The sequence below is a fragment of the Hippopotamus amphibius genome, chromosome 12 (genome assembly GCF_030028045.1).
Source record: "Hippopotamus amphibius kiboko isolate mHipAmp2 chromosome 12, mHipAmp2.hap2, whole genome shotgun sequence".
In the NCBI taxonomy this organism is placed as follows: domain Eukaryota; kingdom Metazoa; phylum Chordata; class Mammalia; order Artiodactyla; family Hippopotamidae; genus Hippopotamus; species Hippopotamus amphibius.
In genome coordinates, this window is record NC_080197.1 from 35,870,950 (window position 1) to 35,943,038 (window position 72,089).

The following is a 72,089-nucleotide window of genomic DNA, read 5'->3' on the forward strand; positions in this document are numbered from 1 at the left end:
CACACAAGCCTCGTCTCGGGCCCGCTGCCTACAGAGTCAAGGTTAGGACATCCTGCTGTCTGTTCTCAGGGTGCGAGTCCTTATGCCTTCGACAGAGGCGATTTCAACCAAAGACCGTGCCATTACCCCCAAAGGGTCACCTCAACCACAGCACAAACCTCTGGAGACATTTACGGACAGATGTGGTCTTTTATCACTTAGATCACTACAGAAGGCTGTTGACTCTGCTCACGACACTAACTTTGCCATGTTGTTGTCTGGATGCGCAATCGAGTTGAAAATCGCAGAAGGGAATTTGGATGTGAAAAAATGAAATGGTCCGGATTTGTTTAACACACACACCCACACACCCACACACAGATTTACTATCCTTAGGAAAGAAATTATGTAGTTTGTATTAGTGTCCTCGTTCTACCCTAACAAAGTACCACAAACTGGGTGGTTTAAAGCTGCAGAAATTTGGGAGTCTCCCAGTGGGCTAGTGGTTAGGATTCTGAGCTTTCACGGCCTCGGCCTGGGTTCACTCCCTGGTCAGGGAACTGAGATCCCACAAGCCGCACAGCAAGGCCAAACAACAAACAAACAAAAAACCCCAGAAATTTGTTGTCTCATAGTTCTGGAGCCTTGAAGTCCAAAATCAAGTCCAAAATCAAGGTGTTGCCAGGACCACGCTTCCTCTGAAACCTGTAGGGAAGACCACTTCCTTGTCTCCTCCTAGTGTCCAGTGGTTTGCTGGCCACTTTGGTTTCCTCTGTCTTTAGTTGCATCACTCCTCTGCCTCCCCGAAGCATTCTCCCTGTGTCTCTCCAGACTGTCTTCCCTCTGTGTGTGTCTGTCCATGTGTCCAAATTTCTCCTCTTTGTAGGGTCCACCCTAATGACCTCATCTTAACTTGATTATCTCTGTAAAGACCCTATTTGCAAATAAGGGCACGTTTTGAGGTACAAGGTGTCAGGGCGTCAACATATCTTTGGGGGCAGATACAATTCAACTGATAACATAGTTTGGGAAACATTTGGAAACAGGAACTGATCTGACAAGACTTTAATAAAAACTGGATTGGAATAATTGCTTTTCATTTCCTTTTTAAAAAATGTTCCATTAAGCTATAAAACACAATCTTTCAACAAATTTCAGTTTAACTTAAAAATATTTTTCATGAATGAGACATATGATTTATTGAAAGAATCCTGTCTGTGAATGAAGATTGTGTTTGTTAATTGATGTTGTGTAACCATGGCGTGATAGAGGATACTGGAAATGATGCCAAAGAGGCTGTGTTAATTTGTATTTTCTGAAGTGAGAGTTGACATCAACGATTGGCCAACATCATACTTTCGATATCTAAGAAGTATGATTAACCACAGATGGAGAGCAATATGTCATAGGATTTTACTTAGCAGAAAAGAAGAAAATTCAGTTGACGCAAATTCAAACTGAGTCACAGTGGCTCAGTTTAATTCTTAAGCTACAAAAAGAATCTTCCAACAGAATAATACCTGTGTGCCAAAGCTAAAGTGCTGTAATTAAGTAGAGCTGGAAGGTGAAAGAATGGGAATTTCTCAGAATTTATATACAGAAGGAAAGTGTCATTGGGATGGTCAAGCAACACTACATGACTCTGCATGCACACATGATGCAATGTGGAAGTAGAGATATATTTTTTCAATTGACATAATTCACATACCATAAAATGCACCCTTTTTAAAATGTATGATTCAGTGTTTTTAGTATATTCACAAAGTTGTGCAACTGTCATCAGCACCTTATTCCAGAGCATTCCCTTCACGCCATAAAGAAACCCCGTATGCCTCAGTAGTCACTCCTCTGTTGTATGCCTACTCCCAAAGCCTAGAAAATACCAATCTATGTATGTTCCAGTGGATTTGTCTAGTCTGGTCATTTCATATGAACGGAATCATACAATATGTGGCCTTTTGTGTCTGGCTTCTTTTACTTAGCATGTTTTTAAGGTTCATTCAACTTGTAGCACATCTCAGTACTTGGCTGCATAATAGTCCATTGTATATATGTGCTGCATTTTCTTTATCCATTCATCCATGGAGGGACATCTGGGTTGTTTCCACTTTTTGGCTATTATGAATAATGCTGCTATCAACATGCATGTACAAGTTTTTGTGTAGACCTATGTTTTCAGTTCTCTTGGGGTTATTCCTAGGAGTAGAATTGCTGGGGCTTGTGGTAATTCTATGTTTAACTTTTTAAAGGAACTGCCAAACTACTTTCCAAAGTGGCTGTATCATTTTATATTCCCATCAACAATATATGAGGGTTCCAATTTTTTCATACCCTTGTGAACACTTATTGTTGGTCTTTTGTTTATAGTCGTCCTAGAGGGGAAGGAAGTAGTTTTGATTCACCTATCTCTATTATTAAAGATGTTGAGCATCCTTTCATGTATTTATTGGCCATTTGTATATTTTCTTTGGAGAAATAGCTATTCGAACTCCTTGTTCATTTCTAAAGTCGGTTATTTGGTTTTTATTGTTGATTTGTAGAAGCTTTTTGTATATTCTGATGGAAGTCCCTTATGAGATATATGTTTTGCAAATATTTTCTTCCATTTTGTGAGTTGTAGTTTCACTTTCTTGAGAGTTCCTTTGAAAAACAAAAGCTTTTGATTTTGATGAAGTCCTATTATTTATTAATGTATTAATTAATTTCTTTATCTTGGTTGTATTTTTGGTGTCAGCTCTAAGAAGTCATTCTTTAATCCAAGCTTAGGAAGATTTACACTTATAAATCCCACTGTGAAATTCTGGGATTCTGGAATTTCTGAGTTCCCACTGGAATGGTGATAATGAAAAAGATGATAAAGAAAAGCAGTGCTGACAAAGACCGACAGGAACTGTTCCACACACACTGATGGTGGAAGTGAACCCTACTACAGCCATCTCAAAAAATTATTTGGTAGAATCTACTAAAACTGATCATCTGAGCCAACAATTCAGCTTCTAGATATATACTCAGCAGAATTCTAAACATGTATTCATCTCAAGATACATACTAAAATATTCATAGCAGCACTGCTCATATTAGCCCCAAATTTGGAACAATCCAAGTGTCCAGCAAAAGTAGATGGATAAATACATTGTTGTGTAGTCGTAGCATTACACAGCAAAGGGAGTAAACATCTACAACGGTAAATACAAATACAGATGAAATATGCAAACATAATTTTGAGCAAGATAGCCAAACACAAAGGAATTCATCTTGTAAGATTCCATTTATATCAGGGGTCCCCAACCCCCAGAACCGGTTAGGAACCAGGCTGCATGGCCGGAGGTGAGGAGCAGGCGAGCAAGTGAAGCTTCATCTGTATTTACAGCCGCTCCCCATCACTTGCATTACCACCTGAGCTCTGCCTCCTGTCAGCCTTATGGTGAGTTATATAATTATTTCATTATATATTACAAGGTAATAATAATAGAAATAAGGTGCACAATAAATGTAATGTGCTTGAATCATCCCAAACCATCCCTGACCCCTGGTCCACGGAAAAATTGTCTTCCGTGAAACTGGTTCCTGGTGCCAAAAAGGTTGAGGACCGCTGATTTATATGAATGACAAGAAGAGGTAAAATTGTTTAATGCTGTTAGAAGACTGGGTAGTGATCATCTTTGGGTGGGGGGAAGAGGTGAGACGGGGAGGTGGCATGAGGGGGCTTCTGGGTTGCTGATGATGTTCTCTCTCTTAATTCGATGCTCACCCAGGCAATTGCCATTTGTGACAATTCCTGGAGCTGTTCCCGTATCATTGGTGCACTTTCTCTGTCTGTGCTGTGTCTCAATACAAGAGATACGAAGTTTGAAAGAAGGAACATCTGGTGAAAATCTCTGTCTCTATTTTTAAACACTTTTCTTCAGCTTTGACTGTATCTTTCAACTCTATTGTTTTTGATTTAGCAGCGATATATTGGTTCCATCTACCCTTGCCAGCCTCCGCATTTACAATGAAACCACCGTAAGTGAAGTCAGGCTTTGGACGTGGTCTAGGCACGTCTCTTCCCAATGCGAACAGGACTTACTCCAGGTTATGCTGAAATCAACACTGCCTCATAAATGCTTGTGCTGTTGGGGTGGGTAGCAAAGCCTGCACACAAAAGTGGAAACTGAACTAGGTTTGTTTTAGAATTTTGAGAAAACCTGGTTCCTGAACAAGGTGGGATTGAACAAAAGTAGGACTCAGACCAGAGAATCTTGTGATTCTCCCTGATTCAGAGGTTTCAGGAACACTGTGCAAATTGTACCCCCTGTCATCAGCTGAGACTTCCTCATTCAGTCACTCATTTCCCAATGCAGCCAGCCCTTGCTGACTAACCTCACAGGTTGCCAGGCCAGGAAGTTGGAGGAGTCACACTTTCGGGTCCAGAAGGCGGTTTCCATTTCCGCAGAGCTGTCTCTAAAGCTCAGCCCTAGCCTTCAGGCTTCATTGTCACACCCCAAGTTGCCAAATATCTGGAAATTAACCTCATACAATGGCTTTTAAAGACAACAACCTTTTTCTGAAGTTACTTTTTGGGTTTGATTTAATACAACAAATAACATCCATGTTGTAAAGGGTAGGATTTCATGGGTTTTTGAAAGATAAGTGTGTTCATGACATCACGGCCACAGTCAAAACACAAAGCTCTTTCTTCATCCTCAAACCTCATCGCTGTCCACCCCTCCCCCTCCCCACCCCCACCTCATTGTCACTGCAGACTAGTTTGCATTTTCTAGAATAAACTGGCTTTTGCATAAATGAGCATGGCCATGGGCCTAATATAAGCATGCTTCATACACACACCGTACGGGCATGTGTACACATGTGCACATGCGCATGCGTGCACACACATGCCCAGACACGTGCACACACGCACACATGTTCCTTTCTAAGGGGAGTTTCTTCCCACAGTCTCATGCCAAGGAAGATGGCCTTAGGTCTTTTCCAAGCATACCCTATGACCACCTGGCCACAGAGATGGAAGAGGGCAGCAAACCTGACCCGGCAGCTGGAGAGCAGGGCTGGTCTGAGTGCTCTGTCCAACAGGAGGAGCCATGAGGACACAGCATCCCTCCATGAGCAGAAGCTTTGGGTCAGCACAAGCCATGGTCTAGGATGCTCGGGGTAAGGTCGTGGGTGTTGGCAGCAGCACAGGGGCCAAAGAAGCTGAGCCTCCATATATGAGTCTGCAAGGGCTGGCTGCCAAGACAACGTACCACACACTGGAGGCTTCAACATCAGAAATACATTTTCTCACCATTCCGGAGGCTGGAAGACCAAGATCAAGGCATCGGTGGGGCTGGTTTCTTCTCAGACTCTCTCCTTGGCTTGTAGGTGGTTGTCCTCTCCCTGTGTCCTTACATGGTCATCCCTCTGTGTGTATTGGTGTCCTAATCCCCTCTTCTAATAAGAACATCAGTCATACTGGGTCAGGGCCCACCCTATTGGCCTCATTTTAACTTAGTCCCATTTTAAAAGCCCTGTTGCTAAATAAGGTCATGTTCTGAGGTACTAGGGGTTATGAATTCAGCATATGAATTTGGGGAGGGACTCAATTCAGTCCATAACACCCCATGAGGGTGAGGGAACGGTGAACCCCTCCTTTGGGCTGGTGCTCAAGCTCTTATCGGTGGAGCTGTACCCCTGTGATCAGGAACCCCTCTTGGCTCATGATATGAGCCCTGAATTTCAGTCCCTGTGAGTCCCTCACTTGGCACAACTGTCCATGAATTCCTGAAAGACCCCTGTTGGCCTGGCTTCTCACCTCTCCTTGGACTCAACCCTGTTCCTTGGGGATACCCCACCCGAGGAGCTTCTCCTTGAACCCAGAGGTGTAAAGCATGTTGAACGGTAACATCCGCTGTCTGCTTCCAAGGAGGTGGATGCAGGCAGAAGGGGTTCAGAAATGAACTCCTGGCCTAGATGTGGGAGGAGGGAAGGAGTTCGACACTTCCTTCACAAGAACATTTCTTTTTAAAATTCTGTAAGGTAACAATAACATCAGGCAATTCCGATGATTGCAAGGAGGTATTTATTACACCCTTTTAAATCTGTGCTTATAACCTTCTCTTAGGCAGACAGGCCAGAAGTACCCAATTTTGTGTTTAATAACAAGTCCTCTAGAGGACAGGCAGAAATAGCAGGCTGCAGGATCCACTCCTGTGGGGTCATGGGTTTCAGTGCAGCTGATAGGGGAATTTGCTTGGCTCTACACTTTTGTAAATAGAATCTTCTGCCAAGTTTTCTCAGCAAAGTAGCTGTGCTCCCCAAAGGAATGAGATAAAGGCAAGTTCTTAAAGGAAAAGGATTCATCAGCCTTAGAATCAGCAATGCAATAGGAAAATGTCCCTATCTACCTTCCTGGGAGGTAAAAGGTCACATGTCAGGAAGTATTTTTATTTCTGCATCATAAATCAATGCAAACACAAACTAAAGATTTGGGAAAGTGCTATTGCCAAAGAGTGACATTTTTAAGAGGCAAGAAGGAAGGTCAAGGGTTAACTCCCCCCCCCACCCCACACCAAACTTATGCAGAAACTGCACTCTGGTTGCCAGAGCCCACCCACGGGGCAGGTTTTGTTAGCTTGTACTGCAGCATATTAAAAATATATGTACTGGAATAAGTTACCCAAATTTAAAAATTCAGAGATTTCCTGCAAGTCTCTGCATTTCTGGCTTTCCTTCAGCAATTGGAAGTCTTAGCAATGTTGGGTCCCAAATGGTTATAACCCATTTGAACTGAGCGGTGGACACGCCATAGAGACTGATGGAGATTCTGTCCTTGACTGAATCCTGGCTGGGCTCCTCTGAGTCTCTTCTCCACTAGGCCTGAACCTTGGCCTAAAAAGATGTAAACAAACACTAACAAGTTCCTGACCGCTCAAGGCCACATCCCTAGGATAACCCGAGGCCCCCTTAAAGTGCCTGCCTGAGAAAGCTCAAGGCTGCTAGAAGTTCCTGTTTGTTCCAGCTGACACCTGAGGATAGGGCCCATCTCCCAGCCTCTGTGGGAGGACAGAAGCCTAACTTCCACAAGCACCAGTGAGCAAACCCATGTGGCTGTCACATGGACCAACGCTCCTGTCCTGCTTTTGTAATTTTTCACTTCCCTGGCTCTACTGGGACCCTGCTCACCCCCTCTCCCAGTTCCCTCATTCTCCCATTATCACCTCTGTACAAATCAAAGCCGAATTCAGTTCACACTGGCCTCTTCCCTATCACAATAGTTATTACTAATTAGAATCTGTCCTTACCACTTTAACCAGTGTCTGGCTTTGTTTATCTTTGACAAGATGTAATACACTGTCCCCAGTTTATCCCAGGCCCCACCCCGCTTCACCCCCTTCCTTGTGCCTAAGCTGAATATGTCATCAATTATCAACTTACTTGCTCTGTTATTTCACATACAGGGAAGAGGAAAATAAAATAATTTTTAGGCTCACATCTCTCCCAAAGAGGGAAAGTGATAGATACAGAAAGCCGTGTTTCAAGAAAAACGCATGATTCTTTTAGAAGCAAAGGCCGTGCCTGCTTACTATGAAACACATGGGTCTGGTCACTTTACTCCAAGATTTTACCTGCCTGCTTCCTGGAGACACCTGCATTTGTATCCTAGAAAATGAAGTCCAGATACTACACTAACCACGTTAAGCCTCTGTTGAAGGCCTTCATGGCTAAGCCATCTGGACAAGAGCAATGAGATTACAGGTTTAGAATCTACCTGTGGTACCTCCCCCTACACATCAGCCTCCACCTGAGATGATCCTCAGCTTCTAGACTGGGCTCCACATGAGACTATTTGCAGCTTTCATAGACTGATTGCTCATCACCAACCCCCTCCCAAAGCTGAACTCTCATGCTTGTCAGGAAAAAGCATTTAGAGAAACCAGGTGGTAGGCAAGGAGGTCCTCTTGCAAGAAAAGATGGTTCATCATTCTCTGTGCGGCTGCATCTGCAGGGTTGGCAGTTCAGGACTGCTGTCCTGGGGCATCATATCAAAGAGGATGAAGCCTCACAAGGACCAACATTAGTTCCGAGGCAGCCTCAGGTTCTGGCTTCATGCATCCCTCAGCTGTGTGCTTGTTTATTCTTATTAGAACTTCAGTCCCAACAAGTATTTATTTATTCAATCTAAGACCCTGATAACTGTCTGAGCTGCTGAAAAGACTTGGTTGTATCAGTGTCTAGGACCTTCTTGATAAAAGACAGAAAACCATGAAATGGTCCTGCCATTAATGCTTAAGATAATTTGCAGAGGAACGTTTTTTATCCTCAGAGAGGTATTCAGGGAGTTATGGATGGGTTGATTTTTTTTTTCATGTTTTCTCGAATGCATCTGAGAGTCTGTGGCTCTCCATTAGTAAGAGAGAATTCAGCACATTCATAAGGATTCTTGACAAGATCTTGATTGGCAGAGACCACCCAAAGGGCCCCCAGAGAGGAGGGAGATGAACCAGGTTCACAGTTCCTTTAAAGCCCAGAAGGGATACCAGGCCATGGATTGCCTTTATACAGATGGAATCATTGGGTACCAGACCAGTGATGGAGACATACATTAATGGCAAACAAGCTGACACTCAGGGCTGGTTGTGTGTGTACCAAGCTGTGAATGAGGGGGGGTCCTGGAAACCCTCAGAATCAGGAGGGCTCATCTACCAGTCTTTCTAGGGATGATGAGTTTGTTTAGCTTTCTGTTGTGGAGAATTTGAAGCATACACAAAAGTCCACACAACTGTACAAAGGACCCATGTGTTGACTCCCAGTCCCAATGCCCATCAGCCCATAACCAGTTCTGCCCCATCCACACCCCTCCCATCTTATTTTGTTGCAAATTTTAAACATTATGTGATTTCATTCATAAATACTTAAGTATATGGCTCTAAAAATAAGCACTATTTTGAGCACAACCACAGTAACACCATTTTCAGACCAAAAAATAAACCAACAATAATTTCTTAATGTGACCATTTACACTTCCAACTATCTCATAGATGACATTGTTTTTTCAGTTTGTTAGAATCAGGATCCGAATAAGATTACACTGTGGTTAGGTTGCTCTTCTGAGTCTCTTAAGTCTCTCTTCATCTGAAGGTTTTCCCTCCATCTCGTTTTTTTCCTTGCACTGTATCTATGGAGGAAACTGGAGTTTATTTTTTAATTGAGTTTTGAAGTAGAAGCAGAACACATAGATGAACGAATAACAGTCTTACCCCCAAATCTCCGTGACACTGTGGCACTTTGCCTTGTCCTCTATTGGGTGCCCTGCTATGTGTCACGGGAATTATTTGTCACCCTATTCCTCCCACCAGACACGTGCCCCAGGGCCGGTGACAGTCTCTCGCCCCAGCCTGTTTTCCTTATTAACATCCCTGCACTAAGGGAAATCCATGACCCGCGTGGAAACTGAGTTTGCATGGGGCCTGTGAGGAAGAGGTCCTCAGCCAGCAAAGTGGGTGTGGGGGGACCAAAGTGTGGCAGGGTCCCTGCCTCAGAAAGAGGACGTGTGTGGGCAATCAGTAAGCATTCCCAGGGGAGCTCTGATATCTACCCCATGACTGGTTGCGTGACGGCCTCAGTTTCCACCCCACCTGGCATCCAGGCCCTCTTCCATGTGGCTTTTCAGTTCTTTCCCCAAGGAGGCAAGTCTGTGTGCCCATCCATCCTTCGCTTGGCTCTGGCCAAGCTGTCAGCAGACAGGATGCACACGGAGGTGGGAGAGAGACTTTTCCACGTGCTCTTCCTGTCTTTCTTCTCTGCCTCCACGTGAAAAGATGCAGAGTTAGCCTGCTGGAGGCGTGAAGCCAATTCCAACTGCCCCAGCCATTCCAGTTAAGTCCACGTCCATCCTGATGAGCCAGTGCCAACTGTCCCCCAGATACGTGAGTGAGTCTTGCTGAAAGCAGAACTGCCTAGCCTCGCCACGCCTGAATCACTGACCCACAGACACGGAGCTAAATAAAGCTTCTTGTTCCAAGGCACGAAGTTTCATGATAGTTGTTTTTGCAGCATTATTGTGGCAGAAGACAACCGATACAGCCCCCACCCCATCACCCCCCACACATACACGGACATGCATTCTCCAAATTGAGAGTCATTGATTTCAATCTGTAGAAAAAAGACTAAACATGATACAGATAAGCTCCAATGATATCAGGGCAATTAATGGTGGTACGGGTTACAGATTTCGTGGAAAACAAATGCTCTTATAGGCCACTTCTTGGTACAAATGGGAAGTTCTAAAGCTACAATGACTGAACTCCAAAGTTGGAAAGGGGTAAGGCTGAATGTGTCTGAAATGTTCCTAAATGATTATTTTGGGGTGACTCTCCATTCTGCAGCCATAAAGAATTTATTAGATAATCATGTAGTAGGAATTTTTTGTTTTCCTCAAAATTCTGGAAGTAACTAGAAGTAACTAGAAGAGGGTTGAAAGATAAGATTTTTGCCTTCTAGTGAAAATCTTTTGCCTTATAAGGATCATGGCAAATATCTTAACTCACTTCTGAACCACAGAAACAACAATAGCGGGGAACAGTTCCTGAGTGTTTTCCTGATGCCAGGCCCTGTGCCAGGTACCTCATGTGCACGGTTTCATGTAACACTCAACACAGACTTCTGAGGGAGGAACTAATGTATCCCATTTTACAAACGAAGACATAGTCTCAGAAAGGCCAAGTGATGTGTCTTAAGTTTGCATAGGTAGATAATAGCAGACTTCAACCTGATGCACGTGACTCCAAAGCCAGTGCTCTTTATTACGTTATGTTACATCATATTACATTATATTATATTACACATTACATTACATTATATTCCATGTTACATTATATCGTAGTATATTACATATTATATACTACTCTATATTATATTGCATTACATATTACATTACATTATATTATATTATATTATGTATTACATTATATTACATTACATATTACTTTACATTATATTATATTATGTATTACATTATATTACATTACATTACATATATTATATTATAATACTTATTATATTACATTATATATTACATATATTATATTATATTACATGTTACATTGTATATTACATTATATTACATATTATATTATATATTACATTATATATTACACATTATATTTTATATATTACATTTCACATTATATTACCAGATGTAATTCCCTGAGAGAAGGGACCATGTCTTTACTCTCTTTGGTGTCTATTCCATGTCTACATCCCGTGTACCTGGGTGGAATACACTATGGTATATTACATGCTCAGTAAATAATTATTAAATTGAAAATGAAAAGGCTGTAATTCACCCTAACCTTGGAAACCTGGTGTTTCTCGTTATAGCCACTTTTCTGGTGCTTACGCCCACCTCTGCCGGTCCTGCATCCTGCAGACCACTTGAGCACATCACCCCTCCACTCCGCCCACTGCCACCACAGCCTCCTCACTTTCCCAGCGCTGCCTGCAAAGCTGCGAGAACCCATAGTCCTCTGCAGGTGCAGGAAGGACAGGGGGTAAGGGGAGTTCATGCCTGGGGTTGGTGAGGGGCCCCTCTCCACTAAAGGGAGCAGGGGCTGGTGGGAAAACATCCCAACCTCTCATCCTTCAGAGGAACAACCTGGAAGCATGTCCCACACACAGAATTCAGAGTGGGGCTGAGTCCAGTGGTCCACGGTGATGTCCAGCCCGGAGGCACATCCTTTACTGACTCTTATTCCACATTACCACCCTTCACTCAGCCTCTTGGGACCAACTTCCAAATATACTTTGGGCACCCAAGTCCCTGTGGCAGGCTCTGCTTTCAGGATCACCCAGACCAAGGCCCCCAGCCTTCTCTCATCAGGAAATGGCACTACGATCTGTGTTTCCTTGCACTATTAGCAAGCCCAGAGCCTCATAATAGTGCCCTGATTCTGTTTTCCAGTTTAATTGAGGTATAATTGACAAAATTGTAGGATATTTAAAATACACATTGCGGTGATTTGATATATGCACACACACTGGGAAAGAATTCCTGCCGTCTAGTTAATTAACACAGCCATCACTTCACATATGCATCTTTTTAAATTAGAACGTTTATGTTCTACTCTCTTAGTACATTTCAACCATGCAATAAATATAGTGTTGTCAACTATAGTTACCATAGTTTATATTAGATCCTCAGGCCTTAGTCATCTAACAGCTGGAAGTTTGTACCTTTTCACCAACCTCTCCTTACCTCCCCTCCCCCTGCACTCACACCCTGATATTTTTAAACCCTATTCTTTCTTTTCAATTTTTAAAAAATTTTAGTTTTTAAAAATTTTTATGATTATGATTAATATTTCTTTGCCCCAGCTGGGCAGCATGAAGGATCTTAGTTCCCCGACCAGAGATCCAACCCCTGCCCCCAGCAGTGGAAGCACAGAGTCCTAACCAGTGGGCTGCCAGGGAATTCCCACATGTTGATTTTTTAAAGAAAAGATGTTGGGGTTGACTTTTACGTGAATAGTTTTACAAACTTTTAAAATCATTGGCTCCATTTTCAGTTTCCCTTCTCTGCTGCAATCATTATAAATTTGGGTTTCAGACTGGACTGGGTGCTGCCAGAGCTCCACCCATGTGTCCTTGGGCTCTTGGCATTTTCAAGCACACCTGCCCAGGTGTTTCCACGCCCACAGCAGGCACCTGAGTTTCTCTGCAGGGGGCTGTCTCTAAATTGCGGGAACTCACTTTGCCTGCTAAGCTGAGACCAGAAGTGCCTGGGAATTTAGGGCCCTGCCCTGTGACTCACGGGGTGGGGGGAGGGTGCAGGGGTGGACACTGTGGCGGCCACCCTGATTGGTCAGCTCCAGCCTGCCCTTCACCTGGGCTGAGACAAAATCCTTCAGTGGGATCTTGCCCGAGATCTCACCAGATTTAGCCTTCCTCCCTCTCTGGGCCATTATCCCACCTCAGATTCTTCCCAGGGCAGGAATACTTCCTCAGAAATCCCTTTCCCACAAATCCCTGCTTCTGGGGACCCAGCCTGAGGCTCAGTCAGTACCCCCTTTAGGAAAAGAGGTGCTGGCTGCCCAGGGTGTGAGTGGTTGATGGCCACAGACGGAGCAAGGTGGAGGGGCAGGGCCTGGCCCCTTCCTTCCAACCTGGGGCTCCTCGAAGTGGCAGCTCTGGCCCTGGAGCTCCCGGATGGGCTGGCACCGGGATGCTCTTTTGTTATGACAGCTCAACAGGCTGAGAGAAGTAAAACATCTCCAGAAAGATGAGCCAAAATAACCATGGAGAATTCTTCGCTTTCCTCCATCACTGTCTTCTTCCTGGTACTTTTGTTTTATAAACTCCTGCCCAAAGGCAAGGAAGCTTTGCCTCTGCTGTCTTCTTTATTCTAAGGGAACAAACGTCTCTATTCTCTTCTGAGAGCCCCTGACCAACCCCGGAGATGCTGGAGGAGAAGCAGGACCTACCTTCTTGGGAAGGCAATTCCTGCTCCCCAAGCCAGACTGGTGGCAAAGCGATGAGGGGATGCTGCGAGAGGAAAGGAGCTACAACTTTGGTGCCGTTGGACCCTGGGTGCTCAAATTGTGAGTGAGCATCTTAAGGACAGCTTAACTGAGAGGGGTCACAAGACAGCCTGGTAATTAGAACGAGGCTTGATTTGCAGCTCTGCCCCTGGCCAGCTGTGTGACTTTGGATAAGTTAATGCACCTTTCTGAACCTCAATTTCCTCATCCATGAGTGGCTAGGTTGTTGTGAGTTTTAAAGGAGATTTGCATGTAAAATAGTGAGGGTAGTGCCGGGCACTCAGGAATCTGTTCATTCCTGCTTGATATTATCTTTGTGTTGGTTTACATTCTTACCAGGAATGCCTCATCTAAAAAATTTCTGCCTGTGCCAATAAAATAAGCTGTACAATTCAATACAACTTAAATATTTGAACTTCAATTTTTCTCCATAAAAGCTGGTGGATGGCTGTACTTGCTACATAGTGGTTTTTGACTGTCTTTTGTGAAACACCCAGCACTGACCTGGCTGCCGTGTGGGCTGGGGAGGTTGTGGATGCCAGGTGGACCAGTAAGGAAGAACCCATTTGGCCACATGGCTGGTGAAACACTCAAAGGGGCTGGTAGTTTTATAAATCATGATTCCAGAATAAAACCTTTGTTTCTCTTGAACCTTTTCCTAGAGGGTGAATAAGCTCTTCTCCCAGAAAGACTGGAACTCCTCAGGTCAAATCAGCCAGCATTGCATTTTGTTCCTCAAACCCTGAGAACGGAACCACCATGGCTCACGCATCCTCCTCTCCTTTTATGAGCCCGGTGGCCAGGTTTCAGGCGACTTTTCCATCCGCAACCACAAGTCCTGAGGACCCAACTCTATTGCTTTCAGCCACCTGAGGCCACTACTGCATAATACGTGTCAAAGAAATGGGATACCTTCTCCCAGAGACATTGTAAACGTCCTCACCTCTCGGGCTTTCCACAATGAACGCTGATGCTTTTCCTTCCAGCTTCCCATGATCAGCCTGGCTCCGGAGAGGAAAGCTACACATGCTTTCCTGAGAAGGGCAGCGTCTCCTGGAGTCCTGGCTGGCGTGTAGCAAGCTCTGTGTCCCTCACCCTCAGTTCCTTGGCAAGTATTTCTTTCCTGAAATTGTGTTCTGGTTAAAAGTGTGAGTTCTAGAGACAGCCCGCTCGCGTGAAGAGGCTGGCTCTGCCCCTGAGCAGCTGGGAGGCCTCAGGCGAAGTGTTCTTCTCTGTGCCTCCGTTTCCTGCTCTGTTGATGGGGAGATGATCATAGTAATGCTATAATGATAGTACTAGCCTCCAGATCTGTTGGAAAGAGTAAACGAGTTGCTGGAAAGAACAAGGAAAGCATCCAGAGCAATGCCTGGAATAGATGAAGCATTTAATAAATGTGATGTGAGATTCTTATTAAACGCCTTGTGTCTTCCCTAAGGAGGGAGAGAGATGGCCCTGTCTGGGCAGATCAGGGAGAAGCAACTCTTGGTGGGATAAACATTAAGCAGCCATGGAATGTGGTTGGACTAGGAATGGCCAAGAGCAGGGTTTCTCCAAGAAGCACTCGACACCATGGGCCAGACCCTTCTCCATCATGGGGCTATTCCTTGCACTGTGGGGTGTTTGGCAGCATCTCTGGCCTCTGCCCATCAGATGCCAGTGGCATCTCGTCTCCCTAGCTGTGACAACCTAAAATGTCCCCAAACAGGGCCAAATGTCTGCTGGGGAACAAAATCCATCAGTTGAGAAACCCTGGTCCAGAAGGAACAAGATAATGCAGAGCAAAGAAAACCTCAGGGCAATGGTGCTACCTTGACCTTTCCTGGAGCATCATTTCGCTCAGCAGAAACTACTTTCCCCTTTCTCTTTTTCCAGTAGTCCATGTTGAACCCATCTATTTTGATACGTGTGTGGTGTGTGCGTTATGGAAAAATGGATCTAAAAAGAGAAGAAACAAACACTACCTCCACAAAAGGGCAACATCGTAAATAGAAATGTTTTCATGGCATATGATTGAGGTTTCTCAAGATTGGTAAAAATAGCTGTCGTCTGCAGGAGTTGTGTGACCTGGCGACCCCGGGGTGGCTTTTGAGTAAGGCCCTGGTGGGATTACATCCCCTGAGGCTTTCTCTTTGCCCCCTCCCCGCCCCAGATATGTGCTTTGTGTCCCATCCTGGGCTGTGTTCTTTATTTTCTTCCAGAAGCATTCCCACCAGGGCCACTGGGGAATCAACCCTTCGGGGAATTCTCGATTGCTAGAAATTGCCCAAAAGGCCTGGGAAACAACCACCTCTTCCCCATTTTTTTGTATCAAGGTGGCCGATTAACTTTCTCTTCTTAGAATATTCAACAGTAGTTTTGGGGAGAAGATCTTCTCAGCTCTGACCTCATGAAAATACAGATTCTGATTCGGTAAAACTGGGAAGGGACCTGAGAGTCAGCGTTTCCGCCAGGCTCCCCAGCGATGCTGATGCTGTAGGTCTGTGGACCACCTGGGGAGTCAAGATGCCAGAGGACAAGTCTGCGAAAGGACGTTTTTTTCAGCACCTAAAACTGAAGGTTTCCAGCCACAGTTTGAAAGCACCAATTCACTTTTACCACTGGAATAATAGGCAGACAGGAGGGGTTTTGTGCACACAGACAGGCATCTCCTCCAGGGTATACGGATGCAGGTGAAACGAGTTTTGTTTAGCCAGTGGCTTTTCTTTCTGGTGCCCTCTTGCATTTCTGTTCTGTGTGCAGAGCCCAAGCTCCTTTCAAGAGGGATGGCAGAGGCAGAAACTGGGAGGCGGAAGCCTGGGGTTGGGGACTGGGAGGCCCCCCCAGCATCCAGCAGCGGGTGGAGCCCGAGCCGTCCTGGCACGTGGGCGCGGGCGGGCGGGCGGCCACTCTGTGTGTGGTGCTCTGGGCCCTTGGAAATCCCCCCTGAATGGCTGGGAGGAGCTGGGGAGACGAGTGGCATGAGACACTGCTGTCAACGGCACCGGTTTCCCAAAGGATTTTGCAAGAGCTCACAAAAGTAGAAAGGATAACCTGAGCCCTGGGGGTCCTTTCTGAACGGGGAGATTACGGTGGGGTCTGACGGCAGCCTGAGGGTGCAGAACAACAGGGCCATTGTGGGGCAGGGCATTCACATTGAAGATAAAATATGAGCTGGGTGGTCCGGATAATGAAGGCATTTATGACTCCGGCTCAGCATACGTATGTGGCACTGATCCACAGATTACCCTGACGGAGTCTGCGCCCATGCGGGGTCCAGAGGGGTGAGGCTGGCCGGGTGCAGATCTGGGATAAAGGCACCAGTGATCAAAGCGACTCAGGGGGACTAAAGAGCTGTTTATCTGTGACCTGGGGATACAATGGAGTGAGGAATACCATTTCACTGAAGACAGGACTGGTTTCCAAGAGCGCCCTTTAAAACTCTGAACTTCAGAGGAAAGTGCTCTCAGTCCACCACTTGGAGGGAAAACACAACGCCAGAGAAACGACAGGCGGCTGCGAAGGGCTTGGGAAGCCGGGTGACCCGGTGACCTGAGCGCAGGTCCGCAGCTGGGATCTGGGAGGACAAATCACTGGCTTGGCTGTGACTTGATAAATGACCTTGGACCAGTCACACAGGTTTCATGTCCCTCACCTGCTGGGGCCAGAGGTTGGCTGTGGGCTCTGAAGTCCCCAGGCGCCCTGCAGAATGTGGCTCAGAGAACTTGCCCCATTCCATTTTGCCTATGAATTTTCCAGAACAGGAGCATCACATGTGCCAGGTGCCACATGCCTTTATCTGTCTTAAGATTTCTCCTATGTATATATTTTTTAACATGTAAAATTTTGATGAGTTCTGACACATGCATATACCTGCGGAAACATCACAATTATGGCAATAAGTAAAGACACCATTCTCAAAAGTTCCTTTATGTCCTTATAATCCTTCCTTCCCCCAACCCTCCCAGCACCAAGTAACACTGATCTGCCTTCTGCCACTTTAGAGTAACTTTGTAACCCCTAGAATTTTATATACATGGAAACAGAATACATACTGTACATAATGTGGCCTCTTGCACTCACCGCAGTGGTCGGGTTCATCCCTGTTTCCTGTGTCAGTAGTTTGCTCCTTTTTGCTGCTGAGTAGTATTCTACTGTATGGATGCAGTGCAATCTGTCCAACCGTTCACTTCGTGATGAACATTTGGGCTTTCTTCAGCTGGTGGTTTTTTTAGCTTAAAGCTGCTATGATCATTCACGTTCACGTCTTTACCTGGACAAGCGTTTTCTTTTCTCCAGGAATGGAATACCTAGTTCATATGGGAAGTGTGTATAACTTTTTAAAGAAACTGCCAAATTATTTTCCATTTTATGTTTCTACCAGCAGAGTGGGAGGGTTCTAATTGCTTCACATCTTTGACAACACTTGGTATGGTCAGACTTTAAATTTTAGCCATTCTAGTGGATTTGCAGTGGTGTCTCAGTAAGATTTTTTTTAATTAATTAATTAATTTTTTATTTATTTATGTTTGGCTGTGTTGGGTCTTTGTTGCTGTGCACGGGTTTCTCTACTTGCAGTGAGTGGGGGCTACTCTTTGCTGGAATGAGTGGGCTTCTCATTGCAGTGGTTTCTCTGGTTGTGGAGGACAGGCTCTAGGTGCCTGGGCTTCAGTAGTTGTGGTGCACGCGCTTAGTTGCTCCATGGGATCTTCCTAGACCAGGCATCGAACCCCTGTCCCCTGCGTTGGCAGGTGGATTCTTAGCCACTGCACCACCAGAGAAGTCCCTCAGTAAGATTTTTAACTCGCATTTCCCTAATGATTAGTGATGTGAGACAGCTTTGCATGAATATATTTGCCATTTTTAATTCTTCTTTGGTGAAAGTACCTGTTCAAATCCTTTTCCCATTTAAAAAAATTGTCTTAATATGGAGTTGCAAGAATTGTTTACATATTCTAGATACAAGTCCTTTTTGGATATAGATATTGCAAATATTTTCTCCCATTTTCATGCCCCACAGAGGCATTTTAAGAACTGAGAAGTTGCAGCTGAGGAGGGCAGGTGGTGCTCCTAGGCTGGTGTATTTCGTTCTGGAGCCTCTGGTGTTTTAGGAGTTGCTTCTCTTATCAGACCTGCCTTTTGTTCTTTCCCACCACGGTGTGATGGAAACATCTCAGTTGAATATCACCTCTAGGGTTTTAGGACTTTTATATGTCACACCATGCAGTGCCTGACTACCATACACACCTTCTCACCCTCTGCATGAAAGTGGATAACAGTTATCTGAACAGCCCCAGCCTCCAGAAAAAATATTTGGGGTGGATGACAGAGACGGTAACTACAGTTGAGCCTCTGCCAGTACAACCAACCACACATGAAAAGAAGGAAGGGTCTGGAGCCCTTTTATGTCACTAGTTAAAAATTTCAGTGAGGTTGTAGTCTCCAACCTCACTCTCCACCTCATTTGAGGCAGTGGTGCTCTCCTACAACCTTCTTCCTTACTTGGTTACAGTAGGAGCAATTTTTCCTTGTATAATAAATCATCACATTGTATTCTTTGAATATATACAACTGTATTTGTCAATTATACCTCAATATCATGTAGCAGTTACTATTGCTGCATAACAAATGACCCCAAACCTTACGGGTCTAAAAATCCCCATTTGTTCTTACTCAGGAGTGGACAGTTCTGCTTATACATGTCAGGCTTGGCTGGGCTCAGCTGGGCTCAGCTCGCTCAGTCTCATACCTGCATCATACGGAAGTACTCTCAGCCTCTGCCCACATGGTCTCTACAGAATTCAGCCCCTGTGTTACCACTGACCCTGCTGCTCTGTTTCCATGGTTCTTGGTCAACTCCCTGCAGCACTAACACTGCCTCTGGCATGACTCTGGTAAGGGTCTGGATTCCCTTCCACACGCTGCTGGGCTCAGAGGGGTTTGCAGGCCCCTGGGACTGTCCTGACTTGGTTCCCCAGGAGGCAGACCCTGAGGAAAACATTTCTGTGTAAGCAGTTCATTCTGGGGGGTTAAGACGTGGGGAAAGATGGGAAGGCAGCCAATGCAGGGTGTGTTCATGATGAGGCTACAACTGTAGGAAACTGGGCACTGTCCCCCCCGGGGTTTAGTCTGGTCACCTAGGTTCCCATTCACCTATTTCAAGTCCACAACAAGTAAGCGATATTCACTGTGTCCAGGGACCTGGTGGGTAAGCACAGACTACAAATGGACTCAGACAGTACCAGAAGCAAGATTGATCTGTTTTCCCCTGGGGCACCATCATTCAAAGCCACCTCTGAGGGGCTGAGGAGGCTGGAATCTAATATTCCAGTGCTCCGCCGTGCCAGTCAGGGCGGTGGCTTCACCTGTTACAGCTTTGCTGTGGGTCAGCAGGGTGGGATGCCCAGCACAAACCACCTCTCCTTCATCCTGTGCGTGCATCGCCAAACACAGATCTGCTTTTCATGGCGCAGTGGATATTTTTAGTGATTTATCATGAAATGTTTTGTTACATGGAATGACGGATTACCACAGAACATTGGAGTAATCCCTTGCAGGCTCATGATTTGAAAGTCCACAAAGGAGTTTAAGCACTTGTCTGCAAGCTAGCTTAACAGTAGGAAGAGTTTCAAATGGCCCAGTTTCTCAGAAGATATTGTATCAAAGCTTCCACAACGTGGCTCCTGGGCTTGCTCCGCTCCGAAGATGGAGTGTGGGTTGTGACAAGTCCTGGATTCTTTCCCGGACCCCAGCTAAATGATTCTGGACTCACACGTTTTTTCTGCCTTTCATATTTTCACCACCTTGCAGGGTTGAGTTGGACCACTGTTTTGCTCGCTTTTTTCCTCCTCTTGCCTATAACCAGCCATGCTTGTGATCCATGGTATAGATTTATATTTTTAAAATTTTTATTTTATATTGGACTATAGTTCATTTAAAATGTGTTTTTTTTAACTTTTAATTTTATATTGGAGTATCGTTGATTAACAATGTCGTGTTAGTTTCAGGTGTACAACAAAGTGATTCAGTTATACATATGCATGTATCTATTCTTTTCCAAATTCTTCTCCCAATTAGATTATTACAGAATATTTGGTCCTTGTTGGTTATCTATTTTAAATATAGTAGTGTGTATATGTCAATCCCAAACTCCCAATTTATTGGCCATCCACTTACCATTACATCAAAAAGAATAAAATACCTAGGGATGAACCTACCTAAGGCGGCAAAAGACCTGTACTCCAAAAACTACAAGACGCTAATGTAAGAAATTGAAGAAGATACAAAGAGATGGAAAGATATACCATGTTCTTAGTTTGGAAGAACCAATACTGTCAAAATGACTATCCTACCCAAGGCAATCTACAGAGTCAATGCATTCTCTATCAAATTACCAATGGCATTTTTTACAGAACTAAAACAAAAAATTTTTAAATTTGTATGGAGACACAAGAGACCCCGAATAGCCATTGTATACATTTATACCAGTCTGAGTATTTTCTTGTTTTCCAGGCTGAATAACCTCTGCAGTATCAACTTCATGTGTGGGTTAATTGACTGACACATCCATTTATTCAGGAAGCGTTGTTGAGTGTATCTTTGGGACCAGTTTTAGGAGGCTCAGGAAACACAAAATCTGATGTTTACATGCACTGTCTGATGTCAAACACTCCAGTCCAAAGGCAGGAGAAGACTGATGTCCCAGCTTAAAGGCCATGAGACAGGAGAGATTCTCTCTTACTCAGACTAGTGTCAGCCTTTTTGTTCTCTTCAGGCCTTCAACTGATTGGGTGTGGCCCACCCACACCGGGGAGGGTCATCAGCTTCTCTCAGCACTCAGTCTACCAATTTAAACATTAATCTCATCCAGAAACACCCACCTGGAATCAAGTTTGACCAACTATCTGGGCACCCTATGACTCAGTCAGGTTGACAAATAAAATGAACTGTCACAATATTCCTCACCCCTTTAAGCAGCTCCATTGTATGGATGTGCCTTAGTTTATTAAATCAGTCTCCTGTTGATGGACATTTGATTATTTCCAATCTTTTGCCATTATGAGTAGCTCTGTGATGAATAAATTTGTGTGCACCTATTATATTTGTTTGCCACTGTATTGGTGGGATGGCTTCCTAGAGGTGGGATTTCTGGGTCAAGGGTAAATGTATATGTAATTGTTCCTCCTGAGGAGCTGTACCATTCTGTCTTCTACCAACAAGGTCTGGAAGCACTTGTTTCATGGGGAAACAGGTGCCCAGGTTGGTCAAGGAAAGCACCACTGCCCTTGGCTATGGAGATTGGTTCAGGACCAAGCTCACCAATGAGAGTGATTGGTGGGAATTTTTGTGAAAACATCAGGACAGAGAAGCTGTCTCTCCCTGGAAATTGCTCAGCTAGTTGTAAACCTCAAGCCTCTAGGGGCTGCCATGTACACAAAGCCTGGTCAAGAAGTAGCAGCACCCAGAGACATGGAGAGTTCTAAGATAGAATCCTGATGGACTGATGGGACCCCTGGATCCAGCTGAACCTGAATCATGCATTTTTCCCACACTGTTCAGTTATGAGAGCAAAAATTCAATATTTAAAAGTTGAACATGAATTCGTTTTTCCTGCAACCAAAAAAGTCCTGCTAAATGTGCAGCATGGTGCATAAAACATGATTTCTGCCTTCAAGGATTTTTACAATTGAAGTGGAAGATAAGATTAATGCACGAACCCTGATGGAAAAATTTTTGATCCTCTTCCTTAGTCCCCTGTTGACACTACCAAATGTAAAATGAATGGCTAATGGAAAGCTGCTGCATAGCACAGGGAGATCAACTCGATGCTTTGTGATGACCTAGAGGGGTGGGATAGAGAGGGCCAGAGGGAGGCTCAAGAGGGAGAGGGTATGGGGATACATGTATGGGGATAGAGCTGATTCACTTTGTTGGACAGCAGAAACTAACACAACATTGTAAAGCAATTATACTCCAATAAAGATCTGAAAAAAATATTAATGCATGAAAGCAACAAGAGAACAATATAAGCTAAGAACAATATAAGCTATGGTCGTATCAAGTGCTGTATTTTATGTTATAGGCTATGGATCCTGTGAGTCCTTCAGCAGTCAGAGAAGGGGTCACAGAAGAGGAGGGGCATGCAGATGGCCTTGAGGTGATAGGACTTTGATGGATTGGATGTGGACCAGCTCCACTGTGTCTTACCTGAAATTTGAAATCTGAAATGTGCTGAGCATCAAAAGTTTCTGAGGGTTGGGATAAACTCATGTTCAACATGAAGATGCAAAAAAGTTAAACTGGGGGATGTGGTCCCAGACCCTACCAGGGGTAAGATGTCACATACGGTATATGTAGGGCTTAATCCTTCCAACACCGGAGCTGTTCAAAAGCTGAAACACATCTGGTCCTAAGGAATTGGCCTGACAGACCGTGCACCTGTGCTTCCTGTTGCAGGAAAGGGAGGGGTTGTGTTTCCTGAGGCCTGGGAATCGGGAGTGGGAGGGGTGTCTGGTGACCCATGGGCACCACTTGAAAGGTACCCATCACGTGGGGAGCTGGGCAGAGATGTGCCGTCTTCAGTGCTTCAGATGCGCAAACTTTCCAAGTCCTCTGTAAACCCTCTCATAGTCACTGCAGCAGGAGGGCTGCGTAAAACTGGTCAGACTGTGACCTACACAAAGTTGTTTGGTCACAAGCAGGTGAGGTGTCATCCGAGGTGGGTCACTCTGCCCGGCCTAGCGTGCACCTGGGGCCAATGCCTCCTCCTCGGGAGGGTCACAAAAGCACCACGTGCTGTTTCAAATCCTTAGCCTGGGTCTCCCCTAAAGGCAGAGCGGGAGGCAAGGGTTTGAGCCAAGGGGCTAATTGGGAGGTGGCCCAGGAGGCCCTGTGAGGGAGGGGGGTACCAGGCAGAGGAGTCGACAAAGTCCATGTCATTGAGTGGGGTGGTGTGTGGGTGACTGGGGTTCCCTCCTGCTGGGCCCCTGGCTGAGGGGTGGGGCCGGCCTCGGCCTTGCCCCTGCCCCATGGAGCGGGGAGGAAGCCAGGGCATGTGTCCACCAACTGGTGGAAAGTTGCCTCAGGGCATCAGGTGCCTGAGAGTTCCTGGCTGCCCCGCACCCCCAGGTAGAGAAGAGGAGGGATGGGCAGGTGCTGGAGGTGCGAGGATGTCAGTGGAAACTGCCCACCGGCTGCAGGTGAGCGAGAGGATGTGGCACATGGTACTGTCTTCAGGGCCCCTGTTAAGACCCCCACCAAACACTGGCTCATCTCTTTCATCGCCTGTTCTGTGGCCTCTCTTCTTTTTCTGCCCAGGAGCTCCCTGAGGGGAAGAGCTGTTTTCACTCCCAGCTGGATCCCCGGTGCCTTGCTTGATGCCCGGGTCAGATCAGTGTGCAGCTGGTATAATATTTATCAAATAAGCAGATGCCACGTCCTCATCTGGGGTTCTCCCTGCGGGCTTTACGCCCAATGTTCTCCAAAGACAAAATGACAGTTTTCCGCCACAGCTGACCTCGGGGGTGGGGGAGGTTGGCCAGGGCTCCCTGCGTTAAGCACTCCTGCCTCCCTCTCTGGATGCTGAGGCAGGAGGCCCGGGAGGCTGGGCTGAGCCATCACTCTGCTTTGCACCCTCCTGGCAGGAAGCAACCCTTTAGTTTCGGTGTCAGAGTCAGCAAGGTCCTCGCTCACGCTCAGACAACAGGTCTGTCTGGCTCTCACCATCAAGAAGGTCTCAAAGGCTGGTCAGATCTCCCTAGGTTTCCAAAGATGGGCGGACTCAATGCTGTCCAGATGTCTGGCTGGTGCCTTGTCCTCAGGCAGGTTCATTCACCAGCTTTGTAGTGATGTAGAGAGAAGCCTCTTCTTTCGGCTTGGGATAAACTAAATCCTCTAAGCAACGATTGATCCAAAATTTCCATGCAGGCAGGGTTTAGGGGCAGCCATCTGGTTGGAAGGGGATTAGGGTACTGGTATTAGAGCTACGGTAGTATGGCAAGCACCTCGACACCTCCTGTATGTTAGTCTGGGGTGCCTTTATGTTGGGATTGGCAGATGCTAGAAACTAAGCCTGGTCCCTTGTTCCTCATGAACAAGATTACCTTACAGGTAGCATATGGCAAGAACGTGATGCGGGAGGAGCAAGCAAAGCCGGAGGAGACCTTGGCCTTCAGCCACCAAAAATTCACCTGACTTCTGCTAGTTTTATTCTTATTAATGCATGTGGTTTTGTAGGCAAATCAAGTGATGTCTGTTAGAAAGAATAACTCTCACTCTTGGGCTCCGATGATCTGCTGTTTTTACTGCTATAATTTTTGGTAAACCCCCTGGACCAGGCCCTGCAACGAGGACCCTGCCTCCAGCTGTGTAGCTGTGAAACTGTGTTTATCACATTGTTAACTGGTCTGCCCATATTTTGAAATTTATAATTCTCAGTAGTTCACTGAATGAAAACAGACATTTTGCCAGAAGTCCATTGTCAAAAAGAAACATTTAATGTTGGTGATTAGCCAAAAAAAGAGGCCAAAGTGCCCAACTGAAACTAAAATTCTTCTTCAAAAGATAAACATAATTTGATGATGTAATGAATGGAATTTTTTCTACTTTTTTTTTTTAAAGATTTTTTCTGATGTGCACCATTTTAAAAGTCTTTATTGACTTTGTTACAATATTGTTTCTGTTTTTTATGTTTTGTTTTTTTTTTTGGCTGTGAGGCATGTGGGATCTTAGTTCTCCAACCAGAGATTGAAGCTGCACCCCCTGCATAGGAAGTCTTAACCACTAGACCGCCAGGGAAATCCCTTTTCTAATTCTGCATCTGCTTTTTGGAAGCAGAATCGTGTTCTTTCACAAGAGACCTAGGTTTCCAAAACACAAAAGTGAATATACCCTTATGGGCTTTAAAGCACATAGGTCTCCCCTTACCTGAGGGGATGAGTCAGGGGCAAACGTGTGGTGCCCCGTGGACTGATTTGTTTTTTGCCGGCGTGGAGATGCCTGTTTTTATGTAGCTCAGTCTCTGAAAGTCCTCAGAGAGTTTCGTGGCCTGAAAACTGGCCATTTCAAACCATTCCTGCACTAGTGCCAGTCTTTTGACTTTCAGTGCTGGTGACAATGAATTACATCCTGCCATTTGTGTGTCCCTTTATCAAAGAAAATGCAGTTCCGACACAAGCCCTACAGTTTTGAATATGCACAGCATGGAAAGCCAAGGCAGGGAGCCAAGGCCCTGTGTAGAACAATTCCAACTTCAAATACTCCATCCCACTGTCCCCATAAACCTCTGAAACATCTCAGAAATCCCAATATCCCAAATCCAGGTAGCAAACTATTGAAAGAAGTCTGTAAGCATTGTAATAACTGAATTCAAAGTCCCAATAGATTGACAACGGATTCCACTACAATTTATTATAAAACGTGTACACAAGCCCATGTTCTTTATTTACGACTGCCATGTTTGTTTTGTGTATCTGGGCTTTGTTTTTTGAGTCAAAGAGCTCCTGGCCAGCTCCCTGATGTAAACGCCTATCCAATGGTGACTCCAAAGTCGATCAGCAGGTGCTAAGGTGATGACAAAACCCCCAAGGACAAAAATCCCAAGAGCAGCTGAACATGGTTCAAATTGAACAAAGTTTGAAATACTATTCAATCATAAAACGTGGCACTAGTGTCAGAATGAGTGTTTTCAGTGGCTTTCCAAGAGTAAAGGAGAAAAGTGACATCCTACATGATATAAGTTGCTAATCACATGACAGCTGACATTGTCTCTCATGACTGGCAGGCTAGTTCCTTCAACAGCTGCAGGGGTGGCATCTCTTAAAGCACTGACGTCCCGCTGCCTGGGTTTCCCAGGAGATGGAGAGAGGGCCGCGTGTGTTTGTCCTCTTCCCTTTAGGGCAAGGCCACATAGCACAAGCCTCTGCTCGCCTCTGTTTCTCCCACAGTTCTGCCGAGTTCATCGTCTCGACCCAATCACCTCACTCCTCAGAATCCTCCAGCGACTCGCAAGGACTAAGAAAAAGTCTGCTGAGATCCGTGACAGCCTCCCACCCACTACGCCCACCCCATAGCGATCTTCCACTTAGGTCTTAGAACACTGATCTTTCTCCGGGAAGCAACGGCTGTTAAATGATGGCATTGCCCTTGGCAGCAACGTGGAGGGACCTAGAGATGATCAGACAGAGAAAAACAAACATCATATGATATCACTTATATGTGGAATCTAAAAAAAATAATACAAATGAACTTATATACAAAACAAAAATAGATCCACAGACATAGAAAACAAACATGGTTACCAAAGGGGAAGCGGGGGAGGGATAAATTAGGAGTCTGGGATTAACATAGACACACTACTGTATATGAAACAGATAAACAAGGACCCACTGTACTGCACAGAGAACTATTTTCAATATTAGATAATTAACATCAATAATATATCTATTAGATAATAATAGATATACATGTGTGTGTATCTGAATTACTTTGCTGTATACCTGAAACTAACACAACATTGTAAATCAACTATACTCCAATAAAATTTTTTTTAAAAAGATAGCATCGCCAGCCTTCCCTGCAGCAGTAGTGGAGGTGACTGTGGCTTCCAAAAGCTTGTTGGGGGGAGCTGACTCATTTGGAGGGTTGTGACCTGCTCCCCTTGGTTCTTCCCCTCCCCAGGTTTGGATCTAGAACACGGACAAGGTGGCTGAAGTTCCTGTTGCCAATGCGTGGCCTTGAGGATGGAGAAGCAGGAAGATAGTGTCTGGGTCCTGGAAGCTGCCTCACCAGCCCTGGAGAGCTGAGCCCCTACCTTCTTATCCATGAGATTTTCGCCACCTAAGGTAATGAAGCCACAGACTCTGAGTCTCTGTCACAGCTGCTGGCTCAACTGCTAAGGACTGAGCTTGGCCTTGAAGCATCTCCAAACGTGGTTCCCACCTCCTTTCAGCTTTCCAGTCACTTCTTTCTCAGTCTAAGTTGAGACACTGTTACCCACCAGGGTTCTTGGCCTCCTTAATCAATAGAAATTGACTAGCGGCCAGACAAAAACTTCAGGCAAGGCTTTATTGGGGCTTCTGCTGTAGCCGGGAGCGAGCAAAAACAAACAGGTTCCCTTGCTTTCTTGCTCCCTGGGGTGGGGGGCAAGCTTGTTCCCTATATGAGGTGAGGGTAGAAATGTGTGCAGGGGTTGGGCCGGAGGGGTGGCTTAGGTATTTTGCCCACCCCTCAGGTGGTGGTGTGTGCAGGGGACGTGCACAGTACCCTGCTTTTGCTCCTGACACCCTGTTTTTGCTCCAAGCTCTTCAAAAGTGGCAGTTGGGGTTTTTTGGTCTCTTTGTATCTTTCGGGTCCAGAATTTGCCCCCACTGCACATGCATGTGGTTATTTTTAGTCCCAAACAGTTTCTTTGTATTTTGTTGCTTGAGGAGAGGTGTGTCCAGGTGCAAGCATTGCAGCACTGCAGCAAAGGGTCCCAGGCCCCAGCAAAGGGTCCCAGGTCCCAGCCTGTCTCAGTGCTACTAACTAGGCCCTTATTCCAGACTCCCACCCAGGTTTCCCACTACACCAATCCCAGCAATCCCCAGCTGCTTTTTTTTTTTTTTAATTTTATTGGAATATATTTGCTTTACAATGTTGTGTTAGTTTCAGGTGTACAGCAAAGTAAATCAGTTATACATATGCATATATCCATTCTTTTTTCAGATTCTTTTCCCATACAGGTTATTACAGAATATTGCGTGGAGTTCCCTGTGCTATATAGTAGGTCCTTGTTAGTTATCTATTTTATATATAGTAGTGTGTGTATGTTAATCCCAAGCTCCTACCTAATCCCTGCCCGTGTCTGCATCTTCTGTTTCCTCCCAGAGATGGTTTGCCATTGAGGAGTGATTGCACCTCCCACCCAGCCTGTTAGCATAGTTGAGGATGTGGGTTCAGGTGTCCAGCTCTCTAGTTCTACCTCTTACTACCTGGGAGATCTTAGGCAATGAAAGGATCAAACTCACTGCAAGGAAACAAATCCTATGACACAGATTGGGAGGGTAGACAGTGGTCTGAGGTGAGCAACCCACACCAGGCTCTTAATAACCTCATTTCCACAGAAGCCTGACTTGGAAAGTTTCAGGAGACACACTCCATTTCTCCTCTTGAGGTTTCCTTTCCATGAAGTTAGAGAGCAGTGGTTTATCAAGATTTGGGAATGATTGGCGAGAAAAAGAGAGCATCTTAATCTTTACAAACATTTGTTTCAGCCCAACAGAGTACGTGGTGATGAGTGCACTGAAAACCATCCCAGAACTGCTAAGCGAACATAAACTCACGTGCAGTCATAGATGCTAGTCATAGATGCTAGCCTACAATTTTCCTATTAAAATGAATAGCTCGCTCCCTCTGGCCTGGACTGAAACAATACCTCCTACCTTTGTGTACGTTGCCAGTGTCTAGCTAATTGATTGTACTTTTGAATGCCCAGATTCATGTTCTCAATTTGTCCTAACACAACAGCAGATAAACAAGGGATGTTGATATATTTTCATTTGCTGGCTTTGCAAAAGCTCTTTAATGATCTTCAAAGTACTGACCTCAGGTGTGAGTGTGGGTGGGGGGTGCGGAGAACAGGCACTGAGCCAAGGTGGGAGGTAGGGTCCAACCTCAGCTGCCCCTGGACGCCCAGCGAGTCACTCCAAGGCTCTGAGCCACGGTGATGGAGCCTGTGGAAGAGGTGGACGTGTCAGCTTCCTTCCAGACTTACGAATTTATTTTACAGATGAGATAACTTGACGATATGACCTCGGCTCCCAGGAAGAGGAAGATCTTCCCCAAACACTGCAATGATTGGAGTGACTTCTCCAGGAATCACCCAGTCACAAGAATGAGGTTCTGCCAGTTCCCCTTGGTCTATCTGGGCTCCTTCTGCTAAGAAAACCCGTCTCCGCCAGAGAGCATCTAACCTGGAAAAGGCACCAATGAGCTGAGTAGACAGAGGGCTCTGGTGGGTGTTAACATGTGGCGCAAAGACACACTCTCATGGGTCCATCTCTAGGTCTCTTCCCCACACCTCCTTGTGCCCAGCCTGCCTCCTCCAGCCCCTGACCGACCCTCCAAGACTCTTCCATTCTGTGTGAGCTGAGGGAGAGGTGCTGGTGCAACAGCGATGGGTAACATAGGTGTGGGAGCACCACAGTTTGCTGTGCCCTCCTCCTGCTCATGCCCCATCATGTATGTACCCCTCCTATCTTACAATCACGCTACCTTGTGATTTAGTGGGTTCCACGGATTCCAGCTCATGGCAAGGAGCTCAGGCTACATGTTGCCCGACTTCTACCAGGGCCAATTATCACCCCAGGGTCTCTACTTGAATGGTGTGTGGGTCTCTGCTGCAGGTGAGATGGTCTTGCTCCAGAACCTTAGGGTCTACCTTGTGATCATCCTGTTGCCTCTTTGCATGAATTTTCCACGGCATCTTTCTCATCACCAACACCTAGAGAATCATGAGGTTTGTGTGGCCCAGGCTGCAGAGCTGTGGGCATTGCAGATCAGACCTTTCTCTTGTGGGTCACATGCAAAGCTGGTATCTTTTCATGTCACTCTATAAATGGATCAGAGAAAGGTACCAATTGTGGAATATGCTGCCTCCATTATCCAAAGAGGCCTACAAGGTGTTGTGATTTTATCTTAGTGGTGGGGGGTGCAAGAGGTGATAGTTTGTCTTTTATTTTGGAGGGTTGTCTAGATATACCCTGGACCACTGGCCATGAAGAATTTTACTGATGCGCCAGGAGCCTGACTCTTCAAATAGTCAGCCTAGCTACCACCCTCTGGAGTGGATCTGTCTTACCAGTACCTGCATCTTTCTTGCTCACCTGGTCTGATTAATATCATCAATATAATAGGCAGAGGGGATGTTCTGCAGAATGTCCAGATTTCCCATGTTCTTCAGAGGCCAGTCACGACAGAGAGCAGGAGAATGAACGTAATGCCCCAGGGCAAGGCTGTAATTGGGTATGATTGTCCGTCCCATGTGAGCACAAAGAGTATTGAACAGAGTTCCTTGTGCCATAAATTATGACCTTGTTGGTTATCTGTTTTCAATATAGCAATGTGTTGAATGTGACTTTCTAAAAATGTATTTTATCAGCCTGGGAGGGGATAGTCTCCAGGGCCTCCCTGGCCTTCGTGTCTTAGCTCTTACCCCGCAGTTCAAGGAAGGAGTATGAGAATTCCCGCAAATATCAAGTTTGATCTCCAACGATACTTTCAGGGACTTGAAAATGACCACCACCTGGGTCCGTGGGCCTGGTGGATGCCCTGGGAGCTGGATTGACCCAGGACTCCATCTGCTGCCTGGCCCCCACGTGCACCCTCTCTGATGAGGGACCAGGATGATGTTTGGTCCTTCAGGTATCAGTGCCAACTCAGTGCACGTGTTTAATAGCCCTTGAAGAGCTTGGGTGTTCCCTTTGCCCCAGTGGTCAGCTAGCTGGGTAAATGGCTCTAGACCCCTTTAGGGAAGGTCTGAGGGGAATGACCACCATACACTTTGCCACAGGGGGCAGGGTCCTCCTTCCCTGTGGCTCCTAGACTCAGAACTGCAAGTCCTGAACCTGGGCAAGGGATTGTGACCCTTCTTGGGGGAACTACTTTCAGACTCCTCATCATCCATCCTTGATTTCTTCTTGGTTGTATAAAAAAGCAAGACTCCTGTTGGCTGATGTGCAATGAAGGGATTAATTCAGCAGCTTTGGAGTATTCAAACCAAACACAGTCCAAAGAAACTGGCCCTTGATTGGCTGCTAGGAGATAAATATCCTGCCTGATAAGAGTGTCTTTATACCTGGGGCCTTGGGTCACAGATAGTTAATGCAACATTGTGACTTATGGGGGAAGCCTTAGGCTACTCTGGAGGGGCTAGGGACTGAGCAGCTAAGGTCAGCCACACAGGAACTCCGTGTCTATATGACCAACCCCAAGCCTACACTGAGGCTCAGCTAAGCTTCTCTGGTTGTCAAAACTCCATGCGTGATCACACACCGTTGCTGGGAGACTAAAGCACTGTCTGCATGGCTCCTCTGGGAGAGGACAACCAGAAGCTCACGCCTGGTCTCTCCTGCACCCTTTCCATGTGCCTTTTGCCTTTGCTGATTGTAAGCTGTATGTTTTTCCTGTAATAAACTGTAGCCAGGACAACAATAGCTCTTCTGAGTTCTATGAGTCCTAGTGAATCACTAAACCTAAGGGTGGTCTTGTGGACCCCTGACACAACTGGCCACCTATTTGGCATCCAGAGCACCATGTTTTACTGGTCATCCTCTTAGATCTCTAGAGCTCAAAGGACCCTGGCTGCCCCTCCAATCTTACCACTTATTACAATAATTGCACCCATCCTGCTGCTAACCAGGGCTGCCAACTGGCCTGTATTAGTTCTGGATCCTCTCATCCTCTTTGCTACCAGGGAGCCCAGTTCTGTAACACCAATTCCTACCACCAGCCCTGCCCTACAGGGAACAGCCACCACTTAGCGTCTTGAAGATTTGGGGTCCTTCTCAGCAGCACAGTCCTCATTGTTTTGGTAAATGGCATGTCCTCTGGGCTGGTCCATGGCCCCTGATCACCAAGTGGGTCTTCTGACTACATAGTATATACACTCAAGCATCCTTTGACCCTGAGCCTTTGACCCTGTTCCAGCATTTCTACTGCACTGTGTGGCCACCACTTTTTATAGGTTTCCAAGTCACCCTACCAGTGTGTTAGCACCTCCTTCTGGGATCATTGCTAAATCCCCATCATGAGTGAGTGTTCCCATATTAATGGAGTCTCCACGCTCCAACTTCTCCTTCTACCCACTTTGGTCCAGCCCCCTCAGGGTGCAGCCCGTGAGCAGCCTCCCGGCTCCTGCTGCTAACATGATGGCTGCGTCCTGCAGCTCCATCCCCAAATAGTCCCCCTCCCCACCTAGCAGACATTGTGACCTGACCCTAGTTTTTGTTCTGGAGGCCAGGCAGGAAGGTGGGGGCAGAGCCTGGGAGCAGGAGGCATGTGTTGTCCCGCAAGGCAGAGCCTCAGCTGATCCTCCAGGGAGCTCTGGAGCCAGGATGTCCCTTTAGCATCATCCTTGGTTGAGGCAAGGGGGCTCAGCCTTGTACCTCCATCTTGTCCAGACATCGGATGCACATGGCCACAGGGTCAGTTCCAGAGAGGGTCTCAGCTGTGAGAACTGACTCTCCCAGCAGCTGAGGACACAAGCGCCTTGCTCCCCGAGGGAACCTGGGTGGTGCACCCCAGCATTGTCTCCAACCACCAAGAAGAGAGAGAAGACTCTAAGGCCCCCAGAGAGAAAAAGACAAGTTAGAAAAAATAAAATTAGAAAACAGGGCTTAATGTCTTATAAATTCCTTCCTTTCGTAAATGTTTGCTAAAATCACCCATTATTTAGATACATTTAGGTTAAGAAATAAATTCAAAGAATAATACTACTTGAGATAATAGTAATCATACTATCCTGATAGATCAAGACAGCTCAGTTTATTAAGTGAAAATCCAAGTAATCCTTCTAGTGGTAGTGTTTTGGGTTGTCCTGCACCACTACCCTTGGTCTTGACCCTCTATTTTCCCTCAAGGGAGAAAAAAGGGCTGAGTTGGTAAAGAAGGGAGGCTCCCTCCGAGGTCTGCAGAGAAATGTGTGACCCTCAAGGATTACCATAACGTGATCTGAGCACCAAGCATCCCGGAGTCTTACCCACAAGACAATGACCATTGTTCACAAAAAACTTTCATTTTTTTTATTAGGAAAATGTTGCAAGGTCTATTTCCTGCTCTGTCAGCAGATGTGCAGGGCAGGGCAGGGGCTGCATTCTGAAGTGGAAATTGGGAGGGGCCGAGTTGGTGGGGAGAATCTTTAGGCAAGCCAGGCTGAATGGCTATTTTTTTAATTTAATTTAATTTTGATTTTATATTGGAGTATAGCTGATTTACAATGTTATATTAGTTTCAGGTGTACAGCAAAGGGATTCAGTTATATATATACCTATATCCCTTCTTTTTTCAGATTCTTTTCCCATATAGGTTATTACAGAATATTGAGTAGAGTTCCCTGTGCTATACAGTAGGTCTTTGTTGGTTAGCTATTTTGTATATTGTAGTGTGTATATGTTCATCCAAAACTCCTGAATATCTGTTAAATGTGACTGCGGTCAGTGTTCCTCAGGCTGGGCCAGCTCCTCTCTAGCTCCCTCTGCTGGAGAACAAGTAGAACTGTTTATCAGAGATGTGTCATAAGTACAATAGTTTTCAGTTTTTGGTCTTTTCTGGTGGTGAATCTACAGCAAGCTCTCCAAAGCCCAGCATGTCCCCCAAAGGGCAGGCTGTGAGCTGTCAGGTGACATTCTAGAGGGGAGGTGGGGAGTTCTGCCTCCAGTCTGGTGTCAGGAGGGGCACAAGATAAGAATCAGCCGGCCTGACAATGGGAGCTGAGGGAGGCCAGGTGCTGGGCTCTGTCTGCCTGGAGGGTGATGAGCTGTCAGCAGGTGATAAATGAGTCACCAATTACAGCTCCTGCCACCGCTCTGGGGTGGGGGGTGGGGGGGTCTGCCTCTCCAGTCCCATCTTGTTTAGGGGGTGGTAAAGACATCTATTCTTGCAGTCGAACAGGCTGTTACCTCAAATGCAGAATTTATTTTATATCTGCCTTCTCAAGTGACAAAGAAGTGTTATTCCCCAGGGTCCTCACGCAATATCACACATATGGAAACTTTTGCCCAAAACAAAATATTTCCATGTTAAAACATGACTTTCCCACCGTGTCTACTTGCCGCTCTCGCTCATGAGACTTGCCGCTCTCGCTCATGAGACGGTAATTTTCTTGAGGTAGGGAGACCCATGCCGCATCGGAGCTCAGATTTAATGATCTGTTAGAGGAATGGATGGACAGACAGACAAACCAATGACACAATCTTTTCTTTCACTGTATCTTTTGAAAACATTTTAAATCTTCTCTGTGTACAGAAATGTGAAAAAAAAATCATCGTTAGGCTTGATGAGTTTTCTCAAATTAAACTCACCTTTGTAAACAGCACCCAGATCTACAAGTAGAACATTTCCAGATGCCTTCCTTGTACCCCCACCAGTGCTCCAGTCACTACCCACCCCTAAATGTGACCACTGCCAGCATGGTTTCACTGGCTTTCTTTTGTACTTAGAATCATTCAGCTTTCTCTCTCTCTCTGTCTTAGAATTAATATGTATTTACATTTCTCCTTCCTTCTTTTGTCATTGGGCCTTCCTTTGGTGGGTGGGCCCCCCTGTGGCTGGCCTCACTCCCTCTGCATCACGTGTGCGTGACCTACCTGCATGGTGGCATCCAGTCGTGGACCATTCATTATCATTGCAATACAGTCCCCCATTGTATCAGCGCACGACGATTCAGACTGAGTTCTCCCAGAATGGACCCTAATCAAGGATCTGAGTATAAGTAGCATATTGGGGAGATGAAGGAAACGCTGACGGATGAAGGAGCAAATGAGCCCAGGAAAGGCAGGCAGCCAGTAATGGGTGCGTTGTCAAGTAGGTTATTACCATGGGCCACAGGCGCTCAACCCCACTGGTGCCTCTGGGAGACAGTGGGGAGATTCCCGGGAAGGATGGGGGGCCAGGGTAGTTATACTCCAACACCCTTCCGTCGTTGGCTAAGGGCTGCTGGTCATTCCCAGGTTCTCCCGGCCTGTGGAGGGACGGGCAAAGGAGCTCTGGCGCCAGGGAAAGCTTTGAGACAAAGAAAAGCAGGCGAAGGCTGTTGGAACTCAGGCAGGGAAAGAGGGGAGGGGGAGGGACCTGGGCAGGGCACCGCCACACTCTGCGGCAAACACGGTGGAGCTTGGTTCTCTGTTGACACTTCAGGACTCAGCAGAGAACATTCCGGACCAGGCACATTGAGGACACGGGTCATCCTTGTTCCTCCAGCTGCCATTCCTTCTTTTCCATTTCTCCTTAGGGGGCTGTGCGCTCCCGTTACAGGCAGTCTTAGAGGGCGTGGCAAGCCCAGCCAAGGGTGGGTTCATGACCTATGTGAGGTCAGTGAAATCCTGTCCTGTGAGGCAGAAGGGGACTTGGCCTGGCTCATGCTGGTGGTGGGGCCTTGACTGACCGTCGGCTAGTTCTCACGGCCTAGATTCCTGGGCACTGGCTGAGGTTTTCCTTAGAGTTTACGGACCGCCCCTATGTTATTCTAACAAGTTCCTCTCATTGATTGTATAAATCCAGGCCCTCTAAGCAATGGGTGCCAAGATGAAATGAGATTTCTAGATTTACTGGAGAAAGTGGGGAGGGAGTCAGAGGAGGCTCAGATCGGGATGCAAGGCTAACCTCTGTGGAGGAGAGAGGGACAGAGGGAAGGCTGGGGAAGAAAGTCTTTGCACTGCGGTCCTCAAAAAAGCACCAGCACGTCTGATACAGAGTCCTCAAGCCCAAATTGTTGGGTCTCAAGGAACAGACCTTCCTCGATATCCTGCTGTGCTAAGTCTGGCTGAGAGCAGACTCTGGGCAGGAAGTTCGTCCAGCACCCAGAGCCTTTGGTCAATTGTGCCCACACCCCCTGCAGCATGACCTCCCCCCACCCCGCCACTGAGAGAGGCACGTTGTCACAGCTGCCACATCGCCTGAGTCACCAGGACAGCAACCAAACAACACCCCCGATCCAACACCCCGTCCTCTAAGCCCTCAGTCTCTCCTCCTCGTAACGTGTGTATAAATTCAGATGCGAGCTGCCTTTCTCCTCAAGTTCTTGAGAGAATTGAAAGTGTGACACCTACTTAGCATGGTCTGCCTGTCACTTTGAACTAATGAAGCCCATTAGATTTCTTTCGCTATCTGAACCTCTGGCAGCAGGTTCTGTTCCTTGGGAGAGTTATTTGTTTGCGGTGTGGAAGGACCAGGGCTGTCACGTTTGCTCCTCCCCAGCATCTAGCTGTGGCACTTCGGGCAGGTCTTGGAACCTCCCTGGGCTGCCGTTTCCTCCTCTGTGACACCTCCACCCACAGAGTTGTGGTGAGCAAGTTCCTGGACACAGCCAGTCCTGAACTCCTTGTCCTTCTCTTTCCTTCTGTCTCTGCATCCTGGCTCCTGCTTAGTTACCAGAACTGCTTTCGTCCGAACCCTGGGATTTGTTGAATCATGGGAATTTGAGAGGGGGGCACGGGAAGGGCAGGTACGTGGAGTGTGGTCCTGTTCACGAGTGCTTCCCACTAGTAAAAGCAGTTTATGCATCTCGTTATGAACAAGTGTCGACTGCTGAAGTTAGGCAAGATGGCTCTCAGGCTGAATCGGGTCCTATAGAGGAGAACCTGAACCTGAGAGGGCCGCTGGAGAGCTGTCGTCCAGTGGGGCAGAGTGGAGGGGCCCCAGGAAATGCCCCATGCTGGGGCGCTTGGCCCGTCCTAGGTGACAGGGAGGTGGGGGATAAGGAAATGGAGTCGGGGCGGCGGGGGGGGGGGGGGGGGCGGGCGGCCTGAAAGTGAACTGCTAAGTCACAGTCTGCCTGGAGCTGGGACGGCCTTTATCTCAGCGGGGATGCAGACTCCATACTAAGTGTCCCCTCAACACACCCTGGCACATCACATGCTGTCCCTTCTCTCCAGAGCCTGAAACTCCAGGAACCTACATTCAGTTCTGCACCCGTCATTCTTCAAAGTTAACAGACTTTTACTTAATCAGTGTGCCCATATCTCTATGAAAAATCCAAATCCCTCCCCCCACCCCCCCAGAACAACAGGCAGGGCCATTTGCTTCTCAAAAGTTGTCACAAGGGAGTCCTTTCAAAAAACCTCTAGGAAAAGTGTTGGATTTCCAAGAATGTCCATGTACAGAGAAAAATCTCAGGACCGTTAGGTCGTGCACAGTGAGGTCTACCTAACTGATCTGTGGGAACAGTAGAGCGATATTTCATTGCTGACCTGTTTTTCTCCAAGGGGGGGATGGTTTTACCTGGAGCCACCTGTCTTCTTCTGTCTGGTCCCTCTCGTGGCTGGTGACAGGCATGTACGAGAAAGCTCTCCTGGGCTGGGAGCCAGATACTCAAGAGGAGGGGGCAGGTTGCAGTGGTCACTGCCTGGCCAGTGGTCCACATCCTGTGAGTCAGGGCACCTCAGTCCCAGAGCACTTTCCTTAGAGCCTCAGTGGGTCTCTTCGCACTCTCGCAGCAGGATGGAAATGCCAGGGAATTAACCTTCCCCTCTCCCACTGCCTGCCCGGCTGGTGGCATCGTTCTGGGGAGAGTCGCTACGCAAGCAGCCCTGCAGCACTGCGCTCTGGGGTCTAAAGTGATGTACTGTACGGCACAGGGAACTCTGCTCAATATTATGTAACAACCTAAATGGGAAAAGAATTTGAAAAAGAATAGATACATGTACATGTAGAACTGAATCACTCTGCTGTACACCTGAAACTATCACAACATTGTCAATCAGCTATACTTCAATATAAAATAAAAAGCTAAAAAATAATAAAAAAATTAAGTGATGTGATTTAATAATTGTACCTTTTATTTGCCAAATTCCTGCCAGTCTCACCTCCTCACCTGCCCTGTGCCGTGTACTCTGCACACACAGCCCTTTTGCCCTTTTGCATCACCACCAGGAGCCCCCAGGACACACATTTGGGTCCTGCCTGCTCAGAGCGTACAGTCTAGGCAGCGGCTTTCAACAGGGGCCTCTGTGCCCCCAGGGGCCCACCTGGCAGTGTCTGGAGATGCCTTTGGTTGTCACAACTGGGGAGGGGAGGGGCTTCTGGCATCTAGTGGGTAGATGCAGCTGACGCACAGGACATCCCCCCACAACAAACAATTATCTGACCCCAAACGTCAACTAAACTGTGGTGATGGCCGCATGCGTGGGAGACTAGCGCAGGCCAGGAACTGGGCCCAGTGCGGTACCAGTCGGGCTCATGCAGGGAAGCAGAGCCTTGCAGGACCAAGGTGTCGATGGGGTCAAAGACCTTCACCGACGGGGAGCCAGGGACGCAGGCGCGCGAAGGCAGCGTGGGAGGAGCCGCGCAGGCCCCGCCCGATTCACCTGGAGCCCCAGGCTGCAAGCCCTCCAGGGGAGAGGGGAGCTCGTGGGGAGGGTCGTGGGGAGGGCTGTGGGGAGGCTGCTGGGGGGTTCCTGGGGGAACTTGGGAGGCCGTGGTGATCCCTGGGGAGATCGTGGGGAGCAGCTGGTCAGCAGGTGGGCGCCAACAGAGGAGGGAGGCTCCCACGGCAACCATCTGGAGGGCCACCTCCTCCCCTTCTCCGGGGCGCTGACCTGGCTCCATCCGGAAGGGCGCTGGGGGCGCAGCGCCCCGCTTGGCCAGGTAGATGCGTGCCTTCTAGCGTTACACCCACCGCGACGAGGGAACATCTAAGGACCAGGAGAGAAGACAGGGGCCGTGGGGGGAAGAAGGCAGAGTGAGGATGGGCCGGTGCGTGGGGCGACCCCGGCCTGAAAGGGCCTGGGAGAGAATGGTGCGTGGAAGGAGGATGGAGAGGAGGAGTCGCCTGTGAGGGATCTGGGCAGGGGAGGGCGCGACTGGATCTGAATGTTGGAAAGATGTGCGGACAGCAGGGGGGAGGGGCCGCCTGCGGGGGGAGGGGGCGAGGTAGGCGACACTGCACCCGAGGGAGAAGGCCGTGCTGGGGCTTAGACACGGCGGCGGGGTAAGGGGGGCAGAGAGAGAAATAGATGGAATCGCAGCACCCTGAAGTAGTAAAACCAACAGAAGTTGGTGATGACTGGGGTCTGGGATGGACAGAGGACGATTTCTGCCCCGGGAGGACACTCAGTTCTGAGTTGTGGCAGATGAAGACCGTCGGAAGGAACCAGGCTAGGGGAAGACGACCATGAACTCCCCTGTGGTCATTTAGAATTCTGGATGCCATGGGGGTGGCGGGTGGGGGGAGATATCAGATGTACAGCTGGTTTCTGGAGTGTGGACCTGGAGGGAGGGGCTGGACAGAGTCGCTGCCTCTGTGCCTGTGGGGATGGTGACTCTGGCTGAGGTCAGGGGTGAGAGCCCCAGGTGTGGTCTCTGGGCAGCAGCGTCTGGAAGCTCATTTGAAAAGCAGAATCTCTGGTCCCATCCCTGACCTAGGGAGTCAGAAATGCTGGCGGGGGGAGGGGAGAGGCTGGCAGTTTGTACTTTACTGCACCCTCGCGGGGATTCTGATGTACCAGAAAGCTCAAATCTGGCTGCACACTAGAATCACTTGGGGAGCTTTGAAAATCCTCAATGTTCATCCTGTGCAGTTACATCAGAATCTCTGGGGCCAGGGGCCAGGTGGGGTGGTTTGTCCCCGTTTGTCCAAGACGTCTAGGACTTTCCTGGTTTTATACTGAAACTCCTGCATCCCTGGAGACGGGCCAGACTGGGGCACTCTGGATCCAGCCCTCAGAACCTTTTACCATCCCCACCCCCACCCCCATCCCCTGTGATTCCACCTGCGCAACCAAGTCTGAGAAGCTGCGGCCCTGCCCAAAGGAGCCGTGACTTTTGGTTCCCCTGCTGAATCCCAAACATGGCCACTGATGAAGTCGTGCTTATTTCAGAAACTGACAGGAATCTGCTGATCATCTTAGTTTAAGTGGGGAAGGATCCAGGAGTTCATCCCGGCTGAACAGAAGAATCACCTGGGGAGATTTTAAAAGTACTGGGTTCCCCAGACCCCTATTTCAGAGATTCGGATTTACCTGGCCTGAGATAGAGCCCAGGGATTGGTAGATAATCAAAGCCCCCAGGCAAGTGTAACTACAGACAGCGTTGGAACTTCAGGCCTCGGAAGAAATTATCACATGGGAAGAAAACGGTGCACCAGGTTAAGCCCAGGTAGAGAGGGGCGAGGCTTCCAAATAAGGATGGAGAGGTGGCCAGAGGAGCAAGAGGAAACCAGCGGCCATGGAGGGGGCAGGTGCCTCAGTGGCTGAGCCGCGTGGCTGCCACTGGAAGGGGAGGTAGGGGGAGGCCATGGTATTTCCACTTTTTTTCCCTCTTTTCTTCTCTCTGTTCTTTTCCCATGCTCATGCACTTCTTTTATCTTTGGGGAAGAAAAGAAATCAATACGCTCCTCTTGATTAGCTCCTGGCATTTAAAAAGTGGTGAAGCTCCTTAGACTTGAGAACAGAGGATATGGTAATAATTCCAGCCAATTGGCCTGCACGGCTGCCACAAAGTTACACACTCCTCAGAGTCTAAGCCTGGAGGAGACTCTCCTGCACATGGCATCCTGCTGCCCAGCAGGGCTGGGAGTTTGTGACAGCACGACTCGGCCACTGCTGAAGTCACGCTTATTTCAGAACCTCGTGGTGGCCTGTTGACCATCTTAATAGGAGTGGAGGAGGGTCCAGGTTCGTTGGACCGGGTAGGAGAGGCTCCAGCTTCAGGTACAATCACATTCCCAGGACATGGAAAATTTGGGGCAGCCGATACAGAACCAGTTGTCTCTCTTAAGATCTGCTTTCTGATCATTTCACAGCCCGTGATTCGTCAAACCCTCATCCCTCGTTTAGATGCTTCTCAGTTTTACACATGCCATTTATTCACCAGAAAATACCAGCAGCTCTCTGTTGCACACATTTCCTGTGGCTTTTCTTTTTCTTCGAAGAGCAAATGCAGGCTTCTCCCTTTGTCTCAGAATATCTTATAGAAGGAGTAGGGGTTTCACCTAAATGCATCCACTGTAGAACAGTTCCCTAGGAGCTGCCCATGTGTGTTTCTTCTTCCCCTTTTCTCTCTTCTTCCAGCCCCTCACCCTTCCTTATTTTCCTTTCCTTTTATTTATGTAGTGGTGAGAGGTGATGAGAAGAGAATTAAATTCAGGCTAAAAGGGAGGACAGAATGATTAACTTTTGAAGGACTCTGCAAGCTTGTTACGTGTGCGGCAGTTAAAGGAATATCCCGGTTCTGAAACCCCCCTGAAATGGCTTTTCAAGTGCATGTTGACAGTTTCCTGACTACCTGCATCACTGAAGTCCCCGAAGTAGTCCTCGCTGGTGATAAATCGCCACTTCTCATGAACCTGCTGTCTGTCTTCTAGAGACATTTTCCTGTTAAATATTTATTTGCATATATAAACCCCCTGTAACAGCCCACTAATTGCCGTGGGGCTCCGGCAGTATGCAGGGGAGATGCTTCATCAACGGCGTTTGTGGATCCATCAGATTTACCTGTTTAACTTACACTGTAATTACCAGGCAATCTCACCACCGAAACGCGTAGATACTAATTATCCAAATGAGACGAGGAAGTTCAGAGTCACCTAGCTATTTTTAGCTTCTTGACTGTTATTTCGCTTCACGTCAACATGAGTAACTTGTTTTTGATGAGTAACTTGTTTTATCAAGTGCTTCCTCTAACTGTGTTGGAAATAGAGTGAAGTAACACGTCAAGTACCTGAATTTTAGAATAAAATAACCACGGGATCTACTGGAAACAGCAAATGCTTAATGTAGTGATATTGTAAGACCAGCAGGTGGCAGTGTGGACCAGAAAATAAACGTGTCTTTGCAGAGCTCAGGCTTTTGCGGGGGGTAAAAAGGCTTCCAGTCCAGGTGCAGAAGGTCTCTGAAAAGGAGCTCAGGAGAGTCGCATTATATGGGAGCCTCTTCCGTCTGGAAAGACCATCCATCCCAGCAGCTCCCAGGAGATGCTCAGCTCAGAAGGCCTGGGGTTACCAGGGTGGTCTCCCCAGTTCCTTAACTTCACTGGACTTAGGCAGCTCGTTCTGGGTTCTGCTTCTCCCTTCCTGACAACCTTGCTATACTTTGTTTAAACCCAAAGATTTTTGGCAACTTTATTGCAACACAAAGGGGGAAAAATCTTCACTTTAAGGGCAGTTTACATTAAAAAAAAAAAAAAAAAAAACATTTGTTTCTAAACCTTTGTTCCCAGGATGGCTAAAATGAAAAAAAAAAAGGTCAGATTGTTTTTTAAAATATTCATCTTTGGCTCCCTCTTCTTGACAAAACAGCTTAGATGTAAGTAAAAGACTGTTGAGTCCTTTGGGGAAAATGTCATAAGTTTTCCTCTTTAAACAATCTTCTGGTCATAATGAGGCAAACAGGAAATAAAAGTGAAAACATAAGTAGGGCATATCTGGGTGACCATTGGTATAAAATAGGGACCCTTAGATTCAACTCACTCTAGTAATTTCCCTGGAATAATGTATGAGAAGAGGACTCACAAACACTTTTTCTTCCTTCCTTCTTTCCTTTCATGTGTGAATTTTCTGTTTCTGTCTCCCCTTAACCCACTGAAAAACTAGTATTGATATTTAACCCAGGATACTATAAATGTTACAGTTTTTAGATTCAGTTGTTCAACTTCTCATTTAATTCAGAATCTTGAGTGCCAGGATGGAGCTGGCTCTTTCAAGGAGTGTTTTCATCCCTGTCTTAGGGTTCTCCAGAGAAACAGCATCAACAAGATCTGGAGAGAGAGAAAGATGGATTGATTTTTCCGAAATTGGCTCCCATGGTTATGGAGGCTTGGAAAGTCCAAAATCTGTAGGGTGGGGCAGTGAAGAGTTGCAGTTTTAGTCCAAAGGTGGTCTGTTGGAGGAATTCCCTCTTTTCTGAGAAGGTGAGTCTTTTCTTTTGACACCTGATTGGATGGGGCTCACCCATGTTATGGGGTGCAATCTGCTTGACTCAAAGTCTGCTGATTTGAATGTCAATCTCATCCAAAAACACCTTCTAGGAAACATCCAGAATAATGTCTGACCATATACGTGGACACTGTGGCCCTGCCAAGTTGACACATAAAATGAACCATCAGAACCTCTAATTTTTTCCTCCCAAGAGGATTTCTTGAATGCACGACAGAGCTCGGGATGAGTAGGCACTTTCCACATTCGCTCACATTCAGGCAACAGATTTTTCCCAAAACAACATGACACAGAGCACAGGATGTTGGGCTGGGATGTCAACCACAGGTGTGGCTTTGGGGAGTAGAAGGCCCCCAGCCCACAGTTCTCGCCTCCGGTAAAGTGTCCTGAGAGCCAGAAGTCCCCACGCAGAGGGCTGTGACCCACTGAATGCCACAGGAAGGCTAGTTGGGCCAGAAGCTAACAAGCCCCCCTTGGCGGGGAGGGAGGTGGAGTCCTTCATGACAGGATGGGAGCAGAGCGCAGAGTCTGGGGCTGGAATGTGGGATCTGCCCTGGGGTGAGGATCTGGTCACATGCAGTTCTTCCCGTCCCTGGATCCCTGTGACTTTGCTGCTCCCCCCGCCCCTGACTTGTGACTTGCTTTGGTCACTAGAACGTGGCAGAGCCTAGGTCTCAGGAGGGCTTACCTGCCTCTCTTCTCCCTCCTGGATCCCAACCTCCACAGGAAAGCCTGGAGCAGCCACTGAAGGGCAAGAGACGTGTGGCCCACACCCCTGGGGCTGTGCTCACCACCAAGTTAGGGATGACTTGTTAGGCAGCAGAAGCAGGATGTGGCTGACCTACAGTTCTGGCGAGAGAGTTCTTCACCTGGAAACTTGCTGATGGGAATAGCTCCAGTGGATGGACGTGCAGTCCACTCGGTTCCACCAGCTGTTATGAAACAAATTTGGCACAATTACATTCATATGCAAATAAAGACTTATAGTTTCCTTACTCTTAATAGCATCTTTAACTTGCTGGGAGCTCTCAGGATCAAAGACTTTGCAATGCAAGGCTGCAGTTCAGTTTCTGTGATCAAGTGATCTTTAAATCATTGCCTCTTCTTGGGAAATGCACATTGCTTGAAAGTTTCTAGTAGACAATTCCGTGTTAATATCACTTGTCAGAAGCCCTGTCTCAAGTTTCTTCAGTAAATCTACTTCTCAACCTACCCCCAGTCCAAAGTGTCCAGCCCTGTCCTTGGTCCCAGACCAAACCCTCTGGGAGGCAGGTATGATGCCTTAATCATCTGAGTTCTGTGTAAAGTCACCCCTCCCCTATCAGACCCTGGTCCCCAAGGCCCCTACAATACCAGTGACTCAGGAACAAGGATCCCTAAGCAGTAGGATTCCCAGCACAGGTCTCCTTTCTCGCCATCAATCCAGCTGTTGCACTAGACCTAAATCCCAGCTTCACTCCCACGTCCCTCCAGGGTGGGGGTCCAGTCCTTCCTGGAGTCCTGACCCTGACCTTCACCTTCCAGGGGGCACCTTGCTCCCTCCTCCCTGGTTCTTTAGTGGCTAATATTTGGGATATTAAATACTTCACCCACGGGAGGTCCATGACATACAAGGTGGAGAAGACCGCATTCAAATCACCCTATAAGAGTCTCACAGCCCAGGGCACTTTATTTCCTCTTGGTAAATAAAAACAGGTGGTGGGTGGGCACATTGCACTGAACAAGCTATCCCACTAGGAAAATGGGCCTCTCTCCAATATTTCCGTCTGAACAGTGTCATGATAACAGAGCACTTTCACATGAAATTGTTTGAGTTTTGCGATCATCCTATGAGGTTCATAGGACAGTGATCAGTATTCCCATCCCACAGGTGGGCAAACTGAGGCTTGAGATCACATGACTTGTACGCAAGAGATCTGCGAACTGAACTTTGCTCTCCTGATTCCAAACCCATCTTCTTTGGAGAGAGAGAAGAATGCCAACCCCTGGCAGAGGGGGTGTGGTCCTAAAGTCTCATTTTTTTTCCTCTTCAAGCCCATCTGCAGGGGTGAGGTGCCTCAGTTAGAGCATGGTCATCTCCAAGTAGAACCATCTTATCAGGCGTTATCCCTAAGGATGAGAGTATGTTACGACAGATGAAAACAATGCCTGATCCTCCAAAGATGTAAGAGAAGACAGAAGAGAGCCCCTCTGTCTTTGGGGCTTACGCTGTGGCCAGGAGGGAAGATGTGTACAGTGGACACGGTTGAATGAGGAGCTAAGGGGTGCACAGCCCCATGCCCCCTGGGAGGCTGGGGTCATACGTTCAGGTGGGAAGGGGAGGGTGGGCTCACTCAGGATCTTTGAGGGTGGAGCAGGGCAGTGGACTCTGAGGATGTGGGCTACAGCTTACATCTCATGTCCATTTTGCACCTTCAAGGAATAACTCAAAGAAACCAAATCTCATTTCTATTTTATCGTGGGCGGAAACGTGCTCTTTTCCTCTGCCGTGCCCTGGGCTTTGCACTCAGGTGTTTTGTCTTGATTGAACGGAGCATTTGCTGTGCCTTTAAAAACACGTTTAGACATAGTTTTCCTTGGGTTTCCTCCCCTGCTGTAAGAAAACATTGTCCATCGATATTTGGATCATTTTACCAAGGTTTCCAGACCACATGGAAGTTGGGAGCAATGTCTGGAGTGGGAGGAGACCTCAGACCCCTGGACGTGGGATGGAAAGCTACAGGTGACATCCCATTGGGTAGGGACAGCACGTGTCCCCAGGGCAGGATCGGCACTGGCTCTTCCTTGGCTGTCCCTTCATTGTCACAGCCCCAAACCTCACAAGATTCAAGAGTCAAGTATTAGAATAAGACTCCATCAGTATGAATGTTGAAATTGATCAAGGTCTTATCCTCCTGATTTCAGACATTTCTCAAAGATGTCATAGAATCAGGAATGATTCACTTTCCAAAAGCACAAAAATGTTCCTGTGCTGCCAGGCCTTGTGACATCTGATTCACAGGAAGATACCTGACCCACCTCCCTTCCCCTGGACAGGTCAGGAGGGGACCTGCAGGGCAGGACTCAGACCCGCGCTCTCTGCTTCTCACCTGCGCATGTCCCCTTCTTTCACCTGCAAAGGGCTTTTAGAGGGAGGGGCAGACCCGCCCCGTGATGGACGCTGACCAGGCAGCAGATATGGTAACAGTCGTGGCTGCTCTTCCTCGACAGCGGTCCTTGCCCCCCTCGGCCCTCTGCCGTCCACAGCCCAGAAGGCGCTTCCTTCCCTCTGTGGACTGGAACCCTCAATACCGCATGAGTGACCCTTCAGGAAGGACACGGGGTCTTAATTTTTTGTGTATTTGATGGAAAGTTCCAAGAACTTCCCTCACCCTCCCCAAAAAGCCACCCCTTGAAGAGCATCTCTGTGCACCACTGTCTACCCTGATATTCACGTCATGTTTGTAACATTGTTGGTTTGTGTGCTCATTTGTTTAACATCCAGACTTACCCATTTGTTGTGATCCCCTGCCCAAAACGCACGGCGAAATAATCACACAGCCTGGGAGTGGGCTGCTGTGGACGCCAGCATGCAGGGGTCCTGCTGTGGAAACACGGGAAGCAATTGGATGGTGTCATTTGTCTTCATTTAAACCAAAAAGAAAGCACACTAGATATACTAGACAGGGAAGTTCTGAAGGATTCTGAGAGCTTTCCTCTCCATCTGAAGTTCCTTCTTGTGCCCAGAGAGCCAGCATGTAATCGTGTTTGTACTTCCCCCTCAATCCAGAAGCATCACCTTTGGTCTAAGAAGGTCCTGTTACAACCAGCAAGGTCCACCTTGCAGGGTGGTGCAGCCTGGACATGGTCCCTAGGTGGCCTAGACTTTCCCTAGACCAGGATGATGGAGGTACCATAACTCCCAACAGTTAGGAGAAAGAACATCTCTTCACCTGGGCCTGTGGGGTCCAAGACTGGGCATCATGGAACCTCCTACATGTCCTGTGTGTGTAGCACAGGCACAGCCCCTAGTGAGGGAGTTTGGAGCTTTATGAGGTTATCAACACGAATTGGTGACAGACAAAAAATTAGGAGACACTGCTAGAAGGAGGAGAGGAAAGAATCACTCGTATCATACAGAAAGCTTCCTGCCCAGACTTGGTGTGTTTTATGTTAGTTAAAAAGATAACTTCAGACATCTCTGTGTCTGACACAGACATCACACTGGCAAGTTTAACTGGCAGATGGGTCCCCTCTTGAAACAAGCAAGGGTACTTTCTGAGCAGCTTCTTGAGGGAGGCTGAGGGAGCTTCTTTAGTGGCTAATGCCTTTGGAACATTCTCACATGCTTGGTGAAGTTCAAGGTCATCTGGCCCTATTAGGCTAGAAAGAGAGTAGAAAGGCACTCATTTCATGCCTCCGCTAAAGAGAGCCTGGAAGAAGCAGACATAGGGTCTAGTCGTGGCAGGTGAGCTCTGGAGCGGGTGGCTGTTCCCAGGGCTGGGCAGATTGATGAACTGGTTAAGGGCAGGGCGGTGGATTCTGCTCAGATATTCTGGGGGTAGCCTGTTTGCCCAGGAGCTCTGCCAACCAGGGCCAGGGAGTTCAGAGGTTTTTGTTTAAACAACTTTCAGTGCAGTGGTCTCTCTACTCATGCTAGAAATAGTGAAGCATTTCACATGAGAATGTACTTATAATTTTTTAAACGTAAAACACCTTGACAGCTTGAGTCTCCTGCCCCAACAGGGGTGAGGTTCTTGATTCATGGCCGGTGTATTCGGTGGCCTCCCAGCCTCAAACAAGAGGAAGGAGCTGGTGAGGAGGAGCTCCCGGTATCATGATGCGGAGAGGCTCCTCCTCTCTCTTTCTCTCTGCAGTTTCTCCCTCTCCGCCAGGTCCTGAGCTGTTGACATCACCAGCTTCCTTCCTTTTCTCCAAAGAAGTCACTTCTTTCTGAGGCAAGTGACCCAAGCATGGGCATCCTCGTTGGGTACCTGAACTTGTCCTTTTCATGATGAAGATAAAGTGTGGATTCAAAGGATTCTGTAGAAAATTCAAACAATCAGCTTCAGGAAACAGCTCAAATTCACAGAGACCCACAAACCAAGTATCTTCTAGTAGAAGCCATTGGTAGTTTTGTTTTTCTATTTTGTAAATATACTATTTTGTAAATATCTATTTTGTGTATACTTTTTCTCCAATAACAGTTTATTTCTAGTGGCTAGTTTCTGTTCCCTGATGTGACATAATTTTGGTATTGAGGGTTGTTTCTGTGAACACTATTAGATTGATTAAATACGTGTTCGGCATTTGCTTAGTTAAGAAGTTAGAATTCTTTTTATTTCCTTGGGAACGCCCTGTGTGCCTTTTGTCACATCCACGTTGTCAAGGTGAGGCCTATGAGCTCTGATCTAGGTGAATGCTGGGAAAATAATACAAATTCACAAAAGGAGATTGAGGAGAACATTTTGTGACCTGTTTCTTGGTAGGTGGTGTCACTTGATTCAAATAATACGGCAGTGTCATTATCCATAGCTGAGCAGGTTGTTAGAATGGATGGTCCTATTGTTCTTTATCTAAGAATGTTATCTCCTGACTTAGATGCATGCCAGAATGGGGGTTGGGATGGCTGGGAGATGGAGTCCCGTGGTCCATGTGTTGAAGGGTAGTGATAGACCCAGGTCCCCAGTGACAGGAAGCCCATCTGACTGATAAAAAACAATGCTAGGCAACCAGGGGTCACCCAGGCAACCAGTGGAGTTGGGGGATGTCCACCTACAGGAGACCATGGGTCCAGAAGGACAGGACTGATGTGCATAGGAGACAGGCCATGCAGGCAGGCTCTATTCAGACACCAGGGTGAGGAGCTGGGTGGGGGGTGGGGGGCTCGGCACCGAGGACGCCCACCAGCTGCAAAGACTGGGCGCCAGTCCACAGGCAGAGCAAGAGTGAGACAGTGTCCCTGAAACGTGACAGTTACCAAGAAGGAGGCAGACGCAGGGGAAAGAGGTGCGGATGCAAGGGTGTGAACTTGGAAGTGAACTTGGGCTCCAGCGGGGGGCCGAAATCTTGAGGGCAAAATGAAGCCAGAGTAGCTTAAGGGTTGCGGAACTGTGGAGTTGTTTCAGAGTTTCCTTGGGCTTCTTCACTTTCCAGCCTAGGGAGGCCTACTGTGTGGTCCTAAATGTGAAAACGGCAGACCGTGATGTGGGGAACCAGATGGGGCACTTTTGCTTTTGTTTGTTTGGGCTGCGCCACTCAGCATGTGGAATTCTTAGTTCCCTGACCAGCGATCAAACCCACATCCCCTGCACTGGGAACATGCAGTCTTAACCTCCTGACCGCCAGGGAAGTCCCCAGATGGGGCAGTTTTGTGTTGGGGCCCCCAGTTGGACATTATTGGATTTGAAAATACGGGGTGCTTGTTACTCCACAGTTTGTGTGTGAATGTGTAAGGAATGTGTGTGTTCAAGGCTGCAGGCGTGTGTGAGTTTGTAAATGTGAAGGAGCGGTTTGGATGTCCCTCTTTGGAGCAATAACCCCACGTGTGACATCCAGCGGTGGCCTGTGCTTATCAGAGAGGGATCGGAGGCCACTTTCATTTTCTCAGAAGACGTGGCCCATCTTTAATTTCCACCTGCCAGATGGCAATCTGATAGGTGAGCTCTGACAAAATAACTTTTCTTCGTCCTGAACAGAATGCTCCAGAGAGGGAAACCGGAAGAGGTTTTGCAGTTTTCATCCTTCTGGGGCTTCTGAGTTTCCAAGACCCTGGGAGAGTGAGGGTCCCCACGCTTCAGAAAAGGGTGCTGTGCAGGGGAAGCAAATAGGGCCACGGCCATCAGGGGGTCAGGCTTGAAAATCGAGCCAGAGCTTTGAGTGACCGCAGACTCAGAAGTGTGGCTTCTGCATCCTGGCAAGAGATGAACGCACAGAGGTGGCAGAGGTGCTCGCCCCCTTCCATTCTGATGTCTCCCGCCTGCACCACCCGCAGTGGGGAAACAGCCTTCAGCAGTGGGTGACTTCAGCATAAATCGCTGGGCCAGAGGAATGGCAGCGGGTCTTCTCCGATGAGTGGAGCCCCCAGGGTCTCTGAAGCGCAACTGCCTTCCTTTTGTCTGTCTGTCTGTCTCTCTCTTTTTTTTTTAAGTATTTTTTTTTTGATGTGGGCGATTTTTAACGTCTTTATTGAATTTGTTACAATATTGCTTCTGTTTTATGTTTTGCGGGGGTTTTTTTGGCAGCGAAGCATGTGGGATCTTAGCTCCCCAACCAGGAAGCGAACCCGCACCCCCTGCATGGGAAGGTGAAGTCCTAACCACTGGACCCCCAGGGAAGTCCCTGTCTGTCTCTCTTTAGCACTCTGTTCATAAACATCTGGAGGCTCGAGTAGCATCTGAGGCATGGAAAGAGCTCGAGGGAAGAAAACATCTTGTATTTCCCCAAAGAGGCAAAATGGTGTCGGGGCTGCACCCGCAGAGGAACTGAAGCGTCTCTGTGTGGAGTGGATCTAGAGGAGAGTCACCCTCCTTCTGTGGACCGTTTTCCTCCCCCCTTCCATCATCTGTGAAGCAATGAAATACTATGTGTGAAGGCTCCAGATTCCTCCCAGATCCATCTGAGTATATTTGTTTTACATCAAAGGTCATAAAGAAATAGGTTAAAACATCTAATGGGAGTGAAATTGCTTCCATATAATTTTTCAAACCCGATTTTTCCCCCAATATATTAAGCAGCCTGCCAACTACCAAGCTGCTTATTTGGAATAATTACTGTTGTGATAATATGTTTGTGTACTTTCTGGGGGTAGGATATCTGGCAAAAAGAACAAAAACAAAAAGAAAAAAGCCCCAGCTTTGTTGTCTGGTCAGGGTTCTGTCCTCAAGACCAAATAAGGGATTCAATTATTTGAAATATCCTTTGGTTGTCTACCTCCTCATACTCCAGATGTGGTCCATAGACCAGAAGTAGCAACAACCCCCGACCTTGTTGGAAATGCAGATTTTGGGGCGCTTCCCCCACACGTCTTGAGTCAGAATCTGCATTCAAATGAGAGTTCCCGGAGATTCTAGTTTGAGAAACACTAGCCTAAAGGCTTTGTCTGGATGGGTGGGTTTCTTTGTCACAGATTGACTTTGCTTAGCGCTCACAGCTGCACAGATCTGTCAGTCTCAATGTCCCTCATATTCTTCCTCTCTCTCCCTCTCTCTCTCTCTCTCTCTCTATATATATATATATATATAATTTTTTTAACATTTTTTACTTAATTCAACCATTTTGCTCAGCTCTATATCTTGTACAAAAATATCAGGAGAAAAGGATGCTTTCTTACTTTGACCACAGCCAGCCAGCATGTATTTAATGGGCACCTACTGTATTCCAGGCACCCTTCTAGATGCTGGGGGCACAGCAGTGGCTGAGACCAAGTCCCGCTTTCATGGAACTTAAGTGCCAGAAGATGAAAACAGTCAAACAAGCAAGTAACAAGGCTTAGTAAGACCTCGGATCAGCAATAAGCCCAAGCAAACCATCGGGGAAAGTCAAAGTTGGTGTCTGTGGAGACCTTACATAGCTGCCTGTAGAACCACCTGTCAGGTGGATTGAGAGGCTTGGACCAAGAGGCGAGGACTGAACAAAGAAATCTCTGAGTTTTCATCTTGTCTTGGGAATTTTTTAATTAGTGGAAACCGTAGCTGAAATTTCTATTGTGGGAAAACCAAGGAGGAAGTGAGGGACGGAGAGAAAGCAAAAACTCATTTCCTTGGGTTTGAGTTGAATGTCCATCAACCTTCAGATCAGGAGGGGCTGGGAGGCCAGCAGAGATGGTTGGTCCACCAGAATGGCTTCTACATCAGTGCTGAGCTTCCAAGTGGTTCTTGACATTCCAGGCCCAGGTGGCCCCTTACAGGTGTGCGCTGAAGACATTATGGGACAGAACGGTAGAACAATCACCCTTCTGAAGAAAGTGTGGCTGTGAATTCCAGCACCATGTTTAAAATAGGGTTCTGTTGAATCCTAACTAACTGTCTCCAGCTGGTGAAAGAATTCATAAATATCAGTGTTAACCGCAGCAGAGATGGAAACTAAGAGTCCAGGCAACAGCTCCTATTCGTACGGAGTTTTTTTTCCAACAAAACTGTTAGGAAAAAGATTTCCTGCTGCAAAAATATCTGCTCTGAATCCTATATACTGGTTGATTTTTATCATCATTTTTAAGGAAAGGGAACAAAAGTCATGTATGTGTTTGAAATAAAAGCAGAGTAATGTCCATCAGGGCACTTGAATAAGAACTTCTGAAATAGGCAGAGTAATGGTTACGTGAAGGTCATCAATGTTTTTCCCACCTGAGCTTCCTGATGGCTCTGAGCAAGGCAAGCTGCGACGCTGCTTCATGAGCTTAGAAACCTGCTTGTTCTTATCCTTGGCCTTTGTCACTTAGCTTCTTGGGTGAGGGAGAAATAAGAAAGGAAACATGTCTTTTCAATTTTCTGGTCAGGTCATTGCTGTTCAGCGCACGAGGGCATCTGTGGGTGAAGATGGTCACCTGCCTGTGTGTGGAAGGCATCGCCATTTGGAGGTGTGCCCTTTTGGCTGCTTTGGGGGTGAAAGGAAGATACTCTAAGCAGAGGGCAACACTGACTGACTATTCTTCCTTTCAGCAAACAATTATTAAGACAGCGAGTGCCTCCTAAGTAAGAATGCTATGGCGGAGGGGTGGGAATATATAAAAACGTGGCCCCTAACCTTGAAGGTGACACCCCTCTAAGGCAGGTACACAAAGACCATCAGAAGGCACTGCTGAGGAGTTGGGAAGGAAGCCAAAGAGAGTAATTCGTGCTGAGACACCAGGGGAGCTGCTTGGAGGAACGGTTCCTTTAGCTGAATGGAAAGAACCTGCTGGTCAAGAGATACACAGATGTGCTCAAGCATAGTGCCCGCAACTTCACTGTGGTGTCCACCATCGGGGGAGCAGGACTGCAGAGGGATGGGGCACAAATGGGAAGTAACGGGACTCATTCAGACCGTGGGGATTAGAAGGACAGATTGTGGCCAGTCCGCAGAGTCCTGCAACCCCATCCGCAAAGGGGTCGGCGTTTAGCAAGCCAACAGTGAGGAGCTACTGAAAGTTTTGAGCTGGGGCCCTGAGCCAGCACCAAGGAGCTGTGCTAAATTAACGTGGTGGTTTTGTGCAGACACGTTGCAAAAGGGGAGGACTGAACTCAAAGATCCGTGAGGGTGTGTTTTTAATGGATTGGGTTTAAATCCATTTCTTCCTTCACATTCCTAGGAGGTGGCAGTGGGAATGGGGCAAAGGAAGTGGATGTGAGTGAATCTGGAGGAATTATACAGAGGGCTGATGGGATGCAGGAGGCAAGAAACAAATGAAGTATAATTTTCGGACCTTCTTGCTGGGAGGTAGGTCCTGCCATTGACCGAAATCAGAGAGGCGAGGGTGGAGCCTGTGTTTGGAAGAGGAAGGTCATGAGAGTGCTTGGACATGTTGAACTTGGTGTTATAAACATTTATAATGTTTATAAATCATTTCATATGTTGTAAAATACATATGTATAAGTACATATCAATTTATGTATAGAAAACGTAATGTTTATAAATTACTATTGTTATTACTGTTGTCTTACATGGGGCGCTTGTTATAGAAACAATAGCACTGTAACACTTTAGATTGTACAGAACCCTCCTTCCTGAGATGGGAAGGACCTTCAAATTGTTCATCTTTTGTTACTCTTCCTGTTTTTCTCTTAGTTTGGTTAGATTGGTGAGAGAGACTAGAGCCTCGTGGTCATGTAGAGTTTTCTACAGGTGCAGATAAATGGACCTTTGGTGTCCAGAGCACACTTATTGACTCAAACTATTTTGGAAAATTGCTGGAGTTGGAAGCAGGATAAGAGAGGTGGCTACTCTCTCTAAAAGGCTCTAAGCAGTGCAGGAGAGGATGCTGAGGCCGTCAGCTTTGCAAGGGGGACACAGAAAGTCTCCAGTGGGCCCCGTTCCCAGGGTTCACCCAGGGATGTTCTAGGAGCAGAGATCTGGTATTGTCTAGTGTCTACACTGGGGTATTTGGAGTTGGAGAAATCCAGATCACCCTCTTTCTGTTGTCTCTGATTATGTCACAGAGAATCTTAATAGCTCTAGGCAGTCTGAATGAGTTTAATGTGATTTAACAGAGTACACTTGACTTTTGCAACATTGCTGGGGCACAAGTGACTTATTGCTGCTATGATACATGTGAGGTGAATCTAGAGATCTCCCCACCCCCCAAGATCAACGTGACATTTAAGTACAAAAGATCTCTAGGAAAGCACATTTATTTTAATTAATTAATTAATTAGCTGCTTTGGGTCTCTGTTGCTGTGCATGGGCTTTCTCTAGTTGCAGCAAGTAGAGGCTACCCTGCCTTGCGGTGTGCAGGCTTCTCATTGTGGTGGCTTCTCTTGTTGTGGAGCACAGGCTCTAGGTGCTTGGGCTTCAGTAGTTGTGGCACATGGGCTTTGTTGCTCCGAGGCACGTGTGATCTTCCCAGACCAGAGCTTAAACCTGTGTCCCCGGCATTGGCAGGTAGATTCTTAACTGCTGAGCCACCAGTGAAGTCCCTAGGACTTCATTTGAAAATTTGAAAAACCCTATAATATGCCAGAAATTTAAATTTACAAAGAGCTCTGAGATACATTTAGATTGTGTTTTGAGGTTGTGAACATTTTTATGCCTCTGGTATGTGATTAGAGGCAGTGCATCCATGAGACATCTCAACGACCAAAGCGGGCTTCTGCGGTGGAATCCCGTATCTCCGTGATGGCTAAAATCCTTGAAGCTCAGAGTCTTTTTTATCCTTTCTCTGAACTGCTCTACTCCTCTCCTTATGTCCTAGTATCAGAAAGATACCTGTTGCTTGGTAACTTGACATGCCTACTCCTGAAATCTTGGCAAGTGATCATGAGACGAGAACACATATTTCTCGGAGCTCGGGCCCTTGCCAGGGAAGTTTCTGGAACCCCAGTCCTCCCAACATTTGTCAGCATACGGCCGGTTCTGCTCCCCACCGAGTTTTCCCAGTTAAGGCGTGGTGTCCGCCATCTTCCTTCCTGTCTGCTCTGACCCCACTTGGCAATGTCTGGAGTTGATTGTTGCTTTGCCAGTGAAACCACGAGAGTGGGAAGGCTGGCCGCTGTCACAAATATTCCTGCCAAGGGAGCTCTTTCCTAAAGGGGCTGGTGCTGCTTGTTCTTGGCACTGCTGAAGCTCCCCATGCCACCGCCTGAATTATTTATTCATTTGCTTATTCAGTGAATAGTTACAATCACTGATAACCTACTCTATGCCAGGCTCTGTGCTGAGCTCTGCGATACAGTGATTGGTTCGGACCCTGGTTCTCTCCTTGCCCTTATGGAGCTTAGACTCTGATGTTAGATGTTCTCCTGAAATAAGCAATGCGAACAAAGGAGGCTTTTTGGACTTGGGGTTGATTGGAAAGGTAGATGAGGGGCCCCATAAGCTATGTTGAAGATTTTAATCTTTATTCTAAAAGCAGTGGAACTCTTTGGAACGTTTTCATCCAAAAGGTGAGATGATCAGTTTGGATGAACACTCTGGCTTAACATGTAAATGACATTCTGACTCAGAGCAGCATTGCAGGTTATGAGAAAGACAAATGGAAAGGGAGAGAGCAGTAGGAGGGCTGTTGTGAGGGTGCAGGAGACACAGTGCTGGCAGGGATGGGGTGTGGCTCTGGTGGGGAGGCAGGAGGCCACCACAGCCCCAGCCTCTCCTGCCAGGGCAGCGGGCCCTTCAGCAGAACCCGTGTTGACCAAGCACCAGAAGCCACATTTGCTCTGTCCCAATTCAAGGAGATTCTATTTTCCTGCTGTCATCACATTTTTGTTGTCTGAGGTCTCAGCTCCAAAGGACGCTGACCTCCACTATGAACAACTCATCCCAGTGTGTGCCTTCCAAGTCAGCCCACCACCCTCCAGATGTGCCCAGGAAGGTTGGAATCCTCACAAGAACACAGTCTGGGCTTCAGCCGGCCCCCTCCATGTGGGATGCTCACACCTAAGGAATTGGCTGGTTGCCAGAGAGTGGCTGTGAGGGAAAGTCAGCCATGTTTTAGAGGCACAAGAAAATTTCAGAATCACCATTTGGTAACGTTTCCATCCCCTATAGCTAGACAGTTAAACAGATACACTGCAGGACCCTACAAGTGGGGTGGTGGTCCGCAGTTTCTGTCTAGAAGCCATCATATGGCTGGAAGTGGCAGCAGTGGAGCGGAAAGCAGGGCGGGGAGTGGCTTGAAGGTACACTTGTATAACACGTTATAGGAGTTTGAGGAAATGCCAGTTGCCCATGTTTTTTTAAATGGAGAAGCTGATGGAAGTGCTGGAGCTGGACTGAAACACACACGCACGCACACACACGCCCCTCCCCATGCCCAAGCATCCTGCTTGGGATCCTATCATAATAAATGCTAAAATATCACTCTGAACAGTTGCTTTAAAAACATGGGAAACTAACTTCCTGGGACAGTCAACTGAAAGTCAGAAAGTTTCTAAAAATATTTATTCTTATCCATTTGGAGGAGAGGCTAAACCCCTCCATGTTTAGATGATAGAAGACATTTTAGTCGCCTTTATTTTCTTCTACTTTTCTACCCAAGCACCTGTTTCCGAAGACCTGGTTCCTGAACACCTGGTTCCTGAACAGCTGTGGCCATAAACTAGGCCAGCAGGGGGCGCACAAGCGCAGTCATTGCGCAGATAAACATCCCGCTTGCAATTCCATCTTTGGCCACAATTGTCTCCCGCACCTGCGAGATACAAGTTTAGGAGCCAAAGACAGTGGAGTGAGGTTGTACATGCACAGAGAGATGGGCAGAATCCTAAAAAGCAATACAAGTTCTTTTCACTGTTGGAACGGAATGCAGTTATATAGTACCTCTTAATTGTTAAAAAAAAAATCAGAAATCTACTAAAGCTTCCAGAACCATTATTTTACAAATTGACCAGAAAAGCAATAACTTTAAAAAGGAAGAAAGAGAAAGAAAGAAAGAAAGAAAGAAAGAAAGAAAGAAAGAAAGAAAGAAAGAAAGAAAGAAAGAAAAAGAAGAAAGAAAACTTGCTATGGCTCCCAGCAGATTCAAAGAGCACACATTTGGGAGAAATGATAAAATAATCGTAAACACCAGATTCCTCTCTGAACGGTTGAAAAGGCAATGAAAGAGATGAAGGCAGAAATGACACTTACACAATAAACACATTCAAGTAAATGTATCTGTTTCCGTACACACTCCATTCCCTGTTGGGTCTTAATTCAAGAGGTTTCACCTACTCCAGGGAAAACAAATAAAAAAGAATGCAGCACAATGCTTGAAGAGCTCCACGTTTATAGACTGGTGTGAACTCTCTCCCCTACACGCTGTAATTTGGGTGGCTTTCCTTCAAAGCTACTAAGGCATCTTCATGGAGCTGGGGTAATTCTCAGCGATACTAATGGTGTGCTCGATGTTACTGTAAATAAGACAAATGAAAGCAAACTTGTCTGAGCAGATGCAGCTAATGACAGAGGTGTAGAGGCATCATATGGCAAGAATGGAAACGTTCGACAGTAGAAAACAAGAGCCCGCGGCATCTCGGTGAGCAGTGAGTGTGCGGTCATGTGGGGAAAGGATGCACCCGTCTGACCATCTTGCGCACATCTCCTGTTGCTGGCGCAGCCAACTCTTCAAAGGTCAGAGTCACAACTGGTGAAAGGGTTTCAGGTCTCCACTTCCAGAAAACCCCAAGAAACTTCTAGTGGAGGCATAAAGAGAAAGTCCTTGAATTCTAGGGCACTGAACAGGATCCGGAGATTGAAGTCCTATTATCCACACATGTTCAAGGGAAATGACACATTTATCTATTTCAGCCTCAATTCTTATAGACCCAAGAAAATCTAAAACAAGTAGGTGTGGCTTACGTCATCTCCCCAAATCAGCTTGTGTGCCCCCCCCATGTGGTTGATGTCATGCATTTTCTCCCTGTCCACACGTGTAGGCGAAAGCGTTGGAAAACTCAGCTCACCACTCCCGCCAGAGAGTTCTTGAAGAGCAGGGGAAAGATGGATCTAGCATAATTTAGGCAGATATTTTAGTTTTGGGCATAGAAACATAACAGAAAGGAAGGGAAAGAAACAACAGAAAAACAAAGGCACCAACGTTTGGACTCAGGTTCTCAAAATGTGAAGATTATACCTTCATATCCCGTTATAGAAATGAGCCTGAGTGAGGACACCAATCCCTGTGGGCAGCTGTTTGCACCCTAGAATCCTGACTGTAACGACCAGGCAGGGTCCATGCAGTCCTGGTGGCCACACCTAGTCCCCTTTTGCAAGATTGATTAGCTTGGGGCTCTATGAAGATGGCAAATGAACTCACAGATCATCGAACCCACTCCTAGAAAGTCAGATCCATGTGCATTTTACCACTCAGAAACTAAACTGGAAATATAACCAACTAAAAGATGTTGATATACACGGCTTATTCCTCCTTACAAAGGAAATGGTGGAATTGTAGAGACTTGGAGAAATTCTTCTTCTCCTGATATCTTCTGAGGGCCTGTGTGGGTCTCTTCTGTCCCACGATGTTCTTGGTCTCTTCTGCACAGCTGAGTTCCTGCTCTACTTGAAGCCCTAGGAATGGCGACCAGGGTGGCAGCTGGCTTCCTGGCACCTTCTGCCCTGGGTGAGCATCGGTCCACGGTCATCTCTGTGGCATTTGCTGCCACACCTCCATGGAAAGACGGGCATTTCAAAATCCTTAGGGGCGAAAGAGCTTCCTGGTAAGAGTTTAGGCTGAAAATGGTTTTCTCCCCTGAAATCACAACATTTCCAATGTAACACCATAGAAATTGTGTTCAACCCCCAACTGAACCCGCACGGGGATGGAGTGGGGAGGTCATTGCCGTTGAGGGTTTCATGCTCAGTATTGGACAGGCCAGGACTTCCCCAGAGCTGCCCAGGTACACGTGTCTGTTATCCTAGTGCTGGAGAGCTTATCAAATCTAATGGGGGGCCGCCTCTGCATATTCTGATTCCTTGCATCCAGGAGGGGCCCTGGAAAGTTCCCGGAAGGCGCTCACGGGGGGTTCTGATCAACAGGCAGTTTGAGAAGCCACAGGTGAATGCTGTGCTCATGTCCCCTATAAGGCTCTGGGCTGCAGCAGCTGTAGACGGAGTGTCTGCAGCTCTGGAAATCCTGCCACCTGGCAGTAGAGGCCCAAGTGACAAATTGTATCATGGAGTATTTATCTAGGTTGTCTCTGGTTAGATAACCTAGAAGGCATGGAAATAAAGTGTAACTTCTAAAAAAGCAAAAGCAAAACAAACAAAAACCCTTTAATTGTAAAGTCCAAGATTCTCTTTGGGATGTTTGCCCACTTTTCTGCTTGAGACTGGTTTTTAGCAAGGGGGGCATTTGTGAAAGATGACCGTGTGGGAAAATGAGAATCAGAAATGGACCCGCATGTGGAAGCAGAGAGAGGGCAGGAGAGAAGCTGTGGGTTCGAGACACAGCTGGTAGAAACCATCTCAGGCTTCACCCTGACAAACTCTTGAATCTAACTGTGACTTTGCATCAGGTATTTTGGCCCAAACACTGACAGCTAGTCTCAAGTGGCTACTGAAATTTAAATTAATTGAAAGGAAACTATGAATTTGGTTGCTTAGTCCCTCTCACCACATTTCAAGTACTGCCAGAGCCATGTCATCAGTGGCTACTGCATTGGACAAGCAGGTCAAGGACACTTCCATCCTGGCAGAAAGTTCTATTGGACAGGACTGTCTGGGAGGAGGAACAGGGTGCCTAGGCAGTGGGACATCTCTGAAGTGACGATTGGTGGAACTTATTGTCAGGGGAGAATTGCCCTCTGGTTCCAGCTGGGGCCAACCGCCCTTGATTAGGGACAAAAAGAAATGTGCGCTGTCGGAACACCTCCACTGGCCCAGCTCTTCTGAGATCATTCAGTTGTTAATTTCCCAACCTTCGGAATCTCTAGCCAATACTTTATATATATTTCAGAGAAATGGGCAGGCAGAATCCTCATATGTTTCTTTTTGTTCCCCTTTGCCTCCAGGACCATAGCTGGAGGGATGTCTCTGACATCGGTGCTGAGTGTCTGCTGCGCCGTCGGGAAGGAGCCTTTGAAAGAGGCCTGCTGTTCAGCCAGACAGGAGGCTGGAATGTTCCCTCCTTCCCACCATCTTCTCATGATTGGTGGGGAGCAGATGTCTGAGATCGGCTTTAAGAATCAGGGTGTTTCTATGGGGATCGAGGTGGAGGTTGGGAGTGGAAAAAAGGAAAAAAGCAATGCAGATGAGGTTGCTTGTAGGATGTACTGTTTGATCCTATGTCCAAAAAGGGCTGGATACCGAGGTGAGTTTTGCATTATTTCCTGAAGGTGGAGATGTTGGAGCTTGGATGGGCTCTGCGGCTGTGAGCAGGAGGCCCAGCCTTTCCATAAATTCAAGACAGAAGGGCCCTGTGTTGTTGGCTGGATCGTGAGATAGTGGTGGGTAACACTTTCTTTAAAAAGAATACTCATTCAAATTCTTAGAATGGATAAACTGGATTCCAAAATGATGGAGACATTGTTCTGAGGGGAAGAGTTGTGAACAAACTATTTGGCAAAAATCTATTTTATAAACTATTTACACCTCCTGATACATTGCGTTAGAAAATCATGAGTGATTTATATCCAAAACTTCCTTTGGCCTCTGTTTTAAATGATCTAGCTCTTCCAGTTTGCCTCATGGACTAATCAATACCACTTTACTGAATGCCTGGTAGATGCCACATGTAACCAGTGTTTCTCAGCCCAGGATGTCATTGGTATAAAATCTGCGTTAGCCTGAACTCCGATTCTTCCTTGCGCTTAGAAAAGCTCATCTCTGCTTCTCTCCTTTCCCCGAGGTGTCCTCTGGATCCTAGTTCAAGAGCATGTTGTCTGGCATTTGAGTATTTGTTAAAGGAATGAAAGAACTAGAAAATCACATTTACAGCAAGTCCCAGATTACCGTCAGTAAAACGCACGCCGAGTGTGGTGGTGCAGACGTTTTCGCCTTCTTCATGACACCACCTTGTATTTGGTAGGGCTCTCCAATCTTGCAAACTCTTTCACACCTATATAATTTCATTTTATTTGCTGTTAAACCTTGGATAACGTGATTAGCCTTTAGATGCCTTCATTTTTCATCCATGGCTGAAAAAAACCCCATACACAATGGATAGGAGATACCATTATCTTTTCATCAAGATGCTGTAAGTTATTATTGAGTAATTCCCCAGAATATTGTAAGAAGTCCATCTGAATATAAAATGAGCGCCATTACTTTGGAAGTTTTAAAAGCCTATTTGTTATGGTCTAAGTGGGAAAAGCTGCCCCAATAAATTAGTATAATTCTGATATGAATGTCAAGTTACTGCTGTTGGGGACTTGGCAGAATGTGAGAAATTGGGGCTTTACAATCCTGCTGAGATGATCCTGAAGCCATACCGGGTAACAGATCTGTCTATTTCATAGCCAGTGGATTTCCTAAACCTCCAGACCTCTGCTTAAGTGTTTCCCCAGGCAGGTTGCATGCCCTGCCTTTGTGCATAGGAGTTTTATTCCCCAATTGCATATACATTTCTTCAGGGCGGAGGTTACAGGAGGTCCAGTGGTCGAAGGCGTGGATTCAGACCACTTACCAGCTGTAGAAGCTTGGACAGTCACTCACCTCTCTGATTCCAAGCTTCCTCTTGTCTCAAATGGAAGTTATGCTTACCTCCCAGAGGAGTAAGAATCCATGTCTATGCAACGCGAGCAGTACAGAGTGTGTAATAAATACTCGATAAATGGTAACAATGAATTTCCTTTCTCATTCATCCCTCCGTGCCTGTAGAAACATCAGGAATAGCAGGGAGGGTGGGGGGGACTCGAGGGGGGGGAGTCAAGGAAGGGAGGGAATACGGGGATATGTGTATAAAAACAGATGATTGAACCTGGTGTACCCCCCCCCAAAAAAAAAAAAACCCATCAGGAATGTGGAAGGTAACAAGCAATGCTTAGCAATTTGAGTACAGTGGTCCCTCCATGGCGTTAACCATCTTGATCTTTCCTTCACTGAGCTTTGTGCCCATTTCTATGAAGTGAGGTGGTTGAAACGCAGGTAATGATGAAAATGTGTAGTTTTCTTTAGTGGGTTGGGAAGATTCTTCGTAAATTAAATATTAAACTTTGCTGTCAACATCACAAAGCCCAAATAAAGGCAACGGGGGTGGGACGTTGATGTCAAACTCCTCGATTTCATCCACTTATGGAACTAAGCCTGATTTAATCCAGAGGAAAAAAACAATAGCAATGGTCTGAATGCTTCATCGCAGCAAAGAGAGACGGTTTTAAAAATGAAACTCTTACTCAATAATTTGGGCGAGAAACCTGTCTTTGGTAGCGTTGTAGGGCAAGCGTCTTGTCTCTTGGTGAGAATGCCAGGATTCCAAAGCTAGATTTTTCACTGGATACCAGCAATTCTATGAGAAAAGCTGTGTGTGAGATCACATGTGGGGGAGAGAGAGTAAAGAGCTCTGAACCTCTGGGCTTCTCTGGAACACTGCTTTCACACTGTCAAAGTCAACTCTCCGACCATCCTTGTTACTTTGCGTCTCTTCTGAAGTCTTTCTGTGGCGGAGCCCACACCCCTCACGGCAAACATTTTGAAGAGTAAAATGATTTTATCCTCCTTACAATGTTGCTAGGGAGGAGGGCAGGTGTCCAGCTATCTACTGCTGGGGTTTTTCCCCCATGCCCTGGCCCCCATGGGTCCTTACCATTTCCTTGGGTAGCAGCTGACCGAGGGCCGGCAGTGAGAGGATGGAACTCTCATCTTCTGGGTCCATTCAGCAAGTTGTGATGCCAGAGCCTCCAGCTCCTGGACTGAAGTTTTCCCGACAGAGATCACCAGGGACGGGCAAAGTTGATGGACCACTCTATTTGGGGGAGTTTGTAATTTCATTAAAGAAGGGCTGTGGAAAGGTGACAAGTTGTGACATTGAATTGGCCACTCAAGAATAAGCGTGCATTGAATGGTCTTTACCCACGGACACCCCTTAACGGATACATTAACTTTCCCTTCTGCTTTCTGTTCTGCATTAACTGTACCTCCATAAGCCAGTTTCAGATCTGTAAAATGGGATGATAATAGGACCTGGCTGCTGGGGTTTTGCAGGGGATACATGAGGTAGTTCATGTGACCAGCACGTAGTAAGTACAGGCTCAAGAAATGTTGGTTGTTATCTTTACTACTGATTTAAAGGTATTTGATACTAAACGAAGTTGGAGGAAAGAAGCATCCTTTCTGAAGGGGGTTGCTTTTTGTTGCTTACTTTATAGATGATCACTTTACATTTAAATTCTCACCATTTGACCCAAATTTCCTAAATAGACATGGGAAACAGCAAGAGCGACCCCTGACATGATACAGCTTTTTAGATCTCTCACTGACAATGATCCTTTTAGGTTATACTTTAATCGTTGGCTCGAATAGGTACCAAAAATGTAATTCTTAAAAACTGAGGGAGCTTAAAATATTGGGTTGCCTTTACACTGATTGCTTCCCTGGATTCGAGGCAATGTTTAAAGCAATCGATTTTGCCAGACAGAAAATAAAAAAGGAGGCGACAGCAATTTATACAGCGCTCTGTGTTACTGGAATCAATGGCACTGTTCCCATGAAAAGCCGAAGAGCCACCTTTTTGTCTGGTGTTTGAAACTCAGTTTACCTCCTTGCAACTTTGTTATTGGACCATTAACATGGTATTTTTGTTTTTTGACAGTTTCTTGCTCTGACTCCTCTCCCACCCCCATGTTTCCAATTCTTTCTCTGTGCCAGAAACTTAGCATTTCTTCCTTGTGGGGGAGTTGGCATGTGCTATAAAAATATGTTTTTCCAGTTAACCTTTGTATAAGAAACCTCAAGAGTAGAGCACGGCACTTTTCTGATAACTCAAAGTTAGTAGACGGAGAGAAATCATAAAGATCAGAGCAGAAATAAATGAAATAGAGACAAAGAAAACAATAGCAAAAATCAATAAAACTAAAAGCTGGTTCTTTGAGAAGATAAATAAAATTGATAAACCTTTAACAAGACTCCTCAAGAAAAAGAGGGAGAGGACTCAAATCAATAAAATTAGAAAGGAAACAGGGGAAGTTACAATGGACACCACAGAAATAAAAAGCACCATAAGAGATTACTACAAGCAACTATATGCCAATAAAATGGACAACCTGGAGGAAATGGACAGATTCTTAGAAAGGTATAACCTTCCAAGACTGAATTAGGAAGAAATAGAAAATATGAACTGACCAATCACAAGTAATGAAATTGAAACTGTGATTAAAAATCTCCCAACAAACAAAAGTCCAGGACCAGATGGATTCACAGGTGAATTTTATCAAACATTTAGAGAAGAGCTAACACCCATCCTTCTCAAACTCTTCCAAAACACTGCAGAGGAAGGAACACTCCCAAACTCATTTTATGAGGCCACCATCACCCTGATACCAAAACCAGACAAAGATACTACAAAAAAAGAAAACTACAGACCAATATCACTGATGAATTTAGATGCAAAATTCTCAGCAAAATACTAGCCAACAGAATCCAACAACACATTCAAAGGATCATACACCATGATCAAGTGGGGTTTATCCCTGGAATGCAAGGATTCTTCAATATACGCAAATCCATCAATGTGATACACCATATTAACAAATTGAAGGATAAAAACCACATGATCATCTCAATAGATGCAGAAAAAGCTTTTGACAAAATTCAACACCCATTTATGATAAAAACTCTCCAGAAGGTCGGCATAGAGGGAACCTATCTCAACATAATAAAGGTCATATACGACAAACCCACAGCAAACATCATTCTCAATGGTGAAAAACTGGAAGCATTCCCTCTAAGATCAGGAACAAGACAAGGATGTCCACACTCGCCACTACTATTCAACATAGTTTTGGAAGCCCTTGCCCCAGCAATCAGAGAAGAAAAAGAAATCAAAGGAATCCAGATTGGAAAAGAAGTCAAACTGTCACTGTTTGCAGATGACATGATATTATACAGAGAAAATCCTAAAGATGCCACCAGAAAACTCCTTGAGCTAATCAATGAATTTGGTCAAGTTGCAGAATACAAAATTAACACACAAAAATCTCTTGCATTTCTATACACTAACAATGAAAGATCAGAAAGAGAACTTAAGGAAACAATCCCATTCACCATTGTAACAAAAAGAATAAAATACCTAGGAATAAACCTAACCAAGGAGGTAAAAGACCTGTACTCAGCAAACTGTAAGACACTAATGAAAGAAATCAAAGACGACACAAACAGATGGAGAAATGTACCATGTTCTTGGATTGGAAGAATCAACATTGTGAAAATGACTATACTACCCAAAGCAATTTACAGATTCAATGCAATCCCGATCAAATTACCAATGGCATTTTCCACAGAACTAGAACAAGACATTTTACAATTTGTCTGGAAAGGCAAAAGACCCCTAACAGTCAAAGCAATCTTGAGAAGGAAAGATGGAGTTGGTGGAATCAGACTCCCTGACTTCAGGCTATACTACAAGGCTACAGTAATCAAGACAGCATGGTACTGGCACCAAAACAGAAATATAAATCAATGGAACAGGATAGAAAGTCCAGAGATAAACTATGGTCAACTGGTCTATGACAAAGGAGGCAAGGATATACAATGGAGAAAAGATAGCCTCTTCAATAAGTGGTGCTGGGAAAACTGGACAGCTACATGGAAAAGAATGAAATTAGAACAGTCCTTAACACCATACACAAAAATAAACTCCAAATGGATTAAAGACCTAAATGTAAGGCCAGACACTAGAAAACTCCCAGAGGAAAACATAGGAAGAACACTCTTCGACGTAAATCGCAGCAAGATCTTTTTTGATCCACTCCCTCGAGTAATGGAAATAAAAACAAAAATAATTAAGTGGGACCTAATGAAACGTCAAAGCTTCTGCACAGCAAAGGAAACTATAAGCAAGATGAAAAGACAACCCTCAGAATGGGAGAAAATATTTGCAAACGAATCAACAGACAAAGGACTCATCTCCAAAATATATAAACAGTTCATCCAGCTCAATATCAAAAAAACAAACAACCCAATCACAGAAGACCTAAATAGGCATTTCTCCAAAGAAGACATATGGATGGCCAAGAGGCACATGAAAAGCTGCTCAACATCACTAATTATTAAAGACATGCAAATCAAAACTACAATGAGGTATCACCTCACATCTGTTAGAATGGGCATCATCAGAAAATCTACAAAAAGTAAATGCTGGAGAGGGTGTGGAGGAAAGGGAACCCTCTTGCACTGTTGGTGGGAATGTAAATTGATACAGCCATTATGGAGAACAGTATGGAGTTTCCTTGCAAAACTAAAAATAGAGTTACCATATGACCCAGCAATCTGACTGCTGGGCATATACCCAGAGAACAACACAATTCAAAAAGACACATGAACTCCAATGTTCACTGCAGCACTATTTACAATAGCCAGAACATGGAAGCAACCTAAATGTCCATCAACAGATGAATGGGTAAAAAGGATGTGGTACATACATACAATGGAATATTACTCAGCTGTAAAAAGCAATGAAACTGGGACATTTGTAGAGACATGGATGGACCTAGAGACTGTCATACAGAGTGAAGTGAGTCAGAAAGAGAAAAATAAATATCGTATATTAACACATATATGCAGACTATAGAAAAATGGTACAAATCAACTGGTTTGCAAGGCAGAAATAGAGACACAGATGTAGAGAACAAACATATATAGACACCAAGTGGGGAAAGCAGGGAGAGTTGGGGAGGATTGAATTGGGAGATTGGGATACCCAATTGTACACTCTAAATATGTGCAGTTTATTGTCTGTTAACTGTATTTCAATAAAAATTCTTAAAAAAAAGAAAATTGACATCTGTACCATTCCTAGAAGGAGCCACACAACAAAAATGGAAGTGGCATGAATGATGGTGTTTGGAGAGAGTGAGAATGACCTTTGCTTTGCTGACCTCGATGTTTAAGGCTGTGTTCTAAGTGTCTGCATACATCTCACTACTTCATTCCGTGCTCCCAGTGCTGCTCTGGGGTATGTGCTGCTCTCTACAGTTTACTTCTATGGAAAGTGAGGCTCGGGGAGATTAAATACTCGGGTCATATTTATTAAACATCTGACTGCAATTTGAAACCAGATCAGTTTGACCCTGAAGATACGTCCACCATGTTACATTGCCTCTTTTTTTTAAGAACTTTTATTGAGATATAATTGACATATAATAAACTGCATATATTTAAAGTGTACAATTTGATATTTTTTTTCTTGTTAGTAATGTACGTATGGCAATCCCAATCTCCCAGTTCCTCCCACCCCAGCCCCCCCCCTTTCCCCCCTTGGTGTCCATATGTTTGTCCTCTACATCTGTGCCTTGCAAACCAGTTGATCTGTACCATTTTTCTGGATTCCGCATATATGCGTTACTATACAATATTTGTTTTTCTCTTTCTGACTTCATTCTATATGACAGTCCATCCATGTCTCTACAAATGTTCCAATTTCATCCCTTTTTTACGACTAATATTCCACTGTATATATGTACCACATCTTCTTTATCCATTCATCTGTTGGTGGACATTTAGGTCATTGCCTCTTAAGATAGTCCAATTTTGGTTTAATTGGATATTTATTAGATATTGGATATTATTAGATGGTTTAATTAATGATCTTAATTAAAATTTCATTGAGTCAAAGACATTTTGAGAAAAAGATATCCATTTCTTTCTTTTTCAGAAACTCAGCAGCCAAGAAGTCTTTTCTGTTGGCGCTTCTGATCAAGAGTGGGGAAACTGTGGAATTTCCAGGCTCAACAGTTATTCCAGAAGGAATTACAGATGTGAACAATGTTTCACTGCCACTGCCACAGTGAAATGATTAAAAGTTCGAGATTTCCAGTTGGTAAGATGGCTGTGACTTGAAGAAGTGTCTCGAGGTCTGTAATCGGACACTGTGGGCCCATGATGGGAAGAGCAGTGTTTCCAAGATGACTTCTGTGAACCTTAGAGGGTGGGGCTTGGGCTTGTGCTGGAACAAGAAGGGGGCAGTTCCTTCCTTAAAAAAGTCAGACCCTAGGACTTCCCTGGTGGCGCAGTGGTTTAGAATCCACCTACCAATGCAGAGGACATGGGTTTGAGCCCTGGCCCGGGAAGATCCCACATGCCACGGAGCAACTAAGCCGCTGCGCTACAACTGTTGATGCCCACGTGCCTAGAGCCCGTGCTCCGCAACAAGAGAAGCCACTGCACTGAGAAGCCTGCTCACTGCAATGAAGGGTAGCCCCCACTCAGTGCAGCTAGAGAAAGGCCGTGCACAGCAGCAGAGATCCAACACAGGCAAAAAACAATAAATAAAATAAATGAAAGTTCTCTTTAAAAAAAAAGTCAGACCCTGAACGCAGTAAGTGTTGTGACGTACAAGAACTCTGTTGGTTCTCAATCAGGAGTCTATGGAGCCCCATGAGGTCCATGGTTGGAATTCAGAGCATCTGTGAACTTGGATGAGAAAAAAGTTCTATCATTTTTACAAATCTCTGACTGAAATTTAGCATTTCCGTGTATAGACAACAAACACGCTAGTATCAGTTGTACCTGTGACTTTGTCATCAGTAGAAATCAGATATTTTCACATCACGTTATAGGTGTTGCAGAAATAACACCACCATTTAATTTCATCTCTACCTTAAAATTATTGGGATGACAGCTCACCCCTAGATCCTGTGACTGACTGCACTAATCACTAAGTTCACATATGATCATAGCACACATTTGTGTTTTAATATTTTGATATGGTATTTCAAGGTATTGGATCTCTTTGTAATTCTCTGAATTTTGTTTTACACATTTAAAATGTTATTCTGAGATGGTTTGCAATAAAAAGCTGTCAAGATTGCAGCTTTAGAAACAAGTAACAAAAATACACATTTAAAATAACTCTCTTGACAAGATTTGTTTGGTGATCTTTTTTTATATATATATAAATTTATTTATTTATTTATTTATTGGCTGCTTTGGGTCTTTGTTGCTGCGTGTGGGCTTTCTCTAGTTGTGGCGAACAGGGGGCTGCTCTTCATTGTGGTGCACTGGCTCCTCACTGCAGTGGCTTCTCTTGTTGCTGATCATGGGCTCTAGGCATGTGGGCTTCAGTAGTTGTGGCACATGGGCTCAATAGTTGTGGCACATGGGCTCAGTAGTTGTGGCACACGGGCTTAGTTGCTCCATGGCATGCAGGATCTCCCCGGATCAGGGCTCGAACCTGTGTCCCCTGCATTGGCAGGTGGATTCTTAACCACTGCGCCACCTAGGAAGTCCAGTTTGGTGATCTTTGGACTTCATTCAGTTTAACGCAGTATTTCTTCACGTTCCATCCATGTCCCTGTTTTAACTAAAATCTGTAACAATTTTCAGAGTCTGTATCCATTAAATTTTTTTCATTAATCACTATTTTGTATCATGATGATTAACTAAATCACATTTTGAAATTTGCATCTATCTTACAGAAAAATTTTCTATCACAGTGAGTTTTCCACATCTCCAGGTATTCTGGGTGGGGGGCTGCGTGGGGACAGATGTGAAAAGCCAGAGTTGTGCTGAGGCAAGGTCGCCCTGTGCAGATCTTCACGTGATGCTGTGGTCCCCGCTTTCCTGGAGAGCTAGCAGCCTTCTTTAGGGTCCTTCAAACTGTAATAACAAGTGATCCCCAGGATAGCCCCAAAATAGCCTCCCCACCAGCCCGACACAGTGCCTGAAATCTCCACTACCAGCCTGATGGAGGGTTCAGGTATTGTGGCTTTAGAGCTTCTGCTCCAAAAAACCAATGCAGGAAAGATGCACTGTTTCTCATATTTTCATAGATTATAAAATGCCTCTTCAATCCTCCTCTCTTCCTTTATAAATCCTTCCCCCCTTCACCCGCTGAGTAAGACAGATTCCTGTGGAAGAGGTCGATCAGTCTTGTCATGAAGAGCAAGAAAAAGAAAATATCACAGCTTCTCTGTGCTCGTTCACACAAAGATGTCGTGATGTGTGTTTTTTCCTCTTTTTGCTGAAACTCTGATTACGTGGGTCAGTCCAGGCCCTGGCCTGTGAACTCCTGGTGGTGGTGGTGGTCAGTCTCCTTGTGGATTTCCGCTTATTGGGTAAGTGTCAGTGTCACTCTGATTATAAAAGGAAGATGTTTGTTGGTTTGTCCTACCAGCATGTCCCAGCCCAACAGAGATCCCTGGCTAAGGTGCAACTTCCAGGAGGCCTGGATTACAATGGAAATATCTTTCCCAAGAAGGGCAGATGCATTGACAATGGCTGACCCCTTACTGATAGGGTGACCGTACACCCTGGATGCCTGGTAGAGTCACGGCCCACCTCAGTGTCCCCGTGTCATGTTTGGCTGTTGGTAATGGCTGTCACCCAGGCCAGTTTAGGGATGGAACAGACGTGGACGGTGACAGAAATTTAGTATATGAAGAGCAAAGGGCCAGGAAAGAGTTGACTATAATTGGAAATATCACAGATTAGAAGACAGTTGATTAAAACACTGGGTGCCCCTGAGTGGGGGCCGCACAGGTGAGAGTGAAACACAAAAAAAGAGGAGGGGCCAAGACTCACTGGACTCCCTCCCAGGTTCCCTGACGGCCAGGACCCTCTTGATGATTGAAATGTGCAAACTTGGAATTTAAGACCTCCCCCCCTGCACCATACTGGAGCCAGATTTGCAAACCTTCATCTGTGGGTGGGCTTGAAAATGACTTTACAGACATCCTTCCCACAGGAGAAGGTAGACCTCTTCAATCCAGAATCTTCGTCTCTGTCCACCCGCCCTGCCGTCCCTGTGTTCTATTTCCCATCCTGCCAACCACATTTGTGCAGCTCTCGGAAATCCAGGGCTGGGTTGGTGGTGCTCTCTCATTAAAAAGAAGCCCCCCGACCGTGCATCACCAAGGAGAATGAAAAACTGAAGCCATCACTAGTTTCGGTAATCCACACTTATTGTGACTTTGTATTTTGAGCATCACCTTTTCCACTTACAAACAGTTATATTATTAAAAAGATATTTTCCAAAGATAGTAACCTTGGCAGTAGTTGTCAAGGCTAATAGTTTGACATTTCAGATCACCCACAACTAATCAACTGAACATGGCAACACATTTGAAAAACCCATTATAGGCAGAAGGCCCTGAAGTAATATGTCAACTCTCGCACTAACAGCTGTTATGTAAACGGGCTGATTTTTTCTCTGCTGAATGGTCACATGGTTGAAGGAAGAGTGGCTTTGAAGGACGAGTGCATATAGCTGGGAAAGGAGATTGTGTTATTGAATGCCATATATTTATGGGGGAAAAAGTCCCTATCACTGATGATAAAAACACTCAGTCATCTCTCACAAATGCTTTTAGGGATGTTTTTCTCTTCTAAACATAACACTCCCTGAAGGGCGTGGAGGGCTGTTACACCATTATTGCCTTCCTATTGGGGAAATGATCTTTAGGACTCAGCCTCCCAGGGCTGTTGTCCAAGATTTCCCTGAAAGATAAGAAGGAAAAGAAAAAAAAAAGCCGGCAGCCTCAGGTTTCAAAAACTCCCAAGTCCAGATGGGCAAATGAAGAGAACTAGTTTTGTTTCTGTAATTCCTATAGATTTTCAAGTTGTTTTAAGTATTTGAAGAACCTCATTCTAAGGACAGTTCTTTTATCTCTGAGCCTTAGGCTAGATTTATTACTGAGTGATCTTAAAGCTCTTTGTGTTTTTTGAAAAACAAAATAAGTCCAAGAGTACTTAAAAATTGCTCCAAAACGACACAGAAAGGTTGAAAATAAAGGGCTGGAAAAGATATTCCGGGTAAG